Source organism: Cygnus atratus, chromosome 3 (genome assembly GCF_013377495.2).
Source record: "Cygnus atratus isolate AKBS03 ecotype Queensland, Australia chromosome 3, CAtr_DNAZoo_HiC_assembly, whole genome shotgun sequence".
In the NCBI taxonomy this organism is placed as follows: domain Eukaryota; kingdom Metazoa; phylum Chordata; class Aves; order Anseriformes; family Anatidae; genus Cygnus; species Cygnus atratus.
The window spans coordinates 62,634,904-62,706,992 of record NC_066364.1 but is presented as its reverse complement, the minus strand read 5'-3'; the positions used below and the strand labels follow the sequence as shown (position 1 = coordinate 62,706,992).

Below are 72,089 nucleotides of genomic sequence, written 5' to 3'. Positions count from 1 at the left end.
AGTTAATGAGTGATCAAAGGACAGTCCAAGTATCCTCTGAGTCCTGAGGGGTTAGAGCAATAGTTGAGCTATCTGGATACTTCCGCTCTTCCATCGACCAGATTATGGTAATGTCCCCTTTCTACCTAGGGACATTGGAAAAATCTTTCTACTTCTCCATGCCTGCCCCTTTCCAGCCTGTGTCTGTCTTGTCCATTGTATCTGCAACATCATGTTGGTAGCATTCCTATCATAAGTGTCTGATTACACTGTGATACAAGCTATGAGAAATAAACCAAAGAATGTGTATGGCTAGATTACACCTATTCACAGGAGCATATGAATACAATATCTGGCTGTCTGATTAAAAAGAAAAAGAAAAAAGAAAGATTGACTTTCTAGTGCTAGTGAATGACCAGTCAGAAAAAGGAATTAGGATGGGGCAGGGAGACAGTGAATAAAAGCAAAAATCACATTCAAATCTGAAGGAAAATGTTATTCATGGTAAGTCAGCAGTCATCCTGGCTTTCAGCAGTTTTTATGATTTTTTTTCCTTTGTACTGCTTACTTTTTAGTTATTTTGCCCAAGATTGTATATTTTTTACTCTTTTGTCATCTTCCTCAGGCAGACACAGAAGACTTGTGGAAAAGGCTCAGGGAAGGGGAAATTCCTATCCTGACATTTATTTCTTCAGTGACCTTGACAAAGTCGCTTAATTTATTGTTTCCCTTGCTGTAACAAAATGAACAGCAATGAAAATTAAGTCTTTTTCTAACATTCGTGACTGCTCTGTGATTCAGCCCTATCTGGTAAGCCTGCTTTGAAACCCTAGACTAAGTTAGCACAGATGCAAGCCATAATTGTTATCAGTAATGCCTCGCCTCTCCTCTAGACACACTTTCTGCAGCGGTCAATACCTGTTCAGCAGCCAGTCATGGTGGGAGAATAGCGATCGCCAGAGTAAATGCTGTGCCCTTTCTCCCGAGCCTGTTGCATCTCAATAAACTCTGCAGTGTCTCTGGCAAAGGGAGAATTCAAAAGGGTGGTCCCAAAACAGGGCTCTGAAGGGCTTTGCATTCAGAATAAGACACTATGGGAGTATCATGATGACAGCTGCACTTACATCACTGAAAATAATTATTCTGATCCGTGAACACAAGCTAAGCTGTAAGAATGGTCTTGTAAGCAAGGTCTGTTTTAATAGAAACATAAGTATTATGCATTACAGCCTATTATAAATTGGTTGTAATTTTCTCCTGACACTCTGTGAATTAAACTAGTTAGGATACCAAAAAAAATAACAAATGCCACAAAGCAGAAAGCAAGCTCGGTGTCTGAAGGTTAATGATTGCTCATGAAAGCTACAGAAATAAATTATCTGCCTAGGGACACTGTCACATGATCGGCACAAAAGCTGCAACAGCCGAAAATGTTTATGTAGAGAAAAAAACACTGTCAGCATCACAGGGCCCTTCCCCCACTGCTGAACCGGAGTCCCGAGCCAAACAGCTGCTCCTGACTGCTTACATTAAACTAATTTGTGCTGCAACATTGCAGCTGCTTAATTTTTAGACTGAACTTTATCACCAATAAGTGTTACAATAACAAGTGATGCAGCCCTATCTCTGAAGAAATATCAAGTTCCTCAACAACAAAGGCAGTACAATGTCCTGAAATTCGAGAAAGGAGTGAAAAGACGATGGCCAAAACAATATTTTAAATCGAGATGACCTACTCTTGCTTTTCCTGGGAAAGGCTGAAAATGCTGGCTTGCTCCTAAATTAATTCTGGGTTACACCTTGCTCCCAGGCATCCGGGAGCTGTCCCACGCCAGCATGGAGGACCAGTGGTCGAGAGCCACAGCCGATGCTGATGGTAGCAAGGTGGAAGCCAGGTGAGATGATGGGACTCCAGGGGATCACCCACCCTCCCAGCAGGCCCTCCCTGTGCCCGGCATTTGGAGATGGTACTACAGAGCTGGGTCACTCATACCCATCCTTCACCCCTGCCCCTTTTTCAGGTGCCTCCTGGGGTCTGCGGCTGCCCACCTAGGGGCTGGTGCCTCGCCACAGTGCTTGCACATTGCCCTTGCCATGGATTCACTGGTGTCTCCTTAAAACATTTATAGCACTCGACATTTAAAAAGAAGTAGTTTAAAAAGAAATTCTTAAAAAGGAAAAGAAAAGGAAAAAAAAAAAGCCTTGCTCATTCATATCCTAACAGCTTGAAAGCCCTGACCTCCTACTCACCCCTTCCTCTGCCTCCCCCCATGAAAAAATTTGTTCAAACACAGTTGCATAGGAGGAAGTGTTTACAGAGAGGCAGCAGAGTGGTGTTCCTTGGGTAACAGAAGTGCTGCAATTACAGAATGTCACATGTTGTTCCTCCCATTTTCCTCCAAATTATTTTTCCTCTGTTACATGCAGGGCTTCGTCTTTTGCTGAAACAGACACTGACCTGAACTGATTGTGATTTCTGCCAAATATGCAGGCACTGTTTTGCTACATTTTGGAATTCAGCTAAGTCCATGTGTCAGGCATTTGCTTGCACTCAGGAAACGCCAGTGCTCAGCCCGAGACCTCCCCGCCCCCTCCCACCCCCAGTGTTTGGAATGCACAGAAACTTTGCAGTTTTTAATTAGTTTTAATATGATTAATGTTTTGAGCCTCATATCTTGTTACATCCAGTATGTTTGTTAAAAAAAAAAAAAAAAAAAAAAGACAATTTAAATGTACCGGTCTTAGTTATTAAGGAAACAAATTGAGACAGAAAGAAAAAAGAAAAAAAAAAAACACCCAGAGAGCAATTATACAGTTAAACAAAAAGCTGTAGCTGCTCACAGTGCTAACAGGGTTGCAGTTACACAGTTGTTTGCCTGTGTCCATGTGTGTGCTTGGGGAGGAGAAACAGCATGGGGAATTGGTGGTGAGAAACAAGGAGTGCTCCAGCAGCACAGCCCACCATTTAAAGTCTTCCAAAAAACAGCTAGAAGAAGGGGATGCTCAATGTCTTATTTCTTCTAAATTTAAAAGCATACAATAAATCCAGAATTCCTCGGGGTTTGGGGGGGGGGGGGTCCTTTTTGTTTTTTATCAAAATAATGTTAGTCAGATTTTTGCCCAACAGCAGGAGTTCATGGTATCTGGATTCTGGTTCATGGTATCTGGTATCTTTCATTCCACCCCAAATGTTTGAGAATAAGGGTGATCAGATAAACAGGTCCCAGGGGGTTCTCACTGCTATTAATGGAGCAAAGCTGCAAATGGAAAAAATATTGTAAGAAGAAAAAAGTGGAGTAAAGGAGAGAATAGCAAAGCCTCTTGCACCCTTACCAGATCTTCCTCTCAAGTTTGGCCTTTAGACCTTTAAAACTTTATGGATTTCTTGAAAGAACACCTTTAAAAGAATAATGCAGGTGATAAGACTACAAAACTGGAACTCTCATCTTTACAGCACTGGGGAACAGCATGCAGTGACAACTGCAAGTAATGTGAAAGAAAAAGGAAAGAAAGTGCATGAAGGAGTGGTTCAGATCAGGAGTTGTAGGGCAAATAGGGATATTAGAAAAGGAGACTACCTCAGGTCTAGAGGCTCTATGTCAGAAGCCAGAAGTTTGAGAAAAACAAAAGGAGAAATCAGAGAAGAAGAAGCACACCCAGAATATATGTTGAGACTCACTAAATAAGACTCTTTTAAGTGAAGGAGCTTAAATATGCAATGGGACCAAAAGCAAATATGGGGATACAAAAATAACTTGCAGAAAAATTAAATTTTCTCTCTTTGAAATATCAGAATCTCAGAATTTATTTTTTTCCCAATATATTAAAAAAAATAATAATAAAGTTCTATGTGTTAAGAATGGTCTGTTTTATAAAAGTTATACTGAAAGCTCTCTTCTTTTGTAGTTTTGTAGTGAGAGTAGCATGGGGATGGGCACTCACTATTCTGGACACAGAAGACAGGTTCACCTCTAGCAGTGAGGCGGTGCAACTGGCCATGTGGCTCAAAGCACCTCACTCACATCCATGCTGGGTGCCTCAGTCAGTGAATTATTGCAGTGAAAGCCTGGTGTTCTTCTGCCCCCCAAAATCTCTCTTAATATCTGAAAACATTCCCAGCCAAATACAGGTGAAACTAAATATGTGTCTATAAAATATTTGGTTTCACTGAATCAACATTTTCCAATACTGTTCAAAAAAAGTTCCAGGCCAGCATAATATTCATGAGAACAATGAATACTCAGTCAGGTCTGAGTACATATACACATTTATATGAATCACTTATGATTATACTGACTGACCTCTAATTCATTCCTTTACCCTTGTTCCTCCAGATGCCTTTGCATGCTGACAAACCATTTTCTTTTTAAATCTATCAGCCACAAAAAATGTTTCCTCTGTTTGCAGAAATTCCTATGCTCACCATCCAATAAATTTACCCAGACATCATTGTGGAGTGACATGGCAAAACAGCACATTCAGTAAGAGTCATGTGAGAAATTAACTAACTTTATCAACCATCTTTGACCTCTGCATATTAATCCTGCTCTCCGGGACTTAGTTTAATATTTCAGGGTCATAAAAAGTTCCAGAAATCCCTCCCCAAATTTCTTCTGAGGACCAACATAGACAAAATCTATCCTAGAGAGATTTCATATTAATAAAAATTATAACATAATGCCTGGAATTTTCCAACCTTGTGAAGCAGAAAAAGTAATTGAAAGGAGAAACCCCTACTTTCTCAACAAGTCCTTGTGTTTGCATCTAGCTCTTAAAACTTCTTAAAATATCAAATTTCAAATTCCCAATATTTTACAATTATTTTCAAGGATATTTATGGCTCCTTGGATAGATATACATGTGGAAACTACTACAGAGTTTACAAGCAGAAAGAAGTAATTTTTTTCAATACAGTTTTTAAGTTCACTACTTTGAAACTATTTCTTCTGTTGGCACAATACATGCATCACATGTAGTATACCAAGTGCTGTAATATAATGGTACTATTGATACCAGCATGAGATGCCCCACTGTATTTTAATTATTAATAACATGCCTGTCCCAAGTTCACACTGTATAATATATGGTATAAAGTATTTTGTCTATGTATATATATAGTAAATATACAACTCTGCTGTTCACCACCTGAAATCAAGAAATTATTCTTTCCATTTAGATCCTGCAAAAAATGTACCATATTTATTTTCCCTTTTAGCAATAAAATGTATCTTGTTATTTTTAATCATCACATAAGTTGAATCAGTTAATAAGGTATGCACATATTTCTAATTCAGGGCATTAATGGTCATAGTTACAACACTGAAATGAATTATTTTTCAGAAAGACGAGAACTATTGTGTATGAATAAATAATGCTGTAAAGTTTTTTTTTTTGTACAAAGTTGAATTTCAGCCATAAACTTTGTGTTCAAGCTACAAAATGTTTAGGGATATAGGAGTAGTAGGGTTTTGACCAGGTCTTGGCTCTTATTCTTCCTTTGCCTCTTGAAAGAAAAAAGTATTAAGGAATAAAATTCTCCATATAGACATGACTGTTTTGACCCTTCAGAATGAGATGGAGCCTTTCCACTGCAGCTAAGCCTCTCTAGCAGATGTAGTTTTGCTTAATGGTCATAAATATTTCATGGGTCTTTATTCAGCATTTGGGGAAGAGATGGCTCACTTTGCCCTTCTGATCTCATCTCTATCTCCCTACCCTAAGCCAGGTCCATTTCCTGAAGTAGACCATATGGGACCACTGTAGGTCTAGCCACCTCATTCACATTGCAATGAAGACTCTCAGGTTCAGATTCTTCCCTCTACATATCTGCACTTCATATAACCTTATTTTCACAAGTTTCAAAATTACATGGCAGTTGTATCTATTCTCTATAGTTGACAAAGAGAAACTTCCGCAGTGTGCAATTCAGCCCACAGAAACCTGAGTTACAATCCTCCTAAATTTGCCCATCTCCTCTCTTGACAGAAGAGGAAATCTAGAAAATTTAAGCTCTGATCTCTGACAACTTAGTTAGATCTAATCTCTGCCTCTAAGAAAATTTAGGTGGAAAGAAAGCTTTGATGAAAAATGGAAATGAACTTTTACAAGATTTTTCTTGAAACATTTTCTTTTTAATCAGACCACCTCCAAATAAAACCAGTATCTCCATCTTTAGTCTGAAGCTCTGAGCTGCCAAGATGTCACAGGACTTCTCAAAGAAACCCACTTCAATAATTCAGGAAACCTTGCTAGGCTCAATTTTGAGATCTGAAGATACTGCTTCATGGATGTACATTTCCTTGGACCATTCAGAAAGTAAAAAGGACACACAAAGTGTTTTAAGGTGGGGACATGAAACATACATATATTTCCTTTAACAGGCAAAACACAAATGAGAAGACACATGCTACAGCAGCTTCCTGAGTAGTCATAACAATGCAAGGTCTAGCGAGCACCCTTTGCTGAGGACTATAACTTCTCCCTAGACCAAGCACCGCATTTTATGCATATGTTGGAGTTGAGAAATTTCTAAGCAGATTAGTTTTTACCCCCATAATAAGAGTACTGTAAGTCTAACACCCAACAGTGACCTTTGGGATCTCCCATGAAGGAAGAAAAGCACCTCAGGGCAACTGTTTTCACATCTGGTATGTGCCAGGGTGGTTCATGTGTGAACCAGGTAAAATTATGCCCAAAAGTACTTGTATTTGATCAATAACCTCTAACTCCAAAACTGAAAATGAATAGTGCTTGAAAAGTTGGCAAGATTATGGGAGTTGTGCCATTGATTCTGGAGAAACATGAGCCTTACATCATTGCCATTGCAGTTGACAAAATACCTCTTCCCAGCAGTTCTTCAGAGAGTGTTAACTGCCCGAGTAATGTGATCAACCAGCAATGGCTTTCACTAGTCAGAAAAGACAAAGGTTCAAACATACAGCACCCCCAAAATGGTCCCAATAATCCTGGAACTTCAGTGACTGCTAATGATCAAATCTGAAGGAGTGAAGACACTGGATGTGACTTCAGAGACAGTTATATGTTAATGCTCCTTGTCACTCTGAATGTAGTAATTGAAAATTACTAATTGCAAAGATGAACTGTCAGGTATTTTCAAAGTTTTTTTTTCTTCACAGAAGACCATGGTTTCTACAGGAAGACAGCTTTAGACACATGAAAATTTCTTTGCTGAAGGGAACATCTGATTCGAAAGGGAGGAGAAGATTCAAAACAGGGATGGGGGTGTTTTAAGAAAGCCAAAGAATGTTTCACATCTATGTGCAATCACAATCCCCTGAAAGATCATTTTAGGAGAATGTCAAGACAGAAAACTTGTTAAAAAAAATATATATATATATATTTCTCACATGAATGGCTACAGTTTTTTGGGGGTATAATAATGTCATGAAGCACAGTCAATTAAGTGAATAAGAAAAATAAGAGATCTCTCTGTTCAAAAATCCAACAAATCACAATAAATTTTTATAACAAAGAATACAGAAAGTGGAAATGAACATCAGAATAGTCTCAGACTGAAAACGAATTTTGAAAAATACTTCTTTTTTTGAAAGCGTTTTTTAGCAAAATCTGGAGCTGATGCTCATAATACTTCTGAGAACAATATGAAAATAAAATAGATATGCTAAACCTTGAGAGGATCCCTTTTCATCTTTTATCATTTAAATTAGAAGGAATGTATATGTCCAGGAATAGGAGAGGACCAAATATTATATAACAAATCGTGTATTTAATTATGCAAGTGTGAGAAAATTAGAGTGGGTTAGGCGATTCCTGACAAAACATCAGTTTCTTCAGAAGTGTCGACTCATCAAAACCAAAGTTAAACAGTTTTGGTTTGGTTACAAAGAAGGGAAATGTCGGCAATTCTCCCAAATCAAAAAAAGTTGCAAAAAAATGTGCTTGAACATCTGATCCCATATGTTTATTTGCAAACTGTATTTTATTGTTAAAATAACATTTTATTAGAAATTTTAATTGTCATATGTTACAAAAGTGTATTTTGAAATACAAAATATTGTACTGTAAATACAAAATATTGTATTGTAAAAAGTGTATTTTGTAATACAAAAATACAAAATACTCTGTACTATCAGAACTTCCCTTCTGTCAATTTTGCTACTAACCAATTTAAACAGGTCTATTTGGGCCAGGATAGTGTAGAGACATTACTTAAAAAGAGAATTTCAAACAGAGGTCTGTGATTTCAAAAGGCATTTTTTGCAAAACTAAAGCATAATGAACAGATCTGACCACAGACAATGTGAGACCCTGAGTAGGATTTAGAGACCCAGGCCCCAAAATTGCTCTTCATGCCAGAAAAAAATTCCTGAATCTAAAGTCACATTCTCTGTCTTTGTCCAATCCCTCACTTTGAGACTCATGATTAACCTGACTTGCTGCTTGCTCTCATCTACCCAAAAATGTACCATGGAAGGAGTCTGCACATAAAATCATAGAATCACAGAATCCTTTGGGATGAAAGGGACCCTAAAGATCATCTAGTTCCCAACCCCTGCTATGGGGGGATACCTCACTCTAGACCAGGTTGCTCAAAGCTCCATCCAACTTGGCCTTGAACACTTCCAGGGATGGGGCATCCACAGCTTCTCCGGGCAACCTGTTCCAGTGTCTCACCAGCCTCATAGTAAAGATTTTTTTTCCTAATGTCTGATCTAAATTTATCCCACTTCCAAGGAACTGATATCTAGGAACAGGCCGTGAGTCTGTGGGGCCTAGGGTCTACAGGGACATCAAGTCTACATGTGCCTTACACCACCCTTATTACAACACATCAAATTCCTTCAGAAATGATGAGTACTGGCTATGAAAACACATTTTAATACTTCAGGCTAGACACTAAGAAAAAGAGAAGGAAAAAAAAATTGTATAAATTATACTTAAAAAAAAAGAATGGCTTACTCAATTTTCTGCAATCTCATGCATTTTCAAACAAAGTATAAAGCATATTCCAAGTGTGTTCTCTTTTGGTCAGAATTGTTTGTAAGTAGCATCTTCACTTAAGAGTAAATTGTTGACTCAGCAACCGTGCTTGGAAGAAACTTTCTTTCTTTGCAAGGGCAGTAGAAACTGGCCTTAGCCATGAATTGCCACCATCATTAATGAAAGTGGCTAGCTGAATGGCTAACGAGACCTCTCATCGGGGAATGTTAATGGAGAGGAATCAACCTTATATGCAGTAAGTGAACAATCAGGTAATGGAGTCAAGGAACCATATAGGCAAGGTGGAAAATAAATGCCAGGGACTTGAGAAATCTAATCAATGCCTGATTAAGCTAATTGAAGCCTGGCCACTGAAAATTAATGATTTGGAAAATTGCTCCCAGAACAGAAAAAAGCAAAGATTGCTGGATCTCACATATGAGACAGAAGGTTCAAATGTGAAAGCAGTTATCAAGAGATTAATACCTGGTACCCAGGGTACATAAAAGTTTGCTATCTCACCTTTCGCCACATTAAGTATATTGCTTCCCTGCTGCTTCTCCAAGCCTGTGCACCCACCAAGTCTCTGAAGTCCATTAGTTTGATTCTTTTTAAACTGTAAGAATAAAGGGAGCACTAAGACCAAATGAAGAGAGCAGTAATGTTCTAATTACTCCAAAATATCTTTCTTTTCAATTTCCTTGAAAACAAAGGGCCTGTGTTCAAATTACAAAACATAAAGTAGGGGTGCTAAAAATAGCTATGGCATGAAAAGCCAAAGACACTCTAGAATCTACTTAGGATTTGTAAGATCTCCATGGATTGTATGGATTCCTGGATCTCCACAGCCCACTAAGGGATCTGCAAGTAGTAATTTTTGAAAGCAAACCTAATATCAGAAAACTTGCATATTACACAGGAGTCTGCACCTCTACTAGGAAAATTTCAAGGTACTACAACACAAAAAAATAATAATAATAATAATAATAATAAAAAAACGTTGAAAACCATTAGGCAGACCTTTGGCACAGCTAACTGTGTGAGCTACTGGGTGGGCAGTCAGGCACCCTTAGTTCTGTTCCAAGCACTAGTTCAGACACTTTGCAGTGATACTCATGCTTTTAAAACCTTTAAGATGTAAAAATACTTAAAATTGTACCTTTCATTATATAGTGCTTTTCTTAGGCCAAGAGACCCCAAACCAAATTCTTGTGGTTTCCATGAAGTTCTGCTAAGCCATGAAAAGTAGATTGTGGCCAGTCTGCAGGAGCATATCAAACAGTACTATAATTCATCCATTAAAAGTCTGATGAGAGGAAAATGCATGCTTTTAATAGTAGTCATTGCATTCTAAAATTTATTCTGAACACTTCAGATTATATCATCTGCAGCTCATTATCCATTTGAGATGTTCACTTCATTGCACTTACCTTTTTAAAAGCCACCCATGACAAAATTGAAGGTGTGACAATGTCCTTCGGAAGAAAAAAAATCAGGATCACCACTGTAAGGCAACACTCACTTTAGTCTGCCATTGTGGCAACTTTGCTGCCAGCTTTAGTTCCTGCTGGAGTTCATCTTCATTTCTTTGACCTTGATTAAATGAGTTTGGAATATAACTTAATACTTCACTCATCTTCCATTTTCCAAATTATTAATGAATGGAGCAGCTTTCACCCGTATATGGAATCCTGAGATACCCTGAATATTACTTCCCCCCACCGAGGAAAATGAAGTATTTTTTCTGTTCTATTTTGTTCTCTTTTGTCAACACATGACACTACTTTCTTACAATATTACTTTGCTTAGAACATCAAAGATCCTAACGTGTTAATATGTGCAACTCAGACATGCCCTGACGCCTAATGGCATACTTGCATGCAATTAATATGCAGCTAAAGAGATTCCCAAAGCTGGCTGAATGTGACACTGCTAAGCAAGTCCGCAGTGAAACAGAGGAAATGGGTGGGGTTTAGGCATCAATGCAGATGAGACAGGCATTCTGCCAGGGACTGTAAATCCTATCAGAACAAAGGGAATTAAGAATTTGCTTCTTGGAATCTTGGAAATCTACCGATTTGAACTGTTATTTTGAATACAGAGAATATAAGATCAAATCTGTCTTTTGCACTGATTCAAAAGGAAGACCTGAATCTCAGACTTCTGCCTCCTCTAGACATCTTTTTAGAGAAATCTACATGCTTCTATTTCTTAGTCATTACTTCTAAAAAGTATCAGTGATTATATATGCAAATACACTGTAGCAACTTTTTTTCATATATCTTCAATTTCATTTACACATTTAAAGAATTAGGGAGGTGCAATATTCCTTTGAAAAATGTGCTGATTTTTGCCTACCATTAAGCACTGTGTTTCTGGAATTTTTTATAACTTTATTTTAAATTATCCTATCAGTTAAGTTGCCAAGAACTGAAGTAAGCCTTACTGGTCTGTAATTCTCCAGGATACTATTAAGGCTTTTTATGAATATAAGTACAAGATTTGCTATCTTCCAATATAGTTGCTGACTTTAATAACAAAATGTGTAATTTAATTAGCAGCCATTTTACTCTTAAGTTCTTTAACATGTCCCCTTATGCTCTGTCCAGCTTGTTGTTATCTTTAGTTCCTTTCTTTGCAACCTTTGGACTCCTCAGCAATTCAGACTGTCACCTTCCTGGCTGAACCAACCAAAAAAGTCTTTATTCCATTAAAGATGAAATTCCTTGACCTTAGCAGTCAAAATCCCGTCTCTTGAAAGGAGACATTTTCTCCAGGATCTGCCTTGACTTAATCTCTCAACTACTGCTGCTCTCTTTCTGGGGCAATGTTCGTCATGGAAATAACAACCATATACAGAAATCATGTGGGCATCCTTCTCAATTGCAGTAACTTCTTCCAAGTCCCTAACATTTCATTTTATTTTTTGAACAGACACTACTGAAGTGAGTCTACACTGAAAACAAGGCAGAACTGAGAACTAAATCAGCCTTCCCTCCACGGTGGGTAAAGTACTGTAATTTAGAGAAACAGAGCTCAAATATTATTGGAGTAGCCCAGAGATGGCTCTTCTGCCTATTTGCATCTGCCCATTTGCATTCTTCATTTCCCTTAAGTTACTGCCCTGAATCAGGATATCTTAATTATCAGTGCATCAGATTTCTCTTATATAGCTGTCCAGCCTTTACTGTTGATTTAGGAGGACATCAGGTCAAAAGCCAACTAACCGTCCTGTTCCAAAGTAACTAAGAAAAGCATTGGCTGCTGAGTTCCTATCAGATTCTTCCAGACTGAGCAACCCTCCTTTCCAGTCTGCCAAGTGCTATTCCACAAGAACCTGTTTCCTGAAAATACTGGTAATTGGAAATAGAACATTATGTCACTTTGTAACATTCTTATAGAAAACCATGGGTTTCAATTACCAAGTACTGTAGCCTTCCCCAACTGGCCTAAGTCTACCAAAGTTAATCAAGAAAGGCCCTCCAAACAGAGTTCCACATCAAACATTTAAAGATAAGCATTATTCCCTAATGCCATTGCAAGCTTTACTATGAAAGAACCAAAGGAATCCCACTCTACTAGTGCTATATGAATGATTTATTCTCACAAAATCTTCAGTCTTAAATATACCTGGAATATTCTTAGCAGGAGGAATCAAGTGCTTGGCTGTTCACAAAGAGCAAGTATAAATGGACAGTAGATATGGTCAAATTAAAATTTGCAATTGAATTTAAAACGACTGCATACCATTTTTTTCACTATTTAGCCAACTGTAGTCAGATTTGACATTGATGCAGCAACCTACAGAAATGTTTATTATATTATGCGGGTACTGACTGGTTGCAGTACAGTAAGACATTTACACTGAGCTTTAAAAGAAAACTTCAAAAACTCGAAAAGCACTTACCATATGAAAAACAGCTAAACTGACTTCTGTTCACAATAAAAAATCAAACATTGTATCAGAATTAGACAGTGAATACACAGATCAAATCTATGTTATATAATAAAAAGGTTCTGTTGGATCATAGTGAATTCCATATAGTCTTTACCCACACCTACTCTGAGTGAAGTGGTCAAGAGTAAGTTGCAGCTGGAGATCAGGAGTTAAATACAACAAACAAACAAATATACAAAAAAAAAAAAAGTATCTTCACTTTTATTCCATGTAACAATCACAAAATGCCACTCATGAAATGCCATCTCCAAGCTAACTGACACGATCACTTCCTTATCTCTTTTTAGCTTCTGTCATTCCCTCTTGCCATACCAGCCAAAAAAAAAAAAAAAAAAAGAGAGAGAGAAAGGTTTGGGATAATTAATATTTAATATATATATTTTAAAAGGGCAAGTGTGTATATATATATGTTAGAAGAATGTACATCTGACTATATTTTTTATCTATCTTTGCCAATCTTGAAAAAAAATATATTCATGTTTATGTGTAAACATCTGAATAATTAACAAGAGCCGGCTTTGCATATGTAAGCAACCTTATCAGAGTCCAATGAGATAAGTTTGGGGGGAGGGTCATATTTTCATGTGCTGGTACACAATGGAGACTTGATCTTTCTGGTAAGAGTGTCAGGGATCTACTGGAATATGCACAGAACTGAAATACAAATATAAAATAATTACTAAAAATGTGTTCCACCTGAATCAGTAAAAGATAAGTTTCCCATCTGAATTCATCTTCTCTCAACAGAGAAGAACAAACCCTCTAACTCTCTCAACAATTTCATGGTGCATCCCAATGTTACCACAAGTCTTGAGAGATAAGGATTTTCCTCTGTTAAGAAAATCAAGTTATTAAATTGGTCAAAGATGACTTTACCAGAAATGTATTCAAGTCTTCTTTATTAATTACCATAGGAATTGTCTGAGAGTCAATACAAAATTTCACTTAGTTTTCACAGATAAAATATGTACAAAAATTCCTAGGGTTTTAATTTAATAAAACCCCAATAGTACTTAACTGAGCAAGTTATTCTCTGTACAGAGAAGAGCTCTGCAGGACTGATTCATTCTTTTACAGTGCATTAGTTTAATCACCTAGGAGATTTCTAACAGACGATGAAATCTAAACAGGAGAAGGAACTTCAGTTATCTTTGGATGAACATATTTAGTTTCACATTCTATCCTAGCACCAAGCAAAATAAAACAGTCTAAACACACTTCAGTTTCATCCGCACAATTTTTTTGACATTTTTTGGATTTAAAAAGACAGAACCAAATATTGTTTATTAACGCTGCAGTTATTTTCACATTCTCCTATTAATAACTACCTTGAAATATAAGTCTGTAGGACTTTTTCTTTTGCTTTTCTCTGATATAAAGTAACTGCAATAACACAGTAAAATTTGTTTAAAATAGACAATTGAGTCAAAGTAAAAATTACAACAAATTATGGAACAACCTTCTGTTATATCCTATATCTTTTCTTCTCTTTCTTTTCTTTTTTTGATAATTTCTTGTAAAATACAGTCTCACAATGGAATCAATGAATAATCCAGAGAGACTATCAAGATATAGTGACAGATTGTTAACAGCTCAAACAAAACCGAACTCTAATGAGCAGACAAAATCAGCAAACAAAAGGACAAAATCGTATTTTTTCCTATTCAAATAATATTCTTTCCTTCTAAGAAAATACTGGATACCTTACAAAAATAAAAATAGAACTGATAATAAAACAGATATGATAACAGAATAATGAAAAAAATTCATAAAAAATGAATGAATGTTCAATGCTACCTATGCCCAGTTTTTCAATGCCTTTAGCAGATGCAAATGCGTTTTATTCTATAAAATTCCATATTTTAACAAATCTTGTTCAGGTTTACATTAAAAAAACAAAACGGACCCTTCTGAGTTATGGCTTTTGATCCTCTTACTTTCTTCATCCTTTGTGTGTTTTTTTCATATCTGTAGAATTATTAATGATCTAAAAGCCCAGTGGTTAAATTTATTTACTATGCACTATCTAATTTTAAGACCTGTGTACAGAACATCCAAGAATATACCAAGGGGAACTAACATGCAAACAAATTCAGCTTACAAAAAGTTTTGTGTTGTGAAGCTCAGAAAGTTCTTGACCTCTAGTGGAACTTTGAAGCAGTGAACGAATGCCTCCTACACCTTCCTTCCCATTCCACATGATGCTAATAATGTCGGAAGATGCATCATGGTGTCTTCCCATTCTGCTTTCTTACCCATCAGATGGCTCATGGCTTTTAATTGGAGTAAGGATCTTCCCTGCACACAGACTGGGGGGTGAGGAAAATGCACATCTGGCTGCCTAAAGTGACTTGCAAAGAAGATCTGAATCCAGAGGATGTATGTTTGTAGGAGGATGTAGGAGACTAACATGTGGAAGACAGACACATTTTGTTGTCTTAATTCCCAGGATCTGTATATTGATTTATTGTTCTCTACAACTTTGTTAATTTGAATCCAATATTGCTTTTCATTGTTGACAAGGAAAGCTTTGCCATCAACTCTTCCTAGAAATCAACCTGCAACTACCAGTTATAAGGCTAGATCTGTTCCTTCCTCTGGTAAAATTAGAAGATCTGTGCTTGCAAGATACAAGCAGTTCTAACCTACTCTATCCTGTCAAGGTCTGTACATTTAAACAAGACCTGTGCATTGGAAAGTCTAAATTAAGGACATAATGGTAGCAAGTAATATAATAAAGAAATGATGCAATATTTATCAAGGTGGTCCATGAGGAAACTGGGAAAGTCATGACGCTGTTTCAGCATGTACAGTTCTCAGAAATGTAGACTGAAGAGTAAAAAAAGTAAATGAAAAATAAACTGTTTGGTACTGAGTATGTTCAGAATGGAACCTGCATGTAGAAAAGTGAACACACTGTAAAAGGGAGGGAAGAACATATACTGCTACACATAAAGTAACAGACACACTTAGAGTAAATAAACCTCCATCTGGAGCTCTAGTTTTAGGAAGTGGATATTGAACTTTGGAAGAAAAAATTACATTTACTTCCAAATATTTTCATAGACAATTTTCACACTGATATAAGAATGATGTAAACAGCTGCTAAAATAAATCACTGGTATTTAGATTGCAAGCTCTCTGAAGCAGACACTGTCTTTAACTTTATGTTTGTTGAGCATCCTGTATCATGCACCTTGTCACATGGCCCATCTTGTTATCTGTTTCACTGCAGCACTCGGTGGAAATGGGGATCCTGGTGTATAGGTCCCAAAAATGTTTACATATATCTTAAGAAATCAGACCTGTCAAAAGACCTTGCATGCTAATTAAGCATATCAAAGTGCAAGAGAAATTAAGATTTTCATTGTACTGTCAGAGAACTAATGCTCCAGAGACTAGTTAAATAATTCAGTCAAGGGTTCCTCGACCCTTGTCACAAAACTCTTTATCCAACCACCAATCCAGATAAGCTCTTGCATTGTGATTCTCAAGACAAATTGTGATGGGAAACAAAAGATACATTATTTTAATGCATCTGTATAAGATTTCTGGTTTAGTTGAAAAGAAGTAATACTCAAAAATTAGTACCAGGAAATGAATGCTGGGGCTAGCCAGAGTGAGGTTCCCCAAATACCTACATGCAGCTTTAGGTTTCTGAACCGAACAATTAAGGCACCATTTTAACATTCAACACTTCTACTGGTAAAGTCAACAACATGTTGTTAAGTAGATGCAAATGTAACTATCTAAATCATGAACAACCGTGACTTGGTCTCAAAAACAATTCACAGAAGTGCTGTACTTTCATTTGTCCCTCTCAGGAGCCCAAGTCGGTAAATGGTACCATACAAAGAATGATTCTTATTGCTCCTCTGCTTAACAGATATGGAAGTCTTCTCTGCTTCAGAGATTTAAATTAATCTGGCACATGGCCATCATAACTTCCAAACCAAGGAGACCACATCTCCATTCCTCTTGCTGGTGCTCTTCCATTTCATAAACAATGTAAATATTTCTCTGAGTAGAAACTACATCCCATCTCCCCAGGTAAAGAAAATCCATTATTGGGCTCCCATTAATTAATGTAGTGCTTGGGCTGTTACTTCAAGCATACCACTGAGGATGAATGAAACAAGACACGTAACAGACAGATGTATTTTAACAGCCCCATTGTCATCTAAGTCCCATGTCTAGAGAACTGGGCATCTGACAGGCTGTCAAGGATGACTTAAAGGACCTAAGTGAGGCACAAGGCAGAGAGCTGCCTAGAGACAGCCAAAAGGAAATATCAAGCTTGGGAACTTCAATGAAATTCACACTATCTGAATATGACCCATAGTCTTCCTGTACCTTGCAACATCTTACAAGGTGTGTCTGTATCATGTAATGAATCCAAACTGCTTGTACCAAGCTGGATTGCACTACGCAGATACATCAGTTCAGGTCCCAAGACCACACAATCAGATAAATATCGAGCATGCTTCTAGTTAATTAGTCCTGCCCTTCATCAGGGCAGATATCATATATAATATCATATCAGCAATTTTACACAATTTTCACTATAAGATTATAAGATTATATTATTTGGGCACTTCTGCATCTCATCCTCTTCTGAAATGTAGATATGCTGACACTTACCTTTTTTTTTCCTTTTTTCTTTTGTTTTGTTTATTTTAATACCTCTGGCACCCCAGCAAGCATTCCCACACCAGTGTCCACACAATGCTTCAAGAACAAACACACTTTATTTTATAATATTGGGGCCTGACTCTAGGAAATCTTCTGAATCCAAATACACTTTGCTGAGTACAAATTCAAAGCTTGGAGTGAGGCCCATAGGGTAATGAACCTCAGGGGCTATTAATCCACAACCTACAATTTGTAAATGTGCAGGATACTGAGTCAGTAGAAAAAATAATTTTAAACATCTGTGGTATTCTTTCTATTCCAGATTAATTACACTGCTCAGATTGTAACGTTAGCCAGAAATTTCAAGTCTCTCCACTGCTATGTTGAGAATGCTGTATTTCCCTTTGTGTTTATCACTGCTCTGCTACAGTAGGAGGCCTCCTGCCCAACACAAGCTTATGTTTAATTCTGTCCTGCATTTGTTCCACTGCTCACCTTGCCTGCCTTTTCTTTCTCCCTTTGTCTGATGTCCTTCTGAAACTCTTTGTTATACAGCATTAATTATTATTATTACTCTTAAGACAAAGGCTGTGTACATACCCCAACATCACTCCATCAGAATTGTGATATAAATGAAAATCTAAACAGGCTGTTTAATCCTTTTGAGAAGCTAATAATTATTTTCAATCAGCAAAGACTATTCTGCCATTTCAAAGAATGATTAATGAGAGCAAATGTGTTTGTAATTTATTAGCAGCAGCTTGTGGGGGGGAGGGAACAACTTAGGAATGGCAGCCATAGCATCAACATCTGACGACGTGAAGGCACTTCTGCTCCATATTATAAAGTCAAACGTGAGACTGCCTCTTTGTTGATTTATGCTCTGTACAGTGATACTGAGTGCCTGCGTTTTATTCATGAATAGCTTTGCAGTTATTTTTTGTGGAAGTGTCATGGAAAAAAAGAATTCCACTAGTATGTACCTCTTCCACAACACTCACTCAGCCAACAGTATTCAGCCATCAATAATCATCAATGTGAGTTTTTCTAAGAACAGAAGTATATCACAATAAAGCTGGAGAGAAAAGGCAAACAAGGAGAAGGAAAGAATGACTGGATTGAGATAGGAGGAACATTAAGCCCCTGTACCACAACACCTGGTGCAATAACTTTATGGCCTGCATACAGCATAGTGTCTGAGTACCCTGAAGACTTGAATATGTAATTTTATCTTCTCAACACCCTTCCAAGAAGAGAATATGCCTATATCATGAACAGGAAACAGAGGCACAGCAGGGCAGAAAATTCCTTAAATCCCTTCATGTTCTTTCTTATCTGCTCAGTTAGTTGCCTAAGTACTTCTAAAATTTTACGTTTAAGGTTAGACGCACACACACACACAAAGAGGACTCTGAAGACTAAAATGAGACTTGGGCAGACCTTATGTAGCTAGTTAGGAAAAAAAGTCACCTGACTATTGACCGAGTCAGATGTCATTTTGTCATGCTTCTCAGGCACAGAAATTTCCCCCAGCTTCAGCTGTGATGAAAACTAAAAACTAGAAAGGCAATTGCTACATCAAAATCACCCTAGCAATGAATTTCCCAAATTAATACATGCAACATTTCCAAAGGTATAAAAATCCAGCCTAAGATATTGCACACACATTTTATACAGTATAGAAGCAACAAAGTGTCTGCAATATGGGCAAATACAGAAAAGCCTCATATCCAAAATAATAACATTTTTGCTCTGAAAAACAAAAACAAAAAAAAAGACATGGGAATATTGAAGTTAATATTCAATCATCCCTGAATGGATGGTGTATCCATCCCAAACAACTGACAGAACTAAGGTGAATCTGTCTGAAAGCCCTATCCCTTGCCTCTGTCCCAGGAGGGCCTTTCTTTGATATCTGGGATCAGTAGCAACACCATCTGCCCCTTCTTTTGAAGTTGTGTGACTATGCAGAAAGAAAAGCAAAATTGAAGAAAAAAAAAAAAATTAAGCACAGCATCACAGCATCTCTTGTTCTCCCTTCTTGTAGTCCTGGAATCTGTTTTCTTTGGTTTTTATTTTGTATCACTGTAGAGGGATGAGGTAGAAACCAGTCATGATCCACTTTAGAAATAAGCAATCATTCCCCTCACACAAGAGACCCCATCTGGAGCACTGCGTGTAGTTTAGGACTCCCAGGAACAACATACATTTACAAACTAAGTCAAATAAAGTTGGTGGAGCACATGAAATATGACGAGGAGTTGAGAGAACTGAAGTCATTCAACACAGAGAAAAGACTAAGGTCAGAATCTAGTTTCTATCTTCAACTTCCTAAAGTGGGGAGAAAAGCTACAGAGAACATAGAGCATCTTCTTCTCAGTAGTACACAGCAAGACAAGAGGTAATAATCAAAAATCACTACACAGGAGATTCCAATCAGATACTGGGGGGGGGGGGGGGGGGGGGGGGGGGAGGGGAGGGAAAGAAATTGTAAGTGCGGTCAAGTAAAGGAACAGGCTCACAGACAGGTCATGCAATCTCTGTCCTTGAAAATATTCAAAGTTTGCCTGAACAAGGCCATGAGCAATTTGACCAAAAGTTAGTCCTGCTTTGAGCAGTGAGATATTGAGCAGATGACCTTCAAAGATCCCCTCTAACTTAGCCCATTCTGTGATTCTGCTTAAACCTTCTTGTAGCCTGAAAATAAAGAAGATGCAAGTTTGAACTGATGCAAGAGTAAGGATATGACACACAGGTTGACCTTCAGTGCTCAACTCTACATCCACATTTTCAGGAAGTAATGCTTTAGCTGGTGAACTGTGTTTTCCAACTTGAGCAACAGTTTCTGTACAAAAGAGAAATGAGTGAAATATCATGACAGTTTTCTGAGAAATCAGAAGGAAAAAAAAATAATAATAATTCCAAAGAAATTCACCTTGCAATCCTAGCAGTTTCTGTTCAAGGCAGACATAACCCATATAGACAATTTGGCAGCATTACAGGGGTAATATTTTCCTAAGGATGAACTATTCTTGTAGCATTTTGCCGGTATGCTAAACACAAGTACCCTCCCTTCATCAACTATCAACTGGAATGCATAGCTTCTTGTTCCACTTCACTCTTATTTAACCAATCTATTTACAGTGAGCAACATAAGCAAGAACCTTTTTAAGGATTTTTGTATGGCACATTATGAATCATGGGTTTTTGGCCCTTCTTTTACATCACAGGGTACTGGCCACAGCTGGAAGCAGAACACAGTCCTCCTCTGATCAATGGTCTGCTCTGATATGACAAATTCTGTGTTTTCACTCTGTTCCCTTTGATGTCTCTCTCTCTTCTCAAGCCTCATCTTGTTTTTATTCTATACATTGTATTTGGTTGAATTAGACTACAAAGTCTTCCAGAAGTCATTGGTTTGAACAAGACTTCAAAAATGGCTTAGTACATCTGGATAGCTCAGGGTTTGAGTGACACTTTAATATAACTGGATTTTTACAAAATGATGGACACCTGCTCTTTGAAAAATCAGGCTCCTCTTAAGTTGTGTGAAGATAAGCACCACAGAAGTGAAGCACCTGAAACTAATAGACACTTCTGAAAAATCCTTTGCCTTTACCATGACTGATAGAGAACTGTGTGCATTTACTGCATCCTTTTAAGAAAGAGCAGCAGGTCTGGCTCAAGCGTAACAGCATCCCCGGTTTCATATGCAACTACCTCTCATAGAGCACCACTTTATTAATCTATTCTAAATAAACGAGGAAAGTGCTAAATTTTTAATGAACAGTGTTTCCACCTGTCTCAGGATAATGAAAGAATGTAAAGCTGTTCTTGGAACTTTACAGAAAGCAAGAGTAATTAGGCACCATCAGGACCTATAACCTTGGACTCATCGCACCACAACATTTTGTGCAAAAAGGTGATTTATTTTTTTTTTTGTATGGATCTGTTCTTCTGAAAAAAAGTGCTATTCTTCACTGTTACATTGCTTAGGGAAGCAGCATCATGAAAAATAAGTCTTTGGTCCTCAGATCATTCTGTACTCCCCACTGTTCCATAGGAATACTAGGGCCTACGGGGCAAGGGACGAGAACTACAGAACTGGTACTTGGGCTCACACTCACCTCCAACCTAATAAAAAACTTCTGCTGCAAAAGAAAGAAATCAGTTCTTAAATGTTCACACAGTTACAACTTTAATTTCTGCAACTTATAATACGAAAATCTGGAGTGTTTTCCTTACCTCATTGCTGAACTGTTGACAGAGGAATGATAAACAATATTGAGGAAGGAGTCTCATGTCCACCTTGGCAAAAGCAGACTATCCCATAGCAAGTCCGTTGTTCTGCCTTATCACTGCCTAAAGAGCTTGTGTGCATTATGGATGACATAGTATCTCTTTGCTAATAAACGAAGTATAGCATCCTGTCTGTTGCAGGACATTTGCATGCTTCTCTCATCAAGTCGAAATGGTGTCAAATTTCTTTTGTCCATTTCTGAAATGCAATCTCCTCTCCCGAGAAAGTATGTGTGAGGAATAATCATGTAACTCACACCAGACGATGACACTGGGCTAGGGCAAGTCACACTTAAGAGTCAGAATGAGTGCTTATTGTCTTGCTGCCTAATGAAATCAGAAGAATAAGTAGTATTCTTCACTAGCACTGGATTTATCGGAGTATGGATTATTAAAAGATAGTGTTTCCATTTCACTGATTTGTGAGAAAAGACCTCTACCTCTCAGGTCTACAGGTATCCTGAGGCTCCTTAATTGGTCCTGTGAAACTGCTGTGGATACTGAATTGGGAGGACCTGCTGGCAGCATCAGCACTGGTCATCATGATGTGGCTCTCTAATGGTTGGACAGGCCAGATGAAACTCTTCAAATATGAAGTAAAACAATTATATTTCTCTACATACACACAAAAAAAAAAATAAAATAAAATAAAGACACTTAACTGGAACTACAGTGCAGTATTTTAACAGTAAGGGAATTAAGAGTAAGGGAATAATCATGGGACATAATGAAATTGGTTCTACTTATCACTCAGAGCAGGTTTATCCTGGTTTTCAAGAACGTAAGAAACAAACCAGCTATCTTGGCTTACAACAGAGATGAAAATTATGTTATCAAAAAGAAAAAATCTCTATAAAAAGTGGAAGGGTACTGATGGAGAGGTGAAAGAATGAAACGGAGACTGGTCTCAGTCAGTTATGTAGGGCAAGTATAAGAAGAATCTCTGAGACAAAAATGTGAAGGGGCATGGCATTGCAAAATACTGTGATGTAGGAATACTGAAAACTGAACTAGCAGAGACCTTGACAGAGGACATAAGAATGCCTGGGAAGCTGAATTAGGTCTTTACACAGACTGGCATTAAAATAAGTAGATAATGAATATGTCCTAAAATATGGTTTAAGCATATCAGGGAATAAGAGATAAAGATGGTGGTATAGCATCTGCCACCACCAGGCTCAAACAATAAAGACATAAGTGAATCTGCATGGATAAGAGCTTGGAATACTGTTGGTCCTTATTGGCTAATGCCTGACAAGATTCGATGATTATGAAAAACAATTTGTTGAATAACAAATAAGAAATGCATGCTATTATAAAGTGTGTATCATAGCATTATAAAATTACTTTCATTTTAGTCTTACCTGCAAAAATGAAAACAATGAAACTGAAAATGTGAAACATCAAGACAACATAGCTGAGACAAATCTTTAGCTGTTGTCAGAAGACTTTAAAGAATGGTGGATTTATGGATTATTATTATTTATTTATTCATGGTTTGGGGTTGGTTTATTATTGTTGTTTGTTTGTTTGTTTGTTTTTGACATTACTGTAGCTGTATGGTGATTTCACACTGATAAAATCCCTCATGTTTCAACTGTCAGATTTTAAATACTTCTATATTTTAAATGTCCAAAATAGTCCTAGAGAGAGAAGTTATGCACATGTTTTATCTGATTCAGACTAAAGTTACTCTGTACATCAATCAACTAATCTAATGAATGAAGAATCAGACAAACTATATACAAGTAATTTCTATATTCAGAAAATCTGCTTTTAAGGATACCTGTTGTGACAGCTGCCCTGGGAAAAATTTAATTCAACATATATTTCATAGGCGATTTGAGTTTGACCACACAATTCATCACAACCTGCATTATACAGGACAACTGTGCCAACACTACCCAATGCAGATATACTAACTTGGTGGAAAAATACACAAGTGTTATGACTGCGGTTTACTCAGAGCGTTAACTGTCTAGCTCAGTGCAGTTAGAAGTCCTTTCTGCAGATTAAACGTGACTGCAAATACATCAGTTCAAAACTCATTGTAAAAAAAAAAAAGAGCCTCAGTCAGTCCTAGATAAAACTGTGGAGTCTTCCACAAAGGCAAAAGTGATAGGCAGGTTTAAAAATAAAACAAAGACACATTGTTTTACAAAAAAATATACAATGCCAATTTAAAGAAGGGGATGAAATCAAACTGCAACAGAAAGAGACTAGCGATGTACACTGCTGTCTTCCTAAAGCTTTTGTCAAAATATATTTTCCTTAAACTTTAGACAAGACACATTACCTTTAACACACGCTAAAATGACTGTTTTAAAGCCTCACAGGGAGCCTAGGATCTACCAGGTTAGTATGGATTAAAGTTAGTTGCATGTGCTAACATCACACCTTTAAGTCTTTGTCTAGACAGAGCATTAGAATAGATAACTTGTTTGCAGGATGTAAGTATACAGAATTAGATAACAAACTGTTCCAGTAGGCATAAACAAAAAGTCAATGTGCTGACAATGGATTGCAGAAGACAGAAGTAACAAGTTGAGTTCCTTGGGGATGCCTGTCTAGCTCTCTGTTGTTTACTAATGACCTTGAATGGTGCTGTCTGAACGTGGCCAAAAATATGTGATAACTGGAAATATCATGTATGTCTCATATACTTAGAGAACATTTCAGTTATCCACATTTAAGGTAGAGGAGACATACTACAAAACAGCATTCAAGTGCCTGCACTGAGAAAGGTAATGCCATCATGCAATGCATTAGAAGGACTTCTGGGAGCACATCCCCTGCACCATTAGCTTGTATTTATCTGAGCCTCTTTGCACATTCTTCTCTTGTGCTTGGTGGGAATGCACAGACAATTTATCTAAACATCTGTGGGAGCCAATTTACCTAAGCATCTGTGGGAAAAGGTATAGGGATTGTATAAGTCACTGGAAGAACAGAGGCACTTGAGTGTAGCTGGCCTGCATGGAAGTTGTATTTGCAGATTTGATCTTCAGCCTTTCTCACCAGACAACTATCAGTGCACCAAAGGAGATGTATTCCTAAACCACAGAGTGATAGAATGGCTTGGGTTGGAAGGGACCTTTAAAGATCTGGCCAACCCAAGCTTTCAGTCAAGAAAGCCTTATGCTTTAATGTTTTCTTTCCTGATAACATTAATGGGCAGACACATTCAATGAAAAGTTGTTCTATGGCAATAACCATATTCTGGCTAACCAAATCAATCAGTACCCAATTGCATACAAAAGGCAGACTTGCAATTTTCTTTTTACTAAAACTATTGGGGCTTAGTATTGAATCTGCTGTATTTTTTTTTTTTTGGTTTCCATGTAACTGACCGTTTGGGCCCTAAGTAGTTTAAGCACTCCAGGCTTTCAAACTGTGGTCTGTGTAATGTACCAGAGTGGTATTGATGGAGATGTGGTAAATAATACGGTGTTTATCCATTAGTTCAGTATCCTCATGTCCAGCTGAAACAACATATGAGAGGTGAGATAAATAAATAGTGAAAGTTGATAGTCAGGTTTACATCTTTTGTCCCTGAAAAAAATATTAATATATACCTACTACATTCAGAAGTGGATAAGTGTAGAGATAATTTTTCACCATTTGAAAATCACCTGTAGGATTCTCTGTGGTTATAAAAGGGGCAGGAAGCCCCAGAAAACTGCCCAAATACAAAGGGAGTTTCCTCATAATGATCCATGCTTGAGATCTACCTTATTAATTGCAGCATGGTTTATCTGACTGTACCTCCCTCTGCTTCTAAAAATAGGACTGTCAAAAGACACTGCTGTATCAGCTGGTTCCTCTCTGCAAGTTAATCTATTATACAAGAAAAGGACTTTACAAATGACTACATTAAAGACATCTAATGAAGTCAAAGCAGCTGTTTTAAAACATATTCAAACAAAATCTAGTCAATGAGATTTGGCCTCTGAATTTCATGTTGTACTATTAGGTATGTAAAAATGAAGCTTTTCAAGGGAATGAATTCTTCAATTTACGTGAAAAGTCAGGCTATTTGAGCACCTCATTATACTCTGTATTGAAGATCTTTCTCATCCATATTATCCTATTAAGGATTGCAGTGATACCCAAAACTGTACTCACCAGTGTAATAAAAGGACATAAGCAGCACTCAAACCAGTCCTCTTGATGCTTCTGTCTTTATTCAAGCTCAGTTCCTATTTATCTCAACAGAAATTTTGTTCCAGGATACGGAATTAAGCCATGCGTTTTTAACCCAACAATATATTACATCCTGTAAAAATGTAATTTTCTGGGTCTTACAAAATATCAAAGCTTCAGATCATTATTAATTACTTATGCATGTATATTATTCCTCCTTCCTACTGACAGATCTTCTTTGAAGCAGAATGGGTGCATTTCCTTCAGGCTATTCTGCCTTAAAAGGGTCAGCTTGACAACCACATTTTTGTTACGCCTATCAAATGTGGTATCCACAACAGTAAAAATAACACTTAAGGCTACTGTAACTGAAAGAAACAACAGAGAAATATATACCCTCTCTTTGACATCTGATTATGTGTCCATCTTAAATAAGCTGGTATAGGCATGTTTTCCATGTTCAAGCTCTCATTTCTTCCTTATTCAAAAGTCTTATGCATTTCATCAGGGAATTAAAAACTTTTTTTTTTTAATAATAAATTCAGAGTATATTACTTAAGTGCACTTCACCAGAAGGTGCGTATTTCTCACAAGGAAATTTAAAATTCCAGGAAGGTCCCTTTCAGTTGTCCTGAATAAAATAACATTCAGCCTGGTGGTCCTGGGTAGCTTTAACACAGGAGTATTGGTGATAAAATGCGGGCATATAAATTCCATTCCCATCCATAAAAGGGATGTCCATTGCATTTAATAGAAGATGTAATACTTAGGAAATCATGGCTTTCCTGTAAGGGCACAACCCTGCTTTAATTAAAGACAATTTGAAATCTGATATTAATATCAGTGGGAGTAAGTGCAAACATTTATTTTTTTCAGGAATTGGTTTAATTCATTGTACTTCAGCTAGCAATTCTGACACCTAGACTGGTAATCAAAGGCCTGGGAGATAATTCCCAGTTATAAATATTTATATACCAGAAGAAAATGGGAGGTCCCCATGATTTGCCTTAATTTCTCCCTTCAGATTATCACTATTGCCTTTTACAAAAGTCATATTACAGTATCTGGCAAGCCCTGTTAACTGAGGCATGACTCACCTAAAGTACAGTAACAGCAGTGTAACAGTGATTACAGAATATAAGAATGTCAGTGATGATCACTAAAAAGTATAAACCAGAGGAAAAAGCTTGCCATAAAGCAGCTAGTTACAATCTATCACAAACTGCAGCACTAACTTTATTAAACTCAGAAAAATCAAAGTGACAATGTCTGAAACACTTATTTCTCTGTATTGCAGAAGAAATTGATAATTCCTGGAATACCTATTTAAAAGTGCCATTGTCATGACGTATAAAAATAAGCAGACGGAAATATATAATGGGCACTTTTTAAACCACAAGATGTGACATAAATTAGTACACATTTTGTTTAATTTAGCACCATGATCTCTTTCCAACACGTTCTGCTTTTTCTCTCATACTCCTCCCATTTCCTTTTCCTCCCACTCCCAACCCATCCTATCCTACTCTCTCTCCTCATGATGTTCCCTCCCTATGTTCCCTGTTCACCTTATTCCAACTTGTGCGTGTTGAGTATAAGTAGTGCCACAGCAGTACCCTAAACAGTATATCACATCCTCTATCCATGGCCTTCAGAGCCTTTTAGGCACTGCTGATTTGCTTCCATACACTGCAAAGAACTGTGTAGGTTCAAGTACTAATCTGGTTGTTCATATACTAAATTGGAGAAGGTAAACAACTATTCACCACCCTAGGGTGCCTTAGTTTCAGCAATATGACCAAGTGGATTGCACATAGGACTGGGAACCCAGAAAATCCTAAGTGCGAGAAATAGCTTTAACTAATGATTCTCTCAATGGATCCTGACAATTCATTAATTCTCTTTGTCTCAGATTATCTGCAATAATGTATAATAATGCTTTGCTTGCCTTCTCCACAGAATTTGTGAGAGACAGGCTGACATCCATATTCTTTTCTCAGATATACACATGCTTGAGTTTCATTTATTTAAATGGGAGTTATGCCTTATTTCATCTGAATGCAGAACTCAGTCCTTCTACATTCAAGATTATGTTGCTCTCTGAAGATGTAAAACTCAAGTTTTATTATAATTTTATTAAGAAACATATGCAAAATCAAAATTTGAACAGAAGGCTGTTACTCCTATTAAGTAGAGACCTGACAGGAGAAAGCAAACAAGAAAAAATGAAGAATGGTGTTCCTTTTAAATTAGAACAAATTTGTATCCTGAAATAGAAAATGGAAGAAGAAGATGCGTGCTTTCAAGGAAAGTATGTTAAGTGCATAGGACATTGACTAAATTGTTCAAGAACACTTCATGCTTACTTAATGACTGATTACTGAGAAATGTTCCCAAGGTCAGCAAAACCTTGAGTATCTGTCATCTGAATGGCAGTTCCATGAGTTAAAGTGACCAAAATTAAAGTAACTTTGGACAGCTGACATTTTTAAAGGCTGTGTCCCTTTATGATATTGTTTATTTATTTAAATGTAGTCAAAATATCAGTGTTCCATCCATTTTGAACTAAGTTCTAATAAACAGAACTCATCTCCAAACACTCAGACCTTCCTACTTTAAACCCCCCAAATTAAAAAAAAAAAAAAAAAAAAGTCTTCAAGAACATGCCTTTAATCCTCTCATTTTTCCTCCCCAGAGAAGACGTCGTAGAAGAGGAAGCATGACCCAAAGGTCAACAGATTCATGCTCTGGCAATAAATGGAGGAAGCAGATTCCATGGTAATAGATTTCCAACTTAGATGTGCCCTGCATTCAGCCCCTCATCTGACCATTAGCTCAAGCTTCTCAGATATCTCTAATTCAGTATTATCACAGATGGAGAGGAGCCGTTCTTTTTGTTAACTAGGGAAAATATATTTATGGCTTTGGGATTTAAAGCTAATTCTTTATCTCACCACCCTAAACATATCAAAAGGCAGCACAGATCAGAGAACAAGAGCTTTGCACTGTTCTGTATAGGAAACAGGAGAACATGCACATTTTGTTCCAGCGGGAGCTCTAGATGGCCTCTAAGGTGTGGCACCATGAAGAGTACTTTGCTATGAGCTAATGATGAGGTTTTAAAAGAATAAATCTACTGAAAGGAAAGGTTACGAATGCCAAGTCGCTATTTTTCAGCTTTTTGGACATCTAGAATCAGCTTAAGAAAGGATCTGTAATAAAAGCAGCACACTCTCCCTCAGCTGACTATAATTTTAAATGGTTCACTAAAATGTAACAAGAAAAAAAAATGTTCATACCAAAAATGTTATTCCTAGAATTACATTGGAGTGCTGTGACATTACAATATAAATTATATCCTCACAGGAGTATTAGAAAAATGGGTAATTAAAAATGCCAATTTATATATACATGAAACACATTTTTATTGCTAAAATGAAGTGCTTATTATAGAAACCAATTATTAAGCTATATCACGCTTTAGATTTTATGAACTAAACCTACAAACGACTTGGATGCCTAACGCTATCTTTAGGTACCTCACGTTAACATTTCAGCATTACCTCAATCCACAAATCCCTTTCAATTGCTGCTTAAATTTGAGGGGGGAGTAGGATATCAACAGGTATCCACAGGCCAGATTGTGAAACTGCTCAAAGCCCTACCTCATGCTTAATCCCTGCTGGAAAACTCACTTTCAACATTTTGGGGGAAGCTAAGAGGGAGCAGCAGGGTCAGGGCACACATCTGTCAGGATTAGAGCACTTGAGTGGAGTATATATTGGGAAATATACTCCGAAGCTCCTTTCTGCCTGATTCATTGAATGAACTTGAACCCATTCTCCTGCTTCTCTGGGAAGTGGCCAGATGTCAAAGCTATTCAGTGTTTTGAGAGAATCTGTCTCAATCTGTCCTGCTATAGCCGTTCCACTTTGTATAAACATTTGTACAGTTATTGGAACACATGTGAATCTGGGTCTCCCACATGACCACTTTAACCAGCAGGTTAGTCTCACAGGCTCCCTTTCCCAATGAAGAAGAACAGCTTCAGTAGAAGATGCTTGCCCAAAAATATACCACAGCCTCAGATATTGGAAATCAGTGTTCATGTGTTGCTCCAAATCAGACCAAATACAAATCTGAATATTGACCTGTTATTTTGTGTCCTCCACCACAAAATAAAACAAAATTTAAAATTAAATTAAATTAAAATTAAATAATAATATAAACAATATAAGCCTGTGAAGCACTATCTTTCAAGGCATTTCATACTGCTTCATAAGAAATTGTATACTGGAATGAACTCCAGTCAAAATTTTGACTAGAAAAAGCAAATCATTCCAGCAGTGTGCAACCTGGACCCTACCAACCCAACCAGACACAGAAGCAGGGCAGTGATTTCTTGGTCTAAGCACCAAAAGGCAGGGAGAAGGGGACAAAGTAGTACTGGGCACACCCAGAGTGAGCTAAGCATGGGCAATCAGCTCTCCACAAAATGGTACACAGAAGAGCTTGAATAAAAAGAATTGCGATAGCCAGCTTGGGAACCAGTTCAGGTATTGAAAAATATTCCCTTAGTACACCAACCCACCTCCAGATGTATTCTGCTTCCTATCAGTCCCAGCTCAAGAGACTCTCATGATGGTAACAAGAAGAGATTATCCTGTGGTACATTGAACCATCCCAATCTTTAAAAGCTGTCTAGATAAGCATTTGTCAGCAGCCTTAGACTAGAAATACTTTGCTTTAAATCAAGAAAATTTAACCCAAGCATGCCCTGAGCAAAATAAGCCATTTAGTGACAAAGGGTTAGGCTCTGTTAGCTCATCCTTTCCCAAGATAAAGGAATAAATGTACTTCCTCACACCTCTAGCCAACACAGCTATACCTGCAAGTGTCTAGTAAAACGCCTAATACAAAGCCTAATGCTGAACATACCAGGCAGCAACAGTGAGAGATGCCCATTTTAGTGATCCACACTCATGTTCATGGGACTGGGTATTGTTGACGATGGAGGGTGGGTGGGCGGGTGTGGGTGTGTGTACCTGGCAATGAAAAATGAAGTCATTCTCAAATATCTATTCATTCCCTGCCAAGAGAGTATTATTATCCACATGGAAACGACAGGCAATTACTCATCTGCTCTGAGGTCTCTCTTGTGTAGAGCGCCATTCTGTGACCACCCTCACATTAAATTTGGGCTTGTCTACACATGGAGTTGTTCCTGATTAATTGTTCTTGATTAATGTCATGTGTGGCCAGAGCATTCACATGTGGCATTAATCAGAAATAGCTTTATGTGTAGACAAGCCTTTATTCACACTAGTAGTCCTAACAAGATCAGCAGGAATGGCCCATGCCTGGCACCTCTTGAGGCAGATACTTCTAATGTAACATAACGTAACACGGTCCTCAGTCCCTGGCTCCAGCCACGAAACAGCCTCAGAACATATACCTAACCCAATGTGAAGCACAGTCCCAGCTACTTTTCTTAAAGCTGATGGCAGTTGCCTTTAACATAATGCTGTGAGCAGATGCTCAATTTGGAGACAAGTGTGCGAATGTTCTCTAATTGCTCTCTTCTGATGTACATCCATGCCCTCAAAGAACTGGAGGGCTCAAATGACTCAGTTCCAAGCCTGTTCAAGCTTTGATGATTTTGCTCAGAGAGCAAAGAAAGGGGGAGGGAGGTGAGCTCACTCAGCTGACTGCCTAAAGCAGACTGAGGGAACATTTTCCTCACTACCAACCTCCAAACTCATTTATTCCTAAGTAGCCACTGAGTCTTCCATACTCCTTCCTTCTCTGCCCTGATTTTATGTTCTTGTTTTCTCCAGTTCTTTCTTCCCACATGTTTCTGATGCATGGAGACAAACTTGTTCCTCAGCAAGTTTGTTTTGTTTTGTTTTGTTTTCAAACCTGGTTCAATTACATATTGTATTATAGAAAGCCAAACTGTTATTACTCCAAGTGCCACAATTCAGAATTACTTTCTTGAACAATTATTTACTGTTTTGTTTTTGTTTTTGGTCTGCTGGGCACCTACATTCAGTTCTGGCAGTGAACAGAATTTAAAGAATAATTCTCAGCAGAAGCTATTAAACCAATGTCATCTGAGCACTCCAGTTTTCTTATTTATATACACAAAACTAAAGTAGTACTTAAATTTACTAGCTGAGATAAAACACATTTATTTTGATAGAGATTCTATCTTGTGAATGTTTATTTTCCTAGTTTTATCCTAAAATGTTTCTATCTTTATGATGATTCAAAAACTGAACGTTGATTTATACAAACATTAATAATAATAATAAAGGGAACAGTTCAGTAAATAGAAATTGTTGTGCTATGACCTACGTTTTCTTCATTTTTGTAAATCTTATTTGTAAAGTTTTGAGGTCTGAGGTTTTCTGGAGGCTTAGGGTGCAAAAGGGAGTATAACTGCCTGTTTACTTCATAGTGTAAATGATACGTCTGTGAGTTAGATGTGGCTTTGAAATTCTCTTTTAACAGTATATCACTTGTTTTAGACCAGGTGTTGACTGGTCAAATTACAGGAACATGAAGTATAATTTGTACTTGTCACGCAGGCAGCCCTTTCTTAAAGACATTAAGTACTATCTTTTTCACCTGATTCGCTGAAAAGAGATCTAAATGTGTGGTGGGCAGTTACACCCTCCCAATGTGCCTCCACCCGCATCACCCCGTGGATGGTGCTTTGTTATCTGAGCACTGGAATCATGATGGACCCAGCTGGAAAATAAAGCAATGTGGGAGGAGTAGAGCTCTTAGAAACCATTCCTGGTTTTGTAAATAGGAAAAAGCAATTTTAATTTGAGATGATGTAGTTTCCAAGCGATTAAGCCAGAGAGAAAGATGACTTATTCTTCCAGTGGAATTGGAAGAGGCATATAGTGAGTCCCTAATGCAAACAAGGGGCCAGACTGCCAGACAGAGGTGCCAAAATTATATTCTTTAAGTCTTAGATTATGTTTATCATTAGCCAATAATTTGATAGGTGCAGATCAGTCAATCAAAGTTGCTGGTAGTTAGGCCTCCTATATCTGCAATTCAAGCAGTCTGGGGGACTTGCTTCAGACTAGGCTTAGTCCTGTCCCCTGAACTGTGTGCATCCCCCCCCAGCTGATTCAATGTTATTCAAAGAACCAGTCACAGGCTTGGCTGTCAAAGTGTTGCTGGTGTACAAGCAGAGCAAATCTGGTTTAGTTTCTCTGAGAGGAAGTAAAATTTAGTTAGCACATACCAAAAACACTTTACAAACTAAACCAGAGCATGGTAAGCAGAGACAACTGGGGAATTAACTTCAAAACCGCATCACTGCTCCAGCTTGGAACACTATACACAGCCTCAGGCACCTAAAAAAAAATAATCTTGACTTCCAAAGCAGCAAAGTACCAATAGTACCCACGGACTGTTTATCTTAAGAAATAAATATGTAACATTAAACTACATAAAAAAGGCCAATTAATTAATATATATATAGAGAGAAAAGCTTAGTACATTCTTTCTAATGTCTCATATGACAAATTACTGAATTAGAAAGTTCCGAAGAAGTGTTTAGAGCTTGGGACTGGAGGCCAAATATTTAGGCCAAAAGCTACAAAGGTCTAAGGAAGCCAGCAGCTGTCTAGATGGCGAGCTCACAGGGAAATCACTCATTCTCAGTGAGATGCCTAAATAAATTTGTGCCTATTTCCTTTTCCACCAAACAAAGTAGGGCAAATAATTTAAAATTTTCTGGGGTTAGATTAATGGATCTCTGCTTAGGCATTTGTATAATCATTTTGTACTTCATCACTTCAAATGCTAAAACAACTGAGAGACTTTTAGACTGTAGATAAACTAATACTACACATACTTTTTGTTTGTTATTCAGTGGATGCTGCATAATTTTTGCAGCTATCGCACTTGCGCAACCCATATTTCGGGCAATGTGTGCTTGTGTGGGAAGAACTGCTGTAGAAGCAGTCCCCATAATGCACTTATTGACAAGATTAATCCTCAGTTTTCCTTCAAAGTCATTACAAGCTGCATCACCATTCCAGTGTTCTTAGATAGATTCTGCACATTCCTCAATATGGTGTTAACAAGAAGTTTTAAAACCTTATAAAACAAAAACTTGACTTTATTAAAAAAAAATAATCCCCTCCTCTCTCCCATATGTAGGACATTCCCCTTGGTGATATCTACTGTATTACAGAACATCTTCCCAATTTAAATCAAAATCAACACAATTTATGAAATTGGATTGGAAAAACACTAGAGAACATGTTAAAATGAGAAACATCAGGCATAAACAGTACAGATACACTGCTGAATGACCTAACTTGCCATTTGCATCTTGAACGTCTATGATATAATCTCCACTCCACATTGCAATTGTTAGAGAAGAAATTAATTTCTTGTTGTGATGTTGTGAGAGGAATAGAGGTGTGAAAAGAAGAAATCAAATTTTGTAGAACCATTATTCCAAATATAATTCAGAAAAGAAAAATCCTATATGTGTAAGAAGAGGGTAAAGGGTTATGGAAGAGAAGTGAATTACAGCATTCAGTTAAAGAAAAAAGTTTGTATTGCTAGAAGAGGGGCAATAAATTCCATTCCAGCTGGTTTGTTCTGTTTCACTGATCTTTGCCGTTTGTTTTTATATTTACTGTTCCATACAGCGATTAGGAATTCTTAGCAGGCCTTGTAAACAGTAGAAATTTAAATTAGATTACAAAATGAACCTCAAAAGCAAAGCAAGATTTTAAATATATCATTGAAACCAACTGCAAAAATCTTTTATCACAAGGGGGAAAGCTAAGCTAATGCTTTTTAAGAATGTCTTAAAATGAACCCATATGAGTATCACTTATTTTCAGCGTGTCAGATTTGTTGGGTCTTGGCTGAGGTTAACATGAAAGCGAATGTAAAAAGTTTTAAAGCTTTTTGTTGACCAGACTAGAACACCATGAACCAAAAGCTTTGGGAAACCAAGGTGATAACAACAGTACCAGCCACAGCATATATATATATATATATATATATATATGCCCAAAGCATATCCTATTGAGGGACCAGAATGAGGAAATGCTGCTTCTCTTCTTTATGCTACCTGGAATAACGAAAAAGGTATCAGGATATGTTTTACTTGATGGAACCCGCATCCTGTAATGCAGCTGCTCCACTTCATTTAAGTCAGCAAAATAGGTGATCCAACCTTCTCCCAAGCCACCAGACTTCCATTTCCCTCCTGCCCTTGGAGGCACAATGGTCACATCTTGACTAGAATCACAGCTGTGCTTGCATATTTAAACCTCTTATCTTCTGCTAGAAAAAGCCAACAAGTAGTAAACAAAACAACCTTCAAAACTGCAATGTCTGCCAGTTGGGGCACAGTGGCCTTGTCTATACAAGTGTTTTTTCTAGCATCTCTCAGGACTGACAAGGCCAGCCTAACCCCATCTGTATCAGCAGTGCTTGGGAGTACAGCTTTAGATGAAGTTCCCTAGCTGTCCGTATTTTAAACACTGCCATTGAGACTTCATGGCCTGACACTGAAGTGCTAAATTTGCTAAGGTCAAAACAACAAAAAAAAAAAAAGACACTACAAAATCCAACACTACCACCACTAAAAAATCAAAATCTCCTAGGGAAGATTAAGCTTGTCCCCTAATTTTAGAGCAGCTTTTCTTTCCAGTTGCTATTCTACTTCCAACAGATTGTCACAGGTCTATAATACTTTCTACCATTATTTTTTGCACTGGGTGATAATTTGAGCCCTCCTTCCTCTTTTAAAATTAATTTTCCATTCTCTATACCTATGAAGAAGAGCCTGGGAAAAAAAAAAAAAAAAAAAAAAAAAAAGCATAAATCATGCCACTTCTCTTAGCCAAACTTGCCAATTTGGTGGTCCTGACTCCTGGCTTTGGGAGCAAAAGAAAGATCATGCATTCATTTTGAACAAAACCAGTGTGAAACAGGATCATAACAGCAAGGCCCCAAGAGGAGGTTTTGGCTTTGCATTACACTTTACCCTCGCAGCCCTTGGTGGAACACCTGGCCTGGTGGGGGTCTGCAACAACCCTGGGGCTGCAGGCCCAGCCTGGCCCTGCCTGGGGTCAGTCCAGCCCTTTTCCCTCTCCCCACAAGGTCCCTGCAGGCCCTAGATGTGCCTCCCCTGCCCTCTAGGCCACAGCTGCACAGTGAGGAGCAGAGGAAGGTGAGCAGGCAGGCAATGGGCCGCTGAGGGAAACAGGACGAAGGGCTGGAGGTGAGAGTGCCCCACACGGAGTGATAGCTGCTGGTGATAGCTGCTGAGTGGCCTGTGGCAGAATTGGCTGTACAAGCACGGGACCCCTGGGTTAAAAGTGCACCCTCAGCCAGCCCCAAACTGGGATGTGGGTACTTGGATGTGTCCTTGCTGAGAAAGCCTAATTTCTCAATTTTATTTTATTCCTGATACTCTCAAGTGGCTGAGAGAATTGCTTCTGAAGAGATTTTTACTCGCACAGAAGCAATCAGTCCTTTGGGTGAATTTAGTTTACAAAGCAGCTCCCCTTCGCAGCAGCACTGCAGTAAAATGTTCCTGAAGCTCACCTGCCTTGGCAGGACACTGGAATAACAACGTCCTTGGCAATAAAAACCTCAGGGTCAACCAAGAGTTTGTAAAACCAAAGAAGGTTTTAGTCAATGATCTTTGGATTTTGGAGCAACTTTGTGAAGTGATAGCAAAATGCAAGATAAGGGGTAACCAAAGGAAGTTATTTAGACAAAAGGCTTTCAATAAAGATATTTCACAAAAGGCTACCAAGGAAAGCTAGTTCACAGGAGCAGAAGAGGTAGCATCCTGCCAGTGGTGGATGCAAATCTAGCACATAGGGGCAGAGTAGGAATAATTGCTCAGTTCTCTTCAAAAACCTCAGTAGTGGGGTGCCCCATGGATCATACTAACTGGTGTTTTGCAACATACTTCATGAGAACCTACCACGGATGTTAGATATGTAGCATGGCAGGCGAGATGAGGCTAGCAGATGGTGAGACACCTGAGAAAGTCTTGACAAAGCCAAGTTATTGAGGAATGCAATGGCAGATGGGATGCAGTGTAGATAAGAGCGGAGTAACATGCCATGGAAGGCATGATTTAAACTACTGGTATACACAGATGGGTTCTGAATTAATTGTAACCTTTCAACAAAAAGATTGAGGCATCAGTGTGGACAGCTTAATGAAGATATCTGCTCAGTGTGCTGCAACAGTCAAACCCAGAAAATAAGCTGTAATAATAATAATAAAAAAAAAGACAGAAAAAGAAAATACTGTAATGTGATTATGTAAAGCATTGATAGAAAGTTTCTTTTAAGTACCCTAGTACCCTTAGAAGGATGAAGAAGAGAAACATGCCTACAAAATAAACCAAATGACCTTGCAGAGATCAGTCCTTACAAGTGCTAAATTATCTCCCCTGTTACTGACTACTGGGCATCTTAGGCTCTCAGCATCTTTACACAGCAGAATCATCATTTCTGAAGAAAGAGTACAAGAAAGTTTATACAATGAGGGATGGAACAGACATAGCATATATCTTGTTCAATAGTAATAAAACATTCAAAAGGACATAGCTTATCAATGCAACATATAACTAATCTGTGGAAAACTAGTCATAAATTGTTACTATAGGAAAGAACTTAGTTTACCACTGAAATAAGGAAACACATGCATTAAAAAAAAAAAAAGGCAGGAAACAGTCTTTCAGATGATGTAAATTGAGTCAGTCCATTAACTGCTGTAATCAGCAGAACTGATTATACAAGCCAGGGAGGTACCATTTCATCTGTTGTTATAAAGAAAATAAAAATGACAAGAGCCTTCAGCTTACAATGTTCAAAACTCGACAAGGTTAAGACAGAAATCCCTCAGATTTACATCTCTATCAGTGATGATATAACTAGCTAGTTGTATTATATGTATTATAGGTTTGTCTTCTCAGTTGTATGGCCACAAAGGAATCCTTCCCCAAATTATAGTATTGTTCAGTGCCTGATGCATTATGAGTTCTTTAGAAGACGTTAGTGTTGGCACTGCTAGTAGGCAGATACTGAACTTACTGTACCAGCAGCTTTTTCTGTGCTGTGAGTACCTATCTTCAGGCAAAATACATGTGACTGAATTTCAGATATCCTTTTAGCTATTTGTTCTTTCTGAAATCAAGTTCCCTTGTGCTGCGCTAACAAAAATTGAGCCAGGGATAGCTACCCATAATACATGAGCAGCAATGAACCTAATATTACAGTTAAAAATAGCATTAATCAGAGCTATACAATCAATTTAAGCCAGTATTAGTCACAGAGCTGTTTGTTTTATTCCACAAGCGACATAAATATTCTCAAGCAATCAAGTAGCCTTGAGATTTATACACTGAAGACAATGAATGAAACATTCATAAAACATTGTAAATTGGCAGGAGTTTTATCCTCAAATATGAGGACTTCCAGAAAATCTGTAAATGAAAATGCAGAGTAGTGAATATTTCTCAGGCTCTTGGAGGAGTATAAGCTATATGTATATGGTTAGTAGTCTTCCTGCCCTGACATGGGACTGGCAAGGAGAGGTGTGAAGAGCAGGCAATCTCAGGAGGTAGAAGGGTAGGCCAGCTTCATACTTTGAGGAAATATTTCACCAAAGATCTTGAGGAAAACTTCAGACGTACGTAAGAGCCCTAACACATATTCTATCACAGCACACCTTCCATAATAGAGAAAACTATAGGATATTTTTTTTATTGTATGTGGTCTTACAGTCAGGGAAAGTGGATTTAACATTTGCTGCATGAATGGAAATTGGTTATTGGGGTGTCGGAGTCTGGAGGGAAGAAAGAGGTTGTGGACGGGGTTATGTAAAGAAGTTATCAAAGGTTACAACTTCACAATCATGGATAATATGTTGTTGAACTTCTGCAACTCACTGGGTGAGAGGGTTTTGGGGGTGAATGTGTTGCATGTAGCTGCAGGAAAGGGGCTATTTTGAAGGAAAATTTCTGTGGTCTTCCTGGGCAAGAGCTATGAAGATTGAAAGTCTGCAGGGATAATTCACCCTGGAGTAGAAAGGAAGCAAGAGCCTCCAAAGAGTCTTGCAGGGGTAATCCGTAAGAGGCACTAGGAATGGAGTATTTAGGACACAGGGAAGGTCAAGAAGAGTGGGGAGCATTTTGTCCTGCTGCTTGAGCAGGAGTGAGTGCTGCAAGGAACTGTAGCCAAGAGGTTTTTGGAAAAGAACTTTAGTGTGATATTCAAAGTGCCCAGGTGGACCTTGCCCCCACTGAAGCTTATGATGATAATAACTTTCTACTGACATTAAGGTGGCCAGGGTCCCACTCACAATCCAAAATAAAAGCAGCAAAATAGGATAGCTTTACAATCTTTTTGACATCAAATATCCATGGCCACAGTAATAATATTCATATGTTCACACCAAAAAGATATCCACTAGGCATTTTCTAGGAGGGGAGTATTATTTTTTTCCATTTTATGGAAAGACAAAATGGGGCCTGTTTGAGACTTTCACAAGGAGAAAGGAATTTGGGTGCTTAAGACTGAATTTCATTACGCTTCTGTAATTGGGAAGGTGGAGGAGAGGGGAGGAGAACAAATACCCTGGCTCCTGGTCTGTTGGTGAAACCACTAAACAGGCTGCTAAAGGTCTTGTTTTCCTTTCTGATTACATATCAGCATTTGAATCCATCAGCTTCTCCTTTAAAAGGAAAAGACTGTGTGCTCAATTCTAGAGTAATTAGGTAGTTGGTATTATGCACTGGAGCTGTAAATTGCTAATTTATGTAAAAGGCAACTAGTAGCATTATTAGTGCTTGAGTATGATATCATCATGCTGACGCACAAAAACAGCAAAGTGTGAAAAATCACGTACATCTGCTGTGCCTTCCTAAAAACATCCTAAAGCAAAATGAATCAGTAGAAAAAATCAGTGTATCATAAATTTGCAGAACCCATGAAGATATGCCTGATAAGAAAAGAAGGTCAATCTCTGAGATTCCAAATAAGCGGCTACGAAACTTGGATTTTAACTAATTTGGGGAAATATAAACTATTTTAAAATGTTTACATTTACTTCGTTGGTATTTCATTGTTTTCCAGGCATCCAGCTGACTTATACTGTACACATTTCAGAGCAAAACTTGAAAGGTACTGAAATTGGGTCTGTTGCTTCTGAATCCCACAGCCCACGAAACAGCCACTTGCACAAGTGGAAACAGCCCTGGCTGGTGCCAACCAAAATGAAAGGCTGAGGGAAAACAGGAAGTAATCCGCATAGAAAGCGTGTAACTAATCTTGAGAGGAATAGCAGCGAGCCTTGTCTGCAGCAAGCATTCAGGAAGGGAGAAGCCTAGATAGGCATCTTCTACACTGAGAACGGCCTGTCTGAGCAAGATTAACCCTTGCCACAGAGAACAGAGATAAGATATCACTGTTCCAGAGAAAGATGATGTGAAGTACTGGATTGAGATGAGACCCAAGTTGATATATAAAGACTAAAAATAGAGGTTTGGGTTACAGGTTTTCAACTAATGAAATGCAGTGTAAATCCACTGAAAAGATGGGTCATACTGGAATGATTCATGGATACTTCATGCTTGTAAAAGGAAATGAAACTGGAGAAGGTATACACGAATAAAGTTGCCTAAAATGCTGAATGAGATGAGAAGGTTTACTGCTTAGAAATTCTCCTGAACCACTGCATATTCTTAAAGGCCTGGAATGAATGCTGCTGCCATTACCACATAGTACACACATTACAATTATTTAATTTAGGAGAAAAACGTAATCAAATCAAAGGAGAAAATGTAACTGAAACTGCAACTGTCTGCTGACTTTGTTACACATGACCAACACCACAGCTGCTTGTAACCCTTTATCATCATGGGGAGGATTAAACTACTTCCCTATTTATTTAAATAAAATTAAAAATAGCAAGGATGCTGGAGAAGCCTTAGTGACCACTGTGATTATATTATAGAATTACTTGCTACATACTACAATACTGCTTTAACACCTATTTGTTTGCTGTGTAGCTCTTGTAGAGTCCCATGGGAGTCAGTATTTCTCCTCTGAGTTAGAAAGATTCTCCTGCATATGATACCATGAGGTCCATTAAGCATTCCTAAAGTATGTGCTTACCCAAATCTAAATTGATGTTCAGTATAGTAACAGAACATTTGTCTTATATAAACATTATGTTAATTCTACTAACATTTTCTTCATTTCAGAAATATTGAAAGTGTAAAGGGAAAATGTGGACTTAGAATAAAAGCAATAGAATAATACAATTAGATTTTAGATTGGATAGTATTCAATTCCAGGCCAGACACTCACACAGATCAGTGCCTCATGCACACTGTTGTGATGTAAAGATACAACCACCTGGAAATCCAGCCCCAAGTACAAACCATCACTGTCTTTAAGTTGCATCAATTTGGTCAGTTGGTGGTATGAGAAGTTATATTTTGTCACCTTTACTCATACTGAGAAGTGTCTTACTTCCTGCATAGACTCATTGATTTTAAATACGGTATTTCTATGCAGATGCAAGAAAGTAAAGTAACTGTGAGAAATGATCTGCCTAAAAAATGTGTACAAATGTATCCTGGACTGGGACCTATATTTGTAATCATAAATCTTTCTTTTTTTTTCCTTTTTTTTTTTTTTGTAAAACTCCAATTCATTCTAATAATAAACTTCATTTATTCAGTGGACTTCAGATAAATTACTTGTCAACTACCAGCTCAATTAATTACAGAATGTACGCAATGAACACTTTAGGTGTAATCATCCAGGTCTAATACATACTTAAAAGTATGTACTCTGCTTTCTAATAATTTTTAATTAAATAAAATATTTCATTCTACCTGAACATTTTTAAAAGCCTTTGTTGACCCAAAACAGTATTATTATTAGTTGGCTCAGTCACCAAACGGAACAAGATTATGTTCATACAGCCTTGCTGGTGACTGTTTTTCATCTCTGTGCTTAGTTTGAACCTGGTGTCATTTTGTTTATGACAGAAGATACTACCACATTTTCAAAGGTACATAAACGTTTTCCTTTTGTTATTTCTGTCATTTTGTTATTTTTGTTATTATTTTTTTATTTCCCACTGATACCCAAAAGTAAAGAGTAGCAAAAAAAGTCCATGTTGGGGTTCTGTGTGACAGAACAGAATGAAGTGATACTTGATCAGTGATTGATGTATTTATGTGTTTATTTTTTGTATAATTACATTCTCTTGGACCTCGTCATGAAATAATGTTCTTAGTAAGTATTCCTATGTTTTACAGAATTTTGTTTTCAAAGAAAATACCTTGCAATAAAATTACATTTATGGAAGAGCCTCAGCAGTGATTACACAGTCTTGAAGCACTGCACCGAGAGGGCATAACAGTAAAACAACAGAGCCTATCACCAAGACTTTCTCACATGAATAAAACAACTTCGATGAAAGGTGCAAAGCCACATTCATTGTCACCAATATAAAATATACCAGCATATTACTATCTTGAGCCATCTAAACAAACAGGAAATGGTGAGTGGAGGGAGAGCAACACAATTTGCATAGCCCATATTCCTTTATTTAGAACACTACTTTGATGACTGCATCTTCAGTTCCTGGCACACAAACATGGGATGCGAGCCCATGAAACCCTTTAATGTACTCCCAAATGGCTCAGCAAGTTCCTTGCTCCGTGTAATTCTTTGCTTCTCATAAAGATTTGTTGCTAACAAAGAGGCTGGTAACCACCGTTCTCAGCAGAGTAACCTCTTATAATCAGCACAGAGATCGATTACCTTGCGAAGCCTAGCAAAGAGAAAATGAGCCCTGTGCTGACTAATGGAGAGTGCATGCTCTGTTCCTCCCCACATTGCCACCCACTTTCCCACACTAGCCAGCTGTGGGGAGCATGGCACAAATTTTCTGTTGCTTTGACATCATTCCAGTAATTCCTTCTAACATAAGTCACCATCAGTGGGGTCATTACAGGTACATTACCTCACCAAACTGCAGCCTTCCCAAGAAGAAAAGGCTGCTGGAATAGGAGGGCTTATGCTGAGCTCTGTAGAATGCCTGGCTGGTGCCTGGAATCAGCAGTGGGGAATTGTGATGGCTTTAGGAAGCTCGTATTGAATTAATTTAACTGAGTTAATGTCTTCTACCATAGTCTTGACTTTGGTGCTTGTCAAACAGCAGAACTTGCCAAGGTCATTCCTTCCCACCTGGATACTTGGAGGATCTCATGCCCAGGCCCATAGCTAACCCCGTGTCTGCCCTTCCCCCCAAAACCATTTAAGAAGAATAGGTCTCTCAGTAAAGCCTGTCAGAAAAAGGAACCCGCCTCCTAGTCAAAAACCCTGTGTTTTCACCCCACAGACAATAAACCCACTGTTCTCCTGACAAAGGGAACTCCAGGAGAGAAAAAAATGCATTTTGAGAGACTGAAACAGATTTCTGTGCTTCCTGGGTGCCCATCTGGAAGAAACTTGTCAAGTTCATTGTTTTTCCTAGGGATGGGCAGTGAAACGCAGCAGGCATCCAGCCTTGGAGCTGGTAGGGCAAGGAGCTGGGACCCTCCTGTGCCACAGTTGCCCCGGGGAAGGGCGGGATTGAAGGAAGTTGTGATGAGGTCAGAAGTAAGAGCAGCCAGAAAATCATGGCTTGTCATCTCAATAGAATAGCTTAATCATTTCTACAGAAGGGGCATTTCTTCCAGGATATCATTCTAATATAAAATTTCCTATCAGATAACCCTAGCAGATGTCATGAACTAGGTTTTCCTGACTGCTTTGTGTCAGCGTGGGAGGGAACGCATAGAAACTCACATCCAGGGGTGATGTGGGAGAAACAAGTCACACAGAGTTACAGATTATATTTTCAGAGTTGCAAACAAGGATTTAGAGATCCAAATCCTTCCAGAGCTCATTGCTCTGTATTCCGAGTTCCAGTGACAGATCCCTAGAACCACAAGTATTCAGTTGACTTGAGCATTTCCAGTGAATACCTGGAAAAACACCATCTGGGATTCTCCTTTATGATTTTCCTTTCTGTTCCACCACGCGCTGCAGGCGTTCCAGACTGGAAGGAGTGAACGGGGCCACATCCGGAATCCATCAATTCCTGTGTGACCTTCTCATCTAAAATGTTAACACCCAACTGAGGATCCATCTTTTCTTCATTTTTCCATTGCTGTGTTTGATAGTTCTCAGGGATTCTTCCTAAATGCACATAGAAGCAGCATTTTGCTTTCAACTGCACTCCGTGTCTTCACTGAGGAGCATCTCTGTGAACTCTCTGCTTTCATTCCCACCCCTGGCCACCTCCAGCATTTTCCTGATACTCACTGCCCTGCTTTTTTGTTGTTTGCCTGAAGAACCAACTCAGTTATGCAGATGACTCTGTAGACTACGGGTGACAAGATTGCTTTAAATAACTGTGGCTCGGGTCGGGAGTGGCAAACAGAGGAGATTCAGAGCTTGCTACCAGCTCCGTGGTGATGGGCTCTTCATGCTTTGTCCTGCATTCCCTTAGCTGCCTGTCACCAAGTGATTTCCTGAATGGCTGTCACCAGCCATTTCCTGGAAAGCAACCAATTGATTGTGTTCCCATTTTGCTATGGCCATAAACCCTGTAACAATGAAAAACTTGGCTCGTCTTGCACCACTCTGCTGAGCCTTATCTGGACCACATAGCAACCCCCAATGAAGAAAGCTCCATCCTGCCTGCTTCTTTGCATACAGGCAGTAAATACCTGGAGATATGTTTTATATGAGTGAGGTGCCATGGAGGCTGTGACATGCATACTATTGCTTCTGGCAGTCTCTTGCCAATTCTCCATAACTCACTTTGGCATCTGATACCACCTTCCAACATCTGAAAGCTGAAAATAGGAAATGGCATTTGCAGGGCTGTGATATGATGTGTGCCTGGCTTTAAAAAGGATCTCAAACTCAAAGCATGGGAGAGCAAAAAGGCATACCAATATCACCATGGATATGTGACATTAAACAAACCACTTGTCATGATACACAGCTGACTACTTGCCAAATGGAACAGGATCTTCTTATTATTCATTGTTTTGCCCTGTAAAACCTACACAACATTGAGAAAGAAAAATCTCCAGAAAGGTAGTGTCACTCTTCCGACCACCCCTGGCCAGACTGGAGGCCCTGGTTCAGTAGGTGCCCTCCCAAAAGTGTACTTACTTACATGCATCAGAAGACCAAAACATGAAATCGTGGTGGGCATCATATGTAACCCCTGCTGGAAACAGAGCTGCAGGATGAAGTCACTTCCTTAAGGTAACTCTGACACTTGCAAAGCTGCCTGTCCTCCAAAGGCTCTAATTCCATCCTTGCCGTGCCTCACAGCTGGGGGTTCAGTGGGATGTTTTTCTGGTATCTTGTATGCATGAGTATTGCAGCAGCCACGCAGGGGATTGTCCCTCTCCTCTTCTCCATCACACCTCTCTGCACTCAGGAACCCAGCTCTGCCTCCACCACAGTGGAGATGAGCTGGAGTTACCCCTCCTTTTGGTTTCACCTCCATAATTCACTGTGGCCAGGTAAGGGCCCAAAAGAGGGCAAGAGGGCTGCCACGTGGCCAGCATCTCCAAGGATCCCCTTTGCCCTTACCGATGCCTCCCCCCAGAAACTCTGTGCATGTCCTGCACTGCTGTGTCCTTGCACAGCACGTGGAGGGGCAGAAACTCCAGCTCAGCCTTCATGATGGCTGCTTTGACCTCAAAAGACAAGCCTTGTGTCTGGGGAATGTGTCCTGCCTACCGCTTCCCCCTCCGTGCTTGTTTGGCAGAGGATAGGGGGAAAGCAGAGAGGGGGAAAACCAGATGAAGATGCTATTGAAAATAGGACAACACCCAGCTCATCCCTGCAGCAGGCCTCCCCCCATCTTCTCGGCTACTTCAGCACAGGCACCCTTGCGAGAAGAGCCGGTGGCTTTGGGGCGAGAGGCACACAGTGCAGGAGCGCTGATGGTGGGGGCATTTGGGACACGCATGTCCCTGCTGGGGCAGCACAGGGAGAGTCTCGCCACAGCACTGTGAGGCACCAAATAGGTGGCAGGGCCGTGCCCAGGCAGGACGATCACGTTTACAAAGCCCTTCCCCACGGTCTGTATTATCCTATTTTTCCTGCCAACGCAAGGAAACAATTCACTGTAAGAAACCTCACAAAGCCAACCACAGCCCGCACACCTGGGGCGGCCGCAATTTAGCGGCCCAAAGCCGGGAGCAGAGGCAGGGAGGGCCAGAGGGGCTGCGTGTGCCCGCACCCCCTCGCCTCCCGCATGCGGCGTCCGCGGCTGTGGAAAAAGGTGGATCTCGGATCTCGCCGCCGGGAGAGGGGCCGGCCCCGGGGAGCGCCCACGGGGGTCCGCGGGGGTCCCACGGGGCTGGGGCCGGGCACCTGGAGGCCGGGATGCCGCCGGGAGCGGGGGCAGCGCCGGGCGCGGGGAGCCCCGCGGATGCGCCCGGCCCCACGCGTGTCCGCGGCCGGGGGGTGGCCGTGAGCGGAGCGGGGCCGGTGGGCAGCGCCCTGCGCCGGGGCTGCGCTCAGGGCCGCGGAGCCCCGCTTTGTTCCCGGGGGGGAGGCGCCGAGAGGGGCGAGGGCGACCCGCAGGCACACACGTGTGGCCCAGGCGAGGAGGAGCGGGGCCCTTTGGATGCCGTCCAGCCCCGCCTGGCCCCTTCCTGAGCCTCCCCGTGTGCGTGTGCGTGTGCGTGTGTGTGTGTGTGTGTGTGTGCTGGGTGTTGTTTCTTTTTTTTTTTTTTTTTTTTTCCCTCGCTTGCTCCAGGTTTTACTTCTGGTTGCCTGTAAGGGTTTTGCTCCTCCCTTCTGAAATCCTATATTAGCTGTGGCCAAAGCTGGGTAAGAAACACAGCTCATTGTTGGCAAGTGCCGATGAGCCTCGCCGAGGAGTGAAAAACAGCTTTGGGGCTGCGGCAGCGGCAGCGATAATATCACCATCACGTAAGCGCCGAGGAGAGAGCCAGGGAAGCCCTCTCTATGCTGGGTGACTTTTACTGACTGATTTCACCGGCATCTTTGAAGCAAAAGAAGAAAGAAACCGGGAGGTGAGTGCGGAGGTTGTGTAGCTGGTGCTGTGTGTCCCTTTTGTGTGCAACAGGAAAACGGGGACCGGTTAAATACCCGAGGAAAGGTGTTTCTCGGCTGCCTGGCTCAGTCTCCTTATCTGTGCATTCTGGTATTTTTCTTTTTTATTTTTTTTTTTAATCGGGACTTAATTGCAAAAGTTGCTGCCAGCGGCTATGTGGGACTTCCTAATTCTTTGCTCGTTGCCTGCAAGTTAGCAAGAGTGCCTTTTAAAAACGCTGCCTTCGCTGACAAATCCGGGGGGCTCGGCAGCGTTTTGGACGTGGCCGGGAGGAGGCGGCTGTTGCCGTATGCAACACTTTCCGCTGATAGGTATGCACAAGTTGAAGTGGGAAGGCGTGCTGCTGGCTGGATGAGCCGAGGGGACCGGGCTTTTCGTGCCGCGGGCTCCTCTTCCTTTTTCGTTTCTCCCTTTGTGCTCCACGGCGGAGTCGCGGTAGGAGGTTTTTTCTCTCCCCCCCCCCCTCCCCCACCAAAGCGAGGACGGCGGCACCGGCGCGGTCGCTTCTCCCAGGGCCAGCTAGCCGCAGCGGGTCCAAGAGCGGGCGGCTGGATGTCCGAGGGGGCGCTTTCCTTAACCCGCTCGCTCGCTAACTTTCCAGGTGGGCGATGGCAGAGCACATGATGGCCATGAACCACGGGCGATTCCCCGACGGCTCCGGCGGGCTCCACCACCACCCTGCGCACCGGCTGGGCATGGGGCAGTTTCCCACCCCCCATCACCACCAGCAGCAGCAGCACCAGCAGCAGCAGCAGCAGCAGCCGCACGCCTTCAGCGCCCTGATGGGCGACCATATACATTACGGAGCGGGGAATATGAACGCGAGCGGCGGGGTCCGGCACGCCATGGGGCCGGGCAGCGTGGCCGGGGGGCACCCGGCCGGCAGCATGCCGCCCCCCGCCCGCTTCAGCGGCTCCCAGTTCCTGGCCCCCCCCGTGGGCAGCCCGGGAGGGCAGCTGAGCGCCAGCATGCAGCTCCAGAAGCTGAACAACCAGTACTTCAGCCACCACCCGTACCCGCACAGCCACTACATGCCGGACTTGCACCCCGGCAGCCACCAGCTGAACGGCAGCAGCCAGCATTTCAGGGACTGCAACCCCAAGCACGGCGGCAGCGGCAGCGGCTTGCCGCCCGCCGTCCCCCACGTCCCCGCGGCGATGCTGCCGCCCAATGTCATAGACACTGACTTTATCGACGAGGAGGTCCTCATGTCCTTAGTCATCGAGATGGGGCTGGATCGCATCAAGGAGCTCCCCGAGCTGTGGTTGGGACAGAACGAGTTTGACTTCATGACAGACTTCGTTTGCAAACAGCAGCCCAGCAGGGTGAGCTGCTGATTCATTTAAAACAAACAAAGGACTTTCTATCGGTGTGAATGAAAACATTCCCCTAGACGCGGTGTCTCACTTTTCAGTGCTTGAAAAGGTGAGAATCTGGAAAGCAAGAGTAAACTATGCGCTTGTATAAATTCTTTTTTTTGTTTTGTTTTTCTTTTAATTGCTGCCACTTTTTTTTTTTTGTAGCTTTGACATTCACATCCCCTCCCGTAGTAATAATTTCTAGCAAACTCTGCCTTTTTACGTTGTTCGCCCCCTCCCCTCCTCTCTCTCTTTATTTCCTCGCAGTAACATGCCCATAATTCCCACAGTGCTGAACTGTTAGATATTAATCTTGGCAAATTGCTTAATCTTGTGGATTTTGTAAACGACGATTTCCAATGACTTGAACTGCATTCAAATTCTGAGTGAATAGGGAAAAAAATCACATTAGTTGGTTGCATGAACTTTGAAGGGCAGATTCTACTGCACAAATGCTGCCATCTTGCTTAATTTTTAACTATGCATTGCAGTGCAGACTAATAATTTTTTTTTTCCCAAATATGCTCAACTGGAAGCTTAACAGATGTGGGCCAAACCTTTCCAGATCAGGAAAAGTAATACTGTTACTTAAAAGTCTGCTACCCATTCCCCCTCCCCCATATGTACAGACAATAATATGGTGTGGATGGAATGCTGACTAGTGGCAAACATTTCACAGGTCTTTTTTTTTTTTTTTTTTAGTTAGAATTATTTTGTTTCTGTCTTCAGCATTTTGACACTGTGCTAATATAGTTTATTCAGTACATGAAAAGATACTACTGTGTTGAAAGCTTTTCAGGAAATTTTGACAGTATTTTTGTACAAAACATTTTTTTGAGAAAATATTGTTAATTTATTCTATTTTAATTTGCCAATGTCAATAAAAAGTTAAGAAATGCTTTAGTTTTTCTAGAAGTCATTTACCAGTATTTTTCTTCAAAACTCTCCCCACTGTCCCTGGTAAGTAGAGCATCTATCTGTACTACCATGTCGGTGTTCAAAAAGACATTCCAACATATAAAGTATACTACACCCATATATATGTCATGGTGAACTCAGTAGGTGAGCGGGATTTAAACATACTTACAGCATAAAGCCTCATACGTAACATTGTAATATGCCTGTCAGTGTGGTTTTACGAAATTTAAAGTTGCTGAGGTGCAACTTTTTTGTGACTTGCCAACATACTTGCTTTAAATGTAGTTGTCCAGAGTTATGATGCATAAAGTATTTATTATATTTATCTATTAAACTTGTAATTTTATAAATCTGCTTTCATTTATATAGTAGATTTTGTTCTTTTGTATATTTATTATCTCACCTGGAAGAACTATTTAAAGAAAATGAGTGTTTAACATATAATAAGTATTTGTAACTTGGGAAAAGAGGGTGGTGGGCTTCCTCCTTTCTCTCTCCCCTGAGATGGTTAGCACAGACGAGTGCAATCCAGATCTGCATCGCATCAGGACTACATGTCATTTCTAGTGACTTAGGTGAAGGAGGCAGTAGCTAGCACATCTTCCTAAAAGTATTCCACCATTGGACATCTCTAAAACCTTTCTGAGAAATTGCTACCAACTAACACCACTGAGACAAATTCATAAATATCTACTTTGAATATTTGGGAGAAAAAAAAAAGGCCTGTTATTATAAGGGAACTGACATCTTGTTCCTTAAGTGTCAACTGTTGCAGCCTTCTGCCCCCACTCAGTCTTTGGCAAAACTCCCATATAAGTTATTACTTTAGTGAGGATTGCAGGATCAGGACCCTGATAATACATGTAATTCCATTTAGCCTCACTTCCCAAGCTCATTATAGGACCAATACCGCCGTGCTTTCTTTTTGCTTAATTTTTCAGTCTTGTGTTCTGAAATTATTAGAAAGAAAAACAGCATGGTGGATGTAGTTAAATTTTAAACCTGCGCACGTAAACAGGGGAGGATATCACCACACAATGGGAGTGTAAATAGCAGTGTTTTGAATCAAGCTGGGAAATTAAACTCATTACTATTGCTAAAATTGTCCCAGCTGGTGAGAAAAGTGATACTTGGCCTTCTTTGCCTTACACAGACATGAAGGAGCTAATATGTTTTATGACTGTAAAAAAAAAAAAAATAATAATACTTGTACTAAAGTATTAACAAAATTAAAAATTGTGAAGTGTACACTTCTGGGAAAATCTGATGATAAAATAATCTCTGTAGTTGGTAACAGCCCATTCTTAGACAACTCTCAGCACCCAAGAATTTAAAAACCAACCATCTGGTTTCAGCCAGTGATTGCTAATGTTTCATGACAGTAAATTTAACATCAAATGGGAGTGAATCTTAATTTATCAACTCACCAATAACATAAAAGAGTGTTTAGAAGAATAAAGGTGTAGTTTTAAGAGCCATTGCCCATCTTGCCACTATATAAATCCTTTTTCCATTTTAAGCCTGTTTGATCTGCACACATCGCATTGCTTTCTTCTGCTAGAGTTTGGGAGGGTGATTCTGATTCTAATCAACTTCTTACAAAACAGGCTATCAAATTCTGTGCATACCAAATTGCGTAGATGTTTAAATCCTACATGATCTAAAACAAAAGGGAATATTCTTGTTTTAATGATAAGGTGCTTTTGCTTCATAAAGTTGGTTAAGCAACAGATTCTTCACAGCTGAGACATCACTACTTAAGTCTGTCAACATTAAATCCTTCCATATAATCTTTTCCAAGAACAGGCAGTTTCACGGGCATGCTGGTAAAGTCTATTTTGTGTACAACTGCTTGTAAAACTCCTGAGAGCCGCTGCCTCTGAACAACAGCAGCTACTGAAAGCACTGGCTTTGGACAAGGCATTGTCAAGGATTTTTGTGATTTCTTAAAAGTGGACCCTGGGGAAATCTGTAAAACAATCATATTGGCTACATTGTTCCTTAATTTCTAATGAAGAGTCAGATCCCAGTGGATATCATGGTTCTGTATACTCTTATTCATAATACCATCTACCAAACAATATTGGGGGCCTGACCCTAATCTTCCCGAGCTGAACCCCTTGGCAACGCTCCCAATGGCTCTCACAGCTGAAGCAGTAACAGGCCTTTGAATTGATCCTATCTAGCCTCTACGTTGTTTATAAACAAGTTAAAATAATTTATTATTTGAACCCGGTGGTTAGTGAAAAATGCACGATGACCCAGTTTTCCAGCTACCACCAGATACTCGCAAACGACATTGCAGTCTCGCGTCCCATTAAGTTGCTTTTAGTACAGGAAACTTGACCTCTGTACTTTGGCTGCTTTTCAAAAACTTCCACCATGGTACACGAGATCTGCTCCTCTTTAAGCCACGTCCATAAATAGACGCGCGGCTTTATTTGGAACGCACATCAGCCCTAAGCCTCCCCGCCACGCGAGGCGGAAAAATAGGTGCCGATGGACGCCGTCATCTGCCTTTTTCGCCGGGAATGCCGAATTTACGGCTGGCCGCTGGGTCGGGCGACGGCGGCAGCGGCTGCCCCCTCAACCACGGGGCCCGCTGCGGCCGCCATTACGCGACGGGCCCGGGGGTGTCCGGCCCGGTCCGGCCCGGCCCGGCCCGGCCCGGCTCCGCCGCAGCCACCTGCGCGGGGCTGCGCGGCGGCAACATGGCGCCCCCGTGTGGGCGGCCGCCGGCCTGCGGTCGCGGCACCGGGCTCCGCGCAGCCGCCGCCGGGCTCGGGGGCAAGGCACTCGGCCTTGTGAGGAAGGAGAAGGGCCGCGGGGCCCTCGAGGCCTCGGTCCCCGGCACTACCTGCCCCGAGGGCCCGCAGGCTGGACGAGGGGTGGCCGCAGGCTGCGACGCTCCCCGGCACCCGGCTCGGCGCGGCTGCCGGAGGCGGTGCGGGGCCTCCCAAAATTTCTCACTGTGGCTTTTAGAGAATAAGCAAACAAACCTTGTGAAAACATGCCTGTTGGTCTCAGGTTTTATTTAAAAAAAAAAAAAAGTTATATAAACGAGGATTATCCCCTGCTTATCTTGTCATGCTAGGGGGATTGGAAAATTCCAACATCTGGATTTGCAGCGTTCCTTCTATTTGTTTCTTTTTTTTTTTTACGTATTTTTTTCGTTCATTCTTTTTTTTTTTTTCCCAGGAGATGTTTTCCACACACCAGATCTGCTAGGGAAGTTGCATGCCAAAGTAACTGCGGATCACTGGTGTTTGGCCGAAGGCTACGGCATGTATCTGTGGTGCCACATGGTTACACTTCTTCATGGCACGGATAGTTTCTGCATCATCGTCCTACTTTAGCAGTCGTCCTGCTCCCGTTTCTGCCTTCTGCCTCCGCTCCCTCCTGGCTGTGCTGCCCAGCAGGGCTTAATGTGGGAGCTGGTACTGGGAGGACCAATTCCCCATTGAGCTTAAAACCTGTGCAGAACGGGGGGTGGGCAGGGGCATGGAGAGGAGGGAAATGATGTCAGAAAAAGCAGTTTTTGCCCATGTCCTTACGGCTATCCTTTCTGAAGCGTTCATTTCCTCTGAAATACTCACTGCAGTGCTACCGTGGATGGGAATAAGAAATGCCTGTGTTACAGATCTGGGCTACACATACTGACCTTAACCTGATCTATTTCTGTATCATCACTCTTAGGGATGGAAGTGTGAACAAGGACTAAGTAACATTGACAAGAGCTGTTTAAATGATGACAAAGTATTTTTTTTAAATATTCAGGCAAATATATTTGTCGGATAACACTGCATATGCAATAAAACTAAGATGACAAATCAAAGGAATTGGAAACTCAAGGCAGGAGCATTTTCTCAGGGTTTTGTGTATTCTAAGTGCATCATTTTGTCAGTACAGAGGAGGTGTTTTACATAGTTTCTTAAAATATATTTACACATTTCAATATGGTGCCACTAATGTGTGCATGCTACAAGATAAAGCAGAGTCTCTGCAACAATATTGTTGCAGTAGCTGCAACAATAACGAGATACATCAAATGACTGAACAGATGAGCCACTGTTACGGTAGGTTCTCTGTTATTTGCTCTGCCTCATTTTAGAAAGAAATTTGCATTACCAGGTTTATAATAGAGATGGATCAGGTATTTCAGTCCCAGTCCATCTGCTGTGCCCTTCCCCCCTTAAAAAATTACAGAGGGGCAATTTCATCACAAACCTGTAACTGATTTTGAAAGATACATATTTAGCATATTAAAAATAAGCAAAAGATTTTCCAGCTTATCAAGCTTCATAAAATGCTGATAACTTTTCTCACCTTTTTCTTTCACCAGGACATTTTGTTATTTCTGTCTATTGGAGTTTTCATCTGGCAATATATTCCCTACTTTATCAGTCATAAAGTAAAATAAAAGAAACTTTCAGAATTGTCAACCTAAAACTCTGGCTGAAGATAAGAGTGAGTACATAGCATTTCTTAACACAAAAGCTACATATTTAGGAGATACTCATCACAATGAGATTTTGGAGTTGCACCTACTTATCTGCAGTTTTGACACTGAGCCTCCTAACAATTGCTCTGTGAATTTTATGCTGCAGCCTACTTAGCTAACATGAACATACTGCCCAGGAGAGGGTGGAGTTCTTGGAAGTCTATAAAATGTCTTATCTGCTGCTACTTAAACATAAGTAACACAGAGGATTTCAGATTTTTTTCCCCTCTCCCTTTGCTGAGATAAGTATTTAAAGGCTAGTTACTCAAAATCTTTTCTGTTTTCTTCAAACTACATTATTTAGCCCAATAATTGATATTATATCTGTCTACAAACATGTCCTCCATCAACTTTGTATGCCATAAAATATATATTTTGAAGGCAGGAATGGATTCCTGGAATTTTCCAAAGATAGAAAATTACATCAAGCCTCTGCATGTCTGCATGTACAGAAGCTAAATAGTTATATTTTGTGTTGCTTATAGGCAGGCTGCTGGGTTGGTTATCTGCAGGCTGCACTAAGGCTAACGTGATCCAACAAGGAGATGAAGGACAAGGTGTGGAGATGACTAAAGCATTTCTAAGTGGTGGGCAGAAAGAAAAATAGTTACAATCGCCACAGAGAAAGTTTTAGGGATTAGGTCTAAAAAACAGTCAGACCTAACCAACAACAAGAAAAAAGGTGCCTATCTGTGGTATGACTGGAACCACCTGGTTTTGCTTTTCATGTCTGACAGTGCACAAAATTGTACCCCAGATAAATGGAGAATCATTCAAAAAAATGTGATGTTAGCCTTCCTCACAGATCAGTATTTACAACATAAATCTGAATTTACTCTGATGGAGGTATATGAGTGAAACTGCCATTGGATGAAGCCAATGAAGCCTGCAAACATGTCCTGGCTGCTCTGCTGTCAAGGATGGGCGGGAGATCTACATCCTTGCTGCTAGAAGATGACTGGGAAACAGTCCTGTTCCCAGGTCAGTCACCATGCTAAAAGCTGTTTTAGCCAAAACATGGACTTGAAGGGCTCAATCCTTCTAAAAAAACACTTTCTCTATTTTTAAATCCCCTGTAACCCAATATTTCAGTCTCATCTGGCAAGGTTGATTTTTGGTGGCCAGGAAGCATCACAGGCCCTGTGTTTTCTCTTGTCCTCACTTCAGTTAAATCAGGGCAGAAACAAGCCATTGAAAGTGTTGTGAGGTGGCGGTGTGTTTGCCTTTGGGATGCACGGTGAGCTCGTGTGGTGGTTCATTGCAGCTGTGCCCTAGGATTGCAGGGGAGGGTGACAGCTGATCTGTCACAGGTCACCTTGTGTGTGACTTTGCCGAATAAGGCCAAGAGCAGCCTCTGACGGGCATCTCGCCCTGTCCCCTGGTGCACAGATGGGGACCGGGTGTGCTTCGCTGGAAGCCAGCAATGCCTATGGCAGGGTTGTTTTTCCCTTCCTTTGCTCTTACCTTCTGAGCTGCCAGACCTTTTAATCAAGCACTTCGCATTAAAGACAACAGTGTGCAGATAATCACACGGATTTTTTAAAGCAGCCATTTAAATTGTAGATACTTACCTGGAGGTGTTTAGGTTCAATTCACAGTTTAAATATTGAAACAAAGCAGGAGTAATTTAACATGACAGATGAGCTAATGGTTGCGGAAAGGCTGCAGTATTTGGCGTTTGTCCACTAGGTGTAGCTGAAACTCTGCATTTCTTATTGATTAAAGTCTAAAAGAGAAGCCTTTTAATTTGATTTATAGTATATATTTTAACTGAATGGAAGGTAGTCAGAATGAAAAGTGATAAATGCTTATAGAGTAGAGCCTTCACCTAATGCAAGAATTGCATCTCAAGCATGCAGCAATATCATCACAAAAATAGATTAATGTGCACAGGAATCCTGTCTCCTAACCTTCTAATCCAAAAGTCCTTTTGACATATAGAAAAGACAATAGAAAGCTATTAGAAGGCTTGGTTTTGGTTGTGTCTTTTCCCAGATGCTATTACCAGAGGCTCTATTTCAATGAGGAGACTGGCTCCAGAGATACCAGTAAAGTGAAGCACTTCTAAAACCCTAAGCTAACTCTCAGTTTTTATTTTGTCCTAGGGAAGAAAAGGATAACGTTTTGCTTCCTTGCTTCTTTTTCAGGTCTCTCTACCTCTTGCTGTACATAACAGCTTTACCCTGAGTGGTATCCTCATTGCTCTGATTGGACAGAAGGCAAAGCAAGAAAAGACCTGGTGTGCAAGACAAATTCAGGAGGCTTGTTCCCCATATTATTGCTTTATTTTATTGTTTTCTTTTATGGTTAGCTTTCAAAAGACGGTGATATTGATTTGCGAATTGTTAAGATTAACAGGAATTAAGATCATAATTCCCCTGTGATTTTCCCAGACAAACTTCATCACCAAAATCTAGATAGATGATTCTCTGTGTTCTGAGCTAGATAACTGCTTGGCCAGTGGTGTCCAAGTCAAAGATCCAGGCTTGGCTGACAGATTACCCAGTAAAGCTATACCTTCAGGGTCCCTTTTGGAGTGCAGGCAGTACTTTATGACAAGACTGCATTGCATATTCTGAGTCTAACACAGTTGTTCAGTGTCCCCTTAAGCCACCCACCAGTGTCAGTGAGCCTGGAAGTGCTCTGCAACCATTATTCTTTTTAAGTGGACTATTCATGACTTGGCCAGGGCACGCTGTATTGGTGAAAGCCAGTCTCTGGTCTTGTCAATCCTTCTTGAGACTCTGGAATGGTATCACTGGAGCAAGCCAAAACATTGCATGACCACAGCACCACAGGTACAGATATTAACCATCCTCTGTAACTCCAACACTTCATGTTATGATCAAAATTTAAGATTGGATCAAGTCAGGATTCACGATTACTATGATGACCAGGAGCCAATCCAAGGTCCTTATTAACTGAATGCATGTATAGTATTACATATTTGAGTATATTCTTAGTGTGGCGTTTGCATCAGGAATAGATTGGAATATTTTTCAATACGTATTTTCCTCTGTCATTAGTTTATTGTTTTAAATTATTTTATAATCTTACCATTACTGGCTTAGTGGGACTTTTTTTTCCTCTGCATAAAATGAAATTATCTGAAAATGTCTTTTTTCCTAGTTTTGTTGTTGTTGCTGTTGTTTGTTTTGTTTGTTTGTTTGCATCACCCTAGTAGCAGGTAGCCTGTAACTACTGAAAAGGAAAGGAAGGTAGATGGAAAGCTGTTAGATGTTTTCTGCTAAATCCGACTGACTAACTTTTTCCTAAAATGTTTGTGTTTTTTGTTGTTGGTCATTTTGTTTTCCTACAGAAGTGGAGAGCTCCAAACTGCTTTTGGTCAGTGGCGTCTGCCATCCTCTTTCATTCTGAGGAAATTGCATGTTACTTTTTAAGGAACCTTAAGTATATGCATGCTGAGGTCTTCACTTTCATGTATGTCACAACTTAAGGGTATAGATACTTTTCTTTTTCTGCTTGTTCTGCTAAATTAATGAGGAAGTAGATGTATGTCTTATTTAGTATTCCAAACTATTCAGGTTGCCAATAAAGCATTCATTGTTATCAGGGGATTTTCATACTTTCCTTTGAAAAGGCAAGTTGCCAGCTTATACTTGCTTGTGCGGCAGTTACTGGGTTCGTGATTCCTCAGCATTTGTTGCCTGAGATGGGTGATCATGCTGAAATGCTGTATTCTGCTCTTCTTCCACGTTTTGATCAAGGTTACCTGGAAGACTGATGACCTGTGTGTATCCTCGACACCTGACAGTCTAGGAAGGAACAGGATGACAGAACAGGGCTTTGAAATTGATAAAGTGTTGTAAGGATGCAACTAGACAAACATTAGTTGGTGACATATAAGGAAAGAGAAGAGAGAGCAAGCCAGATGTAAAGGAGCTGTATGTTCTTGTTTGGTGTTGGCTGGCACATGGGTAGTTGGTATTTTCTCGGGGGCTTCTTGTCCAACATGCCCTCTGATAGCTTTTTCTTTTTTGTGACTGTTTAGCAAATAAGTTATAAAAAAGAATAGGACTAAAGACTTATTTTCTTTCCCATGCTCTGGCTGGTGAAACAGTCCACAGACTTATAAATGGTGACTATCCTTCCTGTCTACTCTACGGGATGATCTCACTGTGAGAAAGGATTACACCACCAGTATTTTTCTCTGCTATATCTAGCCTGTGTAGACACAGGGAGAATTCACATGTTCCATGTGAATTCCCTAATACCAGGAAAAAATATCCACTTGGTACTGCTGGACACTGACAGACTGCTTCATGCTGGTTGTATTGCACAAAATTGGTCTCAAGATCTGAGTGAAACATATCAGGGTAGAGGAATAGTCACCACTGACCTCTTTCTGACAGAAAGACTGTACAAAACAGCTCTGGGTGCATGTATTTCCTATCTTAATAATGTTCTCAAATGCAATGCTTAAGGTGCCTGGCAGGTTTGTAGAAAAAGTTACTGATCATGATGCAATTTAAAAGGAACAAATTTTGCCCAGCTAGCATGGAAGAGGTGCAGATAGAATGAACATAAATCCAAGTGCAGTTTTTAATACAAGTACACAATATTTTGTTTGTTTGTTTGTTTGTTTGTTTAATAAGTGCAGGGGTTTTATTTATTTTCTTTAGTAAACACAGTTTTTAATTCTAACCCCTCTTCTTCATAATTTAACTAGCTCTAAGATATAAGAATTTTAAGGGACCTTTTCACTGAGAAATAGACGATAACACTAAGGAGAGCAAGTGGCTTGCTGCAGTTGTTGTTATTTTGTGCTGCTCCGGAGCCTAAAGGTCAAATCAGGGAGCTGGAGCCTATGGTGCAGGTACAGTACATGCATGTGACAAAGGGGTGGTCCTGGCACTTGGGAACTTGCCCACTGGCTATCCTATAAGGCAGGAAACACAGGTGGAAGAACAAATGTTAAGGGAAAAAATGAGAAAATGTTGTATTTATTAGTTAATAGTGTGAAAATATGACAGCCCAGGGTGGGTTGTCATAGGTGTAACCCCAAAAATGACTCAGAGATCTCTAGATGTTATATGAATTTAATGAAAATTAGAAGATTAATTTTCTATGGTCATGTGAAGGACATTTCTTTTGTATAGGTAATATTACTTTATACTGACTAACATTTAGACCCACCAGTCACATCATTTACCTAACTTAGCCCTCCTACTTCGTACAAAGCAATGTGGTTTTCAGACTGTCTTTATTCAAGATGACTAACCAGATCCTGTGAATTTGACAACCAATGCAAACCATTTGCAATTAGTAAAAGCAGACAAAGACCATTTCTGTGAGGTGGAACTCCCCTTCACTCTAAGAGAGTAAGCACACCACAATTTAAGTAGAAAAGAATCTGAACACATCTTGTTCCCATCTGCATGACCTTGGGCAAGTCTTTATTTATTGTGTATTAACATGTAACACTTTTTGTCACTGTTTACCCTTTCAAATAATGAGTACAATGTGTTTTTGTTGTTCGTTACTGCTTGCGGTTGAACTTGCTTAACAGATTATATTAGATGCTTGCATGCAAGATACTACACAACTAGAAATCACTGCCACAGAAGTTTGTTCCTACATCTTTAATTTAAAAAGTTTGTTCTAAATATTTTAACCATGGTCAACCATGATCTGTAGTAAAATACATTTTGGACTCAGAAAACAATAAATAACATCCAAAGAAAAAAAATAATAGGGTAAACAGTAATTAGTGATGTGTCTTCTGATGCTATAGGAACACAGACAATATTGCAGATGGCTGATGGTGATTTCAGAGCACCAGAGTGAAATAGAATTGTTCTCTTTGATTCCAAGGAGGGTGCTAAATAGTTGATTTTTCCCTTGTTCAGCAATTCCACATACTCCAACTGGTTTGGGTGTGTCCAAGTTACCGTAACCATTCCATAAGGAGTTGGACGTGATGATCCTTATGGGTCTCTTCCAACTCGGGATATTCTATTATTCTGAAGGTATTTAGAATCACTGCAATCTAAAAACATGTCTTTCAAAATGTTTTAAGGGGGAGTTAAAAAAAAAAAAAACATTTAAAATCCATGTATTAGCAGAGTTTTGGAGGCACATATGAAGATATCCAAGGCATATCTGAAGGTATCTGTATACTCCTATTCAAGCCTATGATCTAAGTTAGGGACCAAATTTGCCTCTCATAATAAATGTGACTTGTTTAGGCTTCTTATCTACACAAAATGAAGGTTTGCTATATTCTAACAAAATTATTGACATTGTTGTTGCCTTTGTCATATTTGTCTTTCAGCTCAGAAAAATATGAAAGTCACTCTCAATCACTCTTTTCTTTGTTCATCCCTTCAGATGTTGGGTTTTATTTTCTTCCCAGGTTTTCTTATTTATGTTATTCCCAACAGATTTTGGGATTCCTTTCTTCCTCTGTCTTTATTTATTTATTCCCCCCAAAAATGGCGTTTAAGAAGCTGATCCTACCAAGACTGATAGAAGAACCTTATCTACATATACAATTAAAACCATTTCATAGTTTTTAGCTGTTAATACCAACACACCTTTTGCACCCCCTCGCATTTTCCATGCAGTGATTCTCTTTCCATGTGTGTCTTAAAATAGGTCATTAGTATTTACATCTACAATGGTTATTTTAGACATTACACAGTAGTACTGCCAGCTCTGCAAGTCACTGCATGGTTCCTTCTGAAATAACAGTTCATCAGCCACTCTGTCATTATCCTATAAAATAAGGGTCTCATTATGACCTATTTCACTATCTGCCTCTATTATTTTTCCCTTTCTTTCTACATGCCTTTATCTTTCAGCACAAATGTCCCTATCACTTCCAAGCTTTGTTAAAGTATTATCTCAGTCTGTGTCATTCCCATTGTGTCAGTCTCCATTCTTCCCTCCTGTATTCTTAGCTAGCTGCTCAGCCCACCACACCCACAGCTTACTTAGGATTGTCAGCAGAATTTGGACCTTGTCCTTTCCAGAGAAAGATGTTTGGATCCAGTTATGAAATGCTTTACCACCCTTGTACAGCCTGTACAGCTGAGAGAGCTAGCCTTCAATTTCTAATTTGCTTTATTCTCTATTCTGCTCACCAGCAGGTGTTGCTTGCGAAATCAATGGGAGCTCCACATACGGAGCAGCTGCAGGACCGAGCCTTTAATAAGTCTTTTCCATTTCTAATTTTTACAAGCCAGTTCAAGCAGCAATCTAAAAAAAAAAAAAAAGTTGCATATTGATAACAGAACTGATGCAAGTGAACATTACCAGCAAATGGAAGGGGCTAGAAAAAGAAAGAGAAAAAGCAATCTTATACAAGGCAAGTCAGTTTACCCTATCTTACTGGAATAGATAATTTTCTTCTCTATAACTCATCTTTAACTGATGTACCATTGACATTTAAAAGACTTCCAAATTATATTTGATATGTGATTTACAGCATGATTGCATCTGAATTGGTCCCAGAGATTTCCCCTGGCAGGATCACAAAATGTTCAGGGTTGACAATTGATTGGGCCCAACTCTACTCCCACTGTCTATTGATAGAAGGTCATTTCTAGCTGGAGGGGCATCATTTTTAAATTAGATTAGATTAAAAATAGACAGTTTCAGCATTCAGTACCTTTTAGAAGTTTCATAGCAGATTATATATTAGCTTATAATGGTGTAAATCAGCAGTAAGTTCACTGCAGTACCAGGAAAACTGGAAACAGATAATACTGCTCTTTTCCTTCGCAATAAATTGTCTGTACATATTGGAGAAGGGCTATTTCCAAACTGCAGAGATGCATTCAGGTGTGACTGCATGCCTCACCTGAGGGATTCCTTTGCCTCAAGTGTGATTTTTCAAGTGAAGCTATTCTCCACTTTGCCAAATTCTTCAAATAGCGCATAGCATAATGTATTTATGGAGAGTCTATCTCTTGGGCAAGCTGAAGCGGTGGAAATTGCCTGGAGAAAATTGAAACCCTGATAATTGATTTTGTTTGCTCTTAAGGTTTCAAAAGACTTGAATCTTTCCAAGAATAAATCAAAAACTGTTTAAAGGCAAACCATGGGGAATTCCTCCAGATTCTTTTCCTTGCTAAAATTCAGAAATTATATTCTTTCTGATGTAGATTAAGAATTAAATTATTTGCTTAAAATAGTTATGTCTATTGCCTATTGGGATTTTCTGTGTCAGCTAATTTGCCTGTGTTATTAACTGTAATTTGTGGCCAGGATCTTTGAGGTGTAAAGAGAAAACCTGGCAAATCTTAGGTATATGACAAACCCTTCAGGACATAAAATCTTATTAGAAGGCAAATCATAACCTCTCAACCCTTTTGAGATTGATTTGGAGCTAGGAAAGCTGTAGGAAATGGATGCAGTATGGAGTACCTGCTTTGTGTATGCAAATAAAGGAAAATAAGGAAATAGATGCCGTATGGAGTACCTGCTTTGTGTATGCAAATAAAGGAAAATATGTTTTTTTGTTGTTGTTGGTTTTTTTTGGTTGGTTGGTTGGTTGGTTAGTTTTGGTGTCTTTTTTTTTTTTTTTTTGACACAGGACTAATCAGGAGAGAAATGGTTCTCAAGAGGTCACCATGCAAAATGTCTGATTAGTCCAGATGTTTACAACATTTCTACAGAAATAAATTAAGCCCAGTGGATATCAGTCTTGACAGATTTGGCATTGGGACCTCATAGGACTCTTCTCACAACACTCCCTTCCCACAGCAGGGGAACACTGCCAGATTCAGCAAGCTTCTGACTTTTAGACCACTGTGTACATATGACTATGCTTTTTGTACATATCCCTATGCTCTCTCGAGACCTTTATGAGAGATATTTCTGAACTACTTTATGTTACACTTTTATTATATATCTTACATACATGCTTGTTACTATATATTATGGTTTATTATCCTGGTATAAGTGTATTATGACAGTATATAATAGCATAAGTATATTATAGTACGTGTTTAAACAGAATGGATCAATTTTATTTCCAATATAATTAGGTGAAGTGGTAGTGTTACAGGGAATGACTCTGCCCAGGCACAATATAATTTGAAAGACTTGCATCTTCCCAAAAATAAGTAAAAAATTGTTCAGCAGGAAAGCAGTGAAGAACTCCTCCACATTGTTAGCGGGGTTTCCTTGCTAAAATCCAGAAATGATACTCTCCCTGATACAGATTTGGCACTGAAGTGCCAGCCCATGGCAGTCCTCTGCAGTCTGCATCCCCCCATATGACTTGATAAGGAACAGTTGTCTCCAGATTTTCCTGTGCTGCTAGCAAGCAGCTATAATTTGCAAAGGGGTGCAAATGCTCTCTTCTGGCCAGTGCAGAAGGCAGGAGACCCTATCCAGCCTCTTCACTGTCTAGAAAGAGACAGGCCTGCAGGCCAAATCAGTCCATATGGCTTCTAGGGGATATTAGGGCTTAAGTGGTAGATACACTTTCGTTTAGGAGGAAAAAGAAAAACCCTCAAAGGTTTTTAAGTGACTTTAACCAACGCAGTATTGCTTGCAGACAGAGTCTGCATTTTTATAAAGCCCTTGAACATTTGAGAGGGAAACTCTAAATTTGAACTTAGGTCTTGAAGCTGAAGCTTCCCATGGCACACCAAATGAATAACTCCCCCCCCCCCTCCCCCCCCCAAGTAGGCATTTCAGTGCCAGTGTCTTTAGCGTTGGTGGGAATGGGGAGCATCAGCAGGTGAGAGCTGAATGTTGCAGGTGAGGAAAACAGCCTGCGGAAAGAAAGGAAAAAAGTATATATACACACATATATATATATTTATGTATATATATATTTATGTATATATATATTTACATATATATATGTATATATATATGGAAAGAAAATCAAAAATTTTCAACAGCAGTGACTTAATGGTGAACTTGGTAAGGCCAAATTCACTGAATGTCATATCAAGCAAATGAGAAATGTAGGTAAAAATTGCTTATTAGATTTTTTTTTTCCCCCTGGGAAGCCTGTTTCTTCAGTAGCTTTATGCTGCTGATGATTATGTTTAATCCAGACACAGGCTACAAGGCAAGCAGTTTCTATGTATCATTACCAATGACATCAGTAAAAATGCCACAGTGCTGGTTATGGATGTGTAATCCATCTCGCAGAACACAATTGAAGAAAAAATTCAGCCTCACTACAGGAAATTACCAAGAAATGGTCTATCTTTAAAATGAGGAAGGTATATTTTTCTTCTTTCACATGGATTAGAGAAAGCTTTTCTTTCTCTTACCCTAAACAGGGACATGAAAAGCCCTAGGCATTCCAAAAGCAGAAACCTCAAAAGCAGTGCAGGTTTTACAGAGAGTGTTTGCAGCATGCTCTCTCCTCAGCTTTAGTCTCAGCTCATCAGATGTAACCATCCCAGCGTGCACATTCAGGATGCCTTCATTCTCAGCATGTACATTGACTGCATGACAGTTTCAACACGCTCTCTAAATTTCTCAGTGCCTGAGTTCCCCTTTTCATTCTTAAGGTGGTTGTTTCAATTCACAGGCCAAAATCCAGCATATCCCTTATAATCTTCAGGACCTGCACATACACGCTAGCCAAGTACTCAGGAACAAGGATTTTGTTTGCCCTGTTCCATTTCCTGACTACCAGAAGCTGTTTTCCTTATTGGATAATTAGGAACAATTCACAACACATAGCTTTGGATTTCTTGTGGTTAATTTTTATAATGATGTTCTCAACTAATTTCCTATTATCAGTACTTTCTAATGGCTCAGATACATGACGAAGTTATCACTGCTTACTGAATACTTGCATGTCATCTGAGCTGTGAAAACGGTCTGTGTGCATGCCGTTAGTCTGTTGCAAACACGAGCTAACACATAATAGCCTTAACCACAGTGAAAGAGGGTGAAGCTGAACATGTCTTGCCTTATGTTTGCCAAGGAGTGAGAATATGCTTGAGTGACTTTCTGCAGCTCGGCTGTTGCTTAGCTCTTTGGTAGATCAGTTGTGCATTTTGATCCCGGAAACCCTGGAGCTGATTTTATTTCAAAAGAAAAAATGAACAAGGGCCTGGAACAGGAGAATTCTCCAGTCAAGACAGAAGCAAAACAAGGAGCCTGTACACTCTTATCTTCACTTGTATTCTGTTCACTCACTCTGCCGTATCACAAACCACAGAGTTTTATCGTCTCTCAAAACATGTCCAGCCAGTTTCCAAACTCCTCCAAAAGATTCCCAGCAGAAGTCCCTGACCTTGCAAGCTCCTTTTGATTTTCCTTAAATCTGTGACTTCCTTAAAAGCACTACTGAGCCACCACTAGTGTCTGAAGAAGGTTTGAAGAACTGCTTTTTCACTAAGCCACAATACCCACACATCCAAAGATAATATGAGCTGCCTTTTCCAAGCAGATAACTATTTCCACAAATATAACCACACCTTTAGTCCTCTGTAGTGAAAGACTGGGATGTTCCTAATGTACTGAACATTTCTGAGCCAGTACTTCTTGATACTGAGCTGCCCAGTGCAGTTTTCTCTTATATCCCTTATAAATCAGATATGGTTATGGAACATTTCTGGATCCTTTAGTGCCACACAACAATGGGTCAGTTTAAGGAATTACTCCAAATCATTGTAGTATACACATATTTTTACTCCTATTGTTGTTCTGAGCTTTATTATTTTCCACCGGAACCAAAGTCACATTTCTTTTCTCATAGCACTGCCTGCCACTTCCAGCACCAGCCTATCACTTCCCAGTTGTTTGCGTTTTTGTGCATTAAACTGACCTACATCTCTCCCTGGGGAGTGCGCAGCAGATGGTCCCTAGGCCATCTGGCATCTCAAGATGCTGCCTGAGCAGCTTTGGGTCACAGAATTGGGAGTTGCTGGTCACTGGACAAACAGCATGCGGCTGAACTCCCTGGGGAGTGCTCTGCTGTTTATACAAACAACTTCAGGCCAACGTGAGCCGGCACGGTAACATGCACAAAGTAGGCCAGACAGGTTACCTTGGCAGCAATGAAAACATTTATTTGAGAACTGCTGGATTCAGAGGGATAACTACACCAGCTATCTCCACCAGTGTTGCTGCCCCGATGGCAGAAATGGGTAAACTATGGTGGCCAGGGTTGGATTACTTGCCCATGAGGAGAGGCTGGGAAAAGTGGGATGTTCAGCCTGGAAAAGAGAGCTCTGGGGACTCCTAACTGCAGCCCTACAGTACCTATCAGGAGATTATCAAGAAGATAGAAATGGACTCTTCATAAGGGTGTAAGGTGGGAGAACTAGAAGCTGAGCCATGTGAAGTTCAGACTAGATTTAAGGAGAAACTTTTTCACCGTGAGGACAGTCAAGTAGGAGAAAAGGTTGCCCAGAGAGCTCGTGAAGTCTCCATCCTTGGAGATTTTAAAGACAGATATAAGGCCCTGAGAGACCTGGTCTGAACTCACAGCTAAACTTGCTTTGAGCAAGTGGTTGGCTGAGACACCTCCAGTGGTCCCTTCCAGCCTGTGAGCCTATGATTAAGAATCAGTCAGGTTTATAATAGATCCAGTCCAAATCCCAGGTTGCAAAGAGCAGTCACAGGTGTGAGCTCACATAGTGAAAAGCCAGCCCAGTCTTTTTGGTGTAGACAGAAGAATTACACAGAGTTTGACAAGTCTACAGTGAATACAGACAAATTTCAGGGAGCACAACACATCAAATCTTTGAAGGACTAAGACTTAGCTTTCAAGGATAGCAGCTGTATATGAATCCTTCCTGTATTATCTCTTTCTAAGGGCTTGAGTCTCTGATCTCTCATGCTATCTCTGTCAGAGAAGGGAGTAGCCAACATAGCTGGGTTACGCTGCCAACAAGCAGGCAGCCTCCCTGCTCGCCTATCAGAGCCAGTCCCCTGCAGAGTGTGCATTCAGTCTCTGCAGCGGTTGCTCCTGCTGTGTCATTCTGTCCTTCCCTCCTCGCTTGGTCTTCCTGTCCCTCTTCTCTTGGTGGTAGGATCATAGGACCAGTGTCCTGTTGCTGTCGTGCCCTTGTCTGAGCTTTCTGCCTGACTTTTTTCTCCGTTCAGCTCTTCTCTTTGCTCTGGTAAGTCTGACAAACAGCTTCCTTGTTGTCACTGCTTGGTGGCATGAAGCAAGGACTTTAATCTAACTACTTCCCTTAGAGATGGTCAGCCCACATTTTCTTGGAATAGCTTTAAAAACCTGGGCACTGTGTGGCATGTGAGGAAAACAGGGGAGTAGGTGAGGCTGTTTCTGAAATTAAGAAATGCTTTTCTAATGAGTGATAAAAATAACAATAATAATAATAAATTAAAAAAATCAACTTTGGTAGAGCTTGCTTTTGAGTGAGAATAGGGGCTGGTCTGATACAACACTAAGTGATCAAGACTCGGAAGCCACATGAGATGTGAGGCAGGTGGCATCAGAAAATCTCCGGATCTGGGCTCTATCCATGCCTGCAAGAAAATGTGCCACCACACTCCCAAAGTTTTGTGTGGTTTTGTACTAGAAAATTGTACATAAATCATAAAGCTATCCAAGTGTAGCATGTCATTGATAAAGCTGATTTTGTCACAGCTTTCAGAAGTAATATATATGACAGCGTCTAGGTTATAACAAAGCACTTCTATATTTCTGGAGGGTAATTGGAGCTACACCAGTGAAGGCCATTCCAGGGTTTAATATTTGCTACTTTGAGGTGTTACTGTAGCTCAGCCTGGTGTTATACCGAGGTAAAGCTTTGGGCTTTATCAGCATATGCTGTCTGGTGTAATTATATGGAACACTTTGTTTTAGGGAATTTATGTGTGAGAGTATGTGAATTTTGAGCATAAAGTGCTAAATACCATTGCCCATTTTAGAAGTGCTTAAAATAACTTCTGGCTGCAGAGCAGGTGCCATGTGTCTTTCTGCTGGATACATGGGGAGGCAAGAGCTAAATATAGGCAATGTAGTAAACCCTCTAGAAGTTCGGGCTGCAAGAAGGGAAGGATAAAAAATTCCCATGAGAAGGAAAGAGAAACACTCTGTTTAAAAGCAATAAAAAAAATAATAAATTGCAACACCATGCAAGCCGAAGCTCAGGACATGTATTTTGTGCTCCGCTTGTGCTGGGATGGTGCCTCCCAACACAGTGACAGCATCCATGCCAGCAGGGCAAGGCGGACTGGCACAGAGTGCTGCATGGGAGCTGTTTGTCCAGCAGCAGGGGTTGTTTGTCCAGCAGCAGCAGCAGCATGGCTACTGTGTCTCTGCAAAGTCATGCGTGGGCTCTTGCTGACTGGCCTTTTGCCTTGGAAGCACAGACTGATGTTGAAGCATGGACAGATATCAAATCACAGTGAACACAGATTGTGCCATAAACATGAAATGCTAATGGTCAGATCCAAAGAAACTCAACATGACACCAGACTGAATATACACAATATTATCTGTTGCTTCTGGCTGTGTTGCAGGCTTACCCCATTTGTGTGTCTTTGTGGCCAACCTGCTGACTGCTGCTGTGCTGGGCACCAGTCTCAGTACAGGCCAGGAGTCCCCCTACAGAAAGGCATCAGCCTGGAATTGGCATCTCTCACCTCCCACCCAAGACTGGGGCAGCATCCTGAGGAGGTCCACTGTTGTCCTGAGTTATGCCAAGCATTTAACAGAGGAAGGAGGAGAGGCTCTGCCATGGTCAGCACCGGATCTCAGGGTGCTTCCCAGTGGTGGAGAGGAGGACCATCTCTGGAGCTAGGCCCTGAGTTTTGTCATGGTCGGGGCAACCAAGGGCTGAGGTGCAGTTAATTGCAATGCCCACACTTCCTCCCAGCAATGACTTGCAGTTTGCACCCCCAGAGACTCCAGCTTGGCTTTCTCTAACTTTGCTAGTGAGAGGGACAGGCTTAGGGTTTTAAACTTAGGCCGAGAATCAAGGTGAAACACGCACCTAGGATCTGAGCTTGAAATTCAGTCTGGCTATCTCAAGCCAACAGGGAGCTAAAAACTCCAAGGCTGATGTAGGGAAAACACATTGTATGGTTGTATTAACTGTACTTTCCCATTAAAATGAGTATCTGTAAGGAAGAAACTACAGGTGTCTGGTATCAAAATTAGGGCTTAGAAAGATACTGATCTCAGGGTCATGGAATGGGTCCAGGATTTGGGAACACAGGAGGAAAAGAGTAAAAGACCCAACACTCAGACTCAATCAGATGACTGGTCAGTCCTCCCCCTCACCATAAAATAGCTTAAGGCCCAGTCAGAAATTCAGGTGTGTGGAGACAACAGTGGTGGTAGTAGGAGTCACAAAAGTCAAGAGGAGGGTCATTTAAATCGGGCCGTGTTTCCCTTCGATCAGTCTGTTTGAAGCCGAGGAGCCAAGGAATTTCTCTGCTGGTTCAGTCACCTAATTTTTAGGCATTACTGTGTCTGAGACAGCATTTAATGTAAACACTTGTGCTGAGAATGACACCATAAGTTTTCAGTGGTCTGATAAGAAAGGATTACTGATGTATATCAAGGTTAAGCAGGCTGGAGCAAGAGGAGGACTGGGGCCAACTGCAGTAAAATTTCCCCGCACCAAAGGCTGTTCTCAACAGATGAAAGCTGCCCTGTGTTCCTAAATATAAACTCTGACACTATGGAAGCCATTACACAAAACAAGGTGCAGAAGTCTTAACAGACATTGTGTCTGTGCTGAAAGTAGTTATCAGATCTCTGATCTACCCAAAAGGAGAATGGACAAAAACATAAAAATATTTACTTGTCTGTGTAAACATGATCCCCAGTATGATCCAGCAGGTGGGAACCCTTGAGTTAAAGGTTCGTCATTGTGGTTCGTCATATTTCTGTGGTTTCTGTCTGCTTAACATTCCAAGCTGGTGGCCTAAACCTCAGCAACTGTAAATTGCCGTGGCTTCAGAGACTGATTATAATGAATCCCCTTCTAGTCAGGAATGATATAGATTATATTAGGAAAGATTTCCTGTGAGACCAACCTTTAAATAACTTGCGTCCTTGGTTCTAAACATCCAGTTTCTCTTCAACTCATCCACGTTTCATTTATTACTGAGAAACACCGTTTATAACTTGATCACTGTTGTTGATTTAGAGCTTACTGTGTTTGTAGGCAAACTTAGTGGTTCTCTTGGGAGGAAAACTTAAGCCAGACGGCAGTGCTTCATGAGTTAGGACTTGAAGGGGCTTGGAGCCAGCACGATGACATGGTTGATGGGAGCTGGGACTTCACCCGCAAGGAGCCTGAATGTGGGGTGGCAGGTCAGGGTCAGGATTGGGTCTGTGGGGTGGTCTGGGACAGATGCAGCCTGCAAATCCACCGGCACATCCCCAGTGACAAGGCATGTCCATGGGCCAGCTGGGAAGCTCTGGTGCTGGGTCCAGGTCAGGGCTGGAGCCAGTGGAGGTTCAAAATGGGCATGGATGTCACTGGGACCTGACTGTGATGGAGGGGGGCAATGGTATGGCCACAGCTGAAAAGCAGCTCCCGAGGGAAAGTAAGGGCAGGTCCTGTCTTTTGGCTTTCTTCACAAGAGCTCCTAGTGGAGAAGAGCTGACCTGGGACACAACCAACCTCCTTCACTTCACCAAGAAGACCCCAGGGATGCACAGGGCCCTGACCACAGGAACATCGACCTGTGCCTTCTTACAAAGAGAGGAAGATAGGAAGAAGAGAAATTCATATTAGGTAATGAAGGATTTAGTGGTCCAATTCTCCTTCTGTGCTGAACGTGTTACAAAACTACTTGGTTTAAATTGGGAATATACTTCATGAAACTTTTTTCTGTCTAAGAAAGAGCTGATGATCCTAGTTTTTCTAGCTGCTTGATTGCCAATTGCCAATTAGCTCAAATTAATGAAAACAGATTGCAAATATTAGTGTAAACATGTCAGAAACAAACACATATTTTGTGGAACTTCTAGCTTAGCATTTACAATAATGTTACTGAACTGGAATTAATTGACAGTCAATTAACTCCAGTTAAAACAAGATCACAAACTCTAGTCTAACATTCTTGCTAACTGGAATTACTTACCTAAATTTCACATGTGGGGTCTATTCTTTCAGTGTAAATTAAAGTCAATAGGATATCAACTCAGACTGATATGATTTTATAATCACTTTGTGGTAGTATAACAACCATGACAAAAGTAGGAAGGAAGGTATCAGATGCGTCAGACTGACAGGATCCATGAGAACAGGGCCATCTGCCTTCCCAAGCCATTGCTGCTGGTGTGTTTTACCTGTAGGAGGACTGCCAGTTCATGGTTCTTTATATACTGGCTTTCAGGCACATCCAGGGCCCCCCACAAAGCTTCAAATATACACACATCAAAGCTTTCAAATATAGTCCCACAATTAATTGCTCTAGAGATGATGAAACATAATATTTGGATATCATATCCATAAGCCTGACCAAATGGCTCACCAAATGAATCTTGAAAAATATTGCCTTAGTAATGGTCATCACTGCAGTACCAAGCATCACTTTGACTGAGGAGACTTTAATAACAAACACCATGTCATATATTACAATAAATTACAACTCTCTTATCATATACAGCCTTTGGCCAAATTTGTTTATCATTCTGAAAACTGCAGAAATTCAGACACCGTAGAAAAAATACATTACAGCCAACTGAAGAGGGAACGAAATGCTTCTCAGTTCCATATTTTGTAAACAACTTGTCTTTTCAAAAACAAGAAAGTAAGCACCCTAGACACTGGAACAGAACAAACAAAGCAATCTTCCTCTCCTTAGTCCCTACCAGGGACTGACACTACCTGACTTCTACTACCCACCTGACTGACACTATTGTGTATCATATCATTACAAGGAGGAACAAAATCAGGCTGAAAAAGAGAGAGGAAAGGGCTCATGGCAGTAGGTATCCCAATCTTTAGTTGAGCAGAAGTGAGGACTCAAAGTGCTCAAAGGGATGGGAAAACGTAAAGTTCCCATTGCAAATTTGGAGCTTATTATGTGAAATTAACACCAGAAACCACCGTAGATTATCAACCCATGTTACACCTGGTTGTTTTTACAATCCTGTTATGTAGTTTGTATTTTGTACCTTATCAGACAAGCTGTCAGCAGCACACCACAAGTACAAGAGAAAGGTGGTTTATAGTTGCTTATCTTATTATGAACTGTT

At 40.1% G+C, this 72,089-nt stretch overlaps 1 protein-coding gene across 2 annotated transcripts; it reads left to right on the top strand.

Moving 5' to 3' along the window:
* Nucleotides 1-46,839: 46,839 nt before the first annotated feature.
* Nucleotides 46,840-49,805, top strand: CITED2 (Cbp/p300 interacting transactivator with Glu/Asp rich carboxy-terminal domain 2). 2 transcript variants are annotated; one of them, XM_035538980.2, is made up of 2 exons: nucleotides 46,840-47,126; nucleotides 47,769-49,805. In XM_035538980.2, the coding sequence occupies exon 2, from the start codon at nucleotides 47,776-47,778 to the stop codon at nucleotides 48,502-48,504; it is 729 nt and encodes a 242-aa protein (XP_035394873.1). In that variant the 5' UTR covers nucleotides 46,840-47,126; nucleotides 47,769-47,775; the 3' UTR covers nucleotides 48,505-49,805. The 2 variants fall into 2 exon arrangements, with proteins under 2 accessions (XP_035394873.1, XP_035394874.1); XM_035538981.2 differs by having other exon boundaries at nucleotides 46,898-47,602.
* The last annotated feature ends 22,284 nt before the right edge of the window (nucleotides 49,806-72,089 follow it).

What these genes read in the sequence shown, in the direction of transcription:
- CITED2 (XM_035538980.2), top strand. Translation starts at nt 47,776, where the DNA reads ATGGCAGAGCACATGATGGCCATGAACCACGGGCGATTCCCCGACGGC.